Source organism: Bombus vosnesenskii, unplaced genomic scaffold (genome assembly GCF_011952255.1).
Source record: "Bombus vosnesenskii isolate JDL3184/JDL3185 unplaced genomic scaffold, Bvos_JDL3184-5_v1.1 scf7180000013365, whole genome shotgun sequence".
NCBI lineage: Eukaryota > Metazoa > Arthropoda > Insecta > Hymenoptera > Apidae > Bombus > Bombus vosnesenskii.
Genome location: NW_022882998.1, coordinates 45,802 through 117,890, shown reverse-complemented (window position 1 = coordinate 117,890; position 72,089 = coordinate 45,802). Strand labels below are relative to the sequence as shown.

The following is a 72,089-nucleotide window of genomic DNA, read 5'->3' as shown; positions in this document are numbered from 1 at the left end:
TAAAACGACTGGCACTTGTCAGAGTGTAAAAGGGTCCTGCGATATGTTTATCGAACCTCAATTAACCAGTTTCTTCGATTTCTACAACTTGCCACACGTTTTTAAAATTTTTATTGCGTATTATTCAATATGATGATATCAGTTATCAGGAAAATTTCAGATCGATCGCTGGATCGCTAGATGTTAACATTAGAAATACCACAGCAGTCAAAACGACTGGTTCTACAATTTTATAAATGTGTCAAGCCTCGTTTAGAGATCATGGTTCTAGATGGATTAATAATACCAAAAATGTACTACATAACATGGAATTCCTTCCGTAAGAAATCAATAAATATAAAAATATTCTGTTATTACGTATTTTTTAAAGACATTGGTCTTTTCATTTTGACTGGTTTTGGTAAAAATAGCTTCGCGTTAACTATCGGTAGTTCTAGTGTGAAAACACATACGAGACATGAAACGAACAGAAATTTACACGCGGATCTGTGCATGAACACGGTCGAGAGTACTGAAAAATAAATTTCTCGCACGCGGTTTGCGACGCTGCGCTGTCCGAATAAATGATTCATTGACAGGACGCAAAGAGAATTTAGGTGGTCTGGAAACTCACAAATGCGTGTCGTCCCCTTTAGTCGCGTAATTGAAGGTACAACAGAAGCCGTCCTGCGTCTTGCGGAACGCGAACAGCTCTGAACAGTTCCGTTCCTCGTCATGAAACCGACACTTCGACAGCATGGAGGAACATTGTGGCGTCAACTGAAACGTTTGTCACGTAGACATTGGTTAATGGCAGACAGAAATTTCATCAAAGATGAAAGCTCTGTTACAGAATATTGCGAAAAATATTAGGTTGTCCAAAAAGTGTCTTTCTTTTACGGTCACGTCTTTTACAACGATGCATCTTTATACAAACATGAAACCTAATCTGTCGAACATTGTGACCTTTATTTTGATAGAACAAAATGGATCATACGTAATTCGATAAAATAATATAAAACGGAAAATATCGCGCATCCATTATTTCCTTATAAAACGAAAGAAACTTTTCGGACCACTTAATACAGTAGTTTACGTGCTGTAAGAATAGATGACACGAAATATTGGAATTTGAATAATGTTAAATCATTCGATAAGTTCGTGGATTACAGCGTGTTGGAAGAATAGATTTTTTTTTATTTGGTAGAATTTTTACAATCAATTCTCTCTGAGAATTATAAGTAAATTAGAAAGAATAGATATTTGAATTTATATGATATTAGATTATTCGATAGATTCGTGGCGCGATACGTTTATAGTTTTTATCGCGTGTTTTATCAATACAGAACGATAAACAACAAAAATACCGATCTTAACAAAATCACGTTCGTTCTAGAAAAGGCACTTGAGATGAAAAAGCTAGTGAATAGCAAACACTCTGATTTTAGCTCACTCGTTTCATTATGTCGGTGATGCTGTAATAGCCATTGTAAAACACAGTGAGAAGTTGGTCGATTCGATAGAGCCGGTTTTGCGGCTTGAACTCCGAGTCGTAAAGATCGCCCAGTTGCGAAATCATGTTGAGAATCTCGTCGACGGGTAAATCAGAGATATTCGCCGCGAAGCTGAATGTTAATTAAATGGAACTTTGAACAAAATTACAAGGAATACTGGTTTTGATAAAAAGTTTATGTAAAACTCTTGTAAAATATGGAGCACGGGGAAAGAAGATGTAGATGTAATTTTTGAAATTGATCAGACAAATTTTCATGGATACGGTTGGTCAATTGCGCGAGGTGAATGAGTAAACGATGTAATATAATAAAACGTATTCGTTAGAAGGCAGTCGGCGATCGATGTTCTCCGAAACGTTTCGGTGAAAAATTAAATTAAAAATTCTATCTCATGAAAATTAACGGCTCGATGTTACATACGCGGACAAGCGGCCAAAGTATCCATGGAAATTAGTCGCAAATTTACATCAGATAGAATTACACGGATCGGGTTAAATATTTATCCTCGTCGTTATAAATCATGATTAAGTGAAACAACGTTAGTTGCGATTTCAGTATTAATTAGTCGTTCATCCCTCTCGTGCTCTAGAGAAGGAGAAATACGACGCTATACGTTGCATATTAATGGGAATTTTTTTCAAAGTAAATTTAAAATAATTCTCGCTAACCGAATATTAATGGCCAGTTTTTGCAAATTCGAAGCTAATTAGGGACACGTTTTTGCGTTCCCTTTTAATGAACGTTTCCTTCCATCAACGCGAGCAACTTTCTAAATAGACCGGCGCGGCGCGATATTATCGCGATGATCCGAAAACTACGGAATAATGTTACGTGTTTGCAAAAATATATCACCGGTACCCTTTGTATTTAAATTATGGATCTAGAAATATTGGAACGAAGCATAAGTTTACATTACAGAGAGAAAAATTTGAAATCTAATTCAGACAGAAGTGAATCATGACATCCATATTTTGTACTGTCAATTATGAAAATAATTAATCCGACAGATTAATATATAAACTGATGAATAAAAATATTGATAGCGATCAGATTATCCTTGTAAAATCCTGCATAAATCTTTGTCTAAATTGTTCTGTAAAACATTATATTATTTTTGAAACTGAAATTTAAATATAGCATAATTCAATATCGCTAAGCAGCTGAAAAATAAAAGTAAATAATAAAAAGTAGATACTAGACTGTTTCTATTGGAACATAAGATCGCAATGAATGCGAAATCGATACAAGAATCAAATCTAGGAAACGATACAGACTTGAAAAATTAATTTAGGCGCGATAGAAAAACCAGTGTGGAATTTTTATAGCAGTTACTTAGAATAAAGATTTTATATGACACATTTAATAACCGAAATCGATAACCTAATTGTTTTTAATCCTTGAAACTTATGTTTGGATAAAGAATGAGATTTTTTTCAAATTTGTAGAGAATTTGATAAGGATATCTAGTCTGTACCATTCGCTATTTATTACAATCTACATATAAATTTACATATAAAAAAGGAATATTAATATGCTGTTGATAATGTACTGTTCAAAATAATAAATACATTGCATCATATTTCTCTGACAGTGCTTATAGGTCATGCTTAAACAAGCAGTTGACAAATATCCATTCTCAATATTTCATGATGAATAATAAATATGCAGAACTGGGCATGTTACGAACTGCTCCGCACGACAATATGCTACATATTGTACGTACATCCCTGTATTTTTATATATGTAGTTCTATTATATAAGCATCTGGTGCTACTTTAAACGTTATATCCTACAGAAATATTTTCTCTGTTTTCGTTTTACAACAAAGTTACAAATTCGAAAGTTGAAACTTGATTTTGGCTATTATACAGTCAAACTCCTAACGTTTGCTCATAAGTTTCCTCATAACGCTGATGCTGAAACTCCTCGGTGAATTTTCCTCGTTTGGAACGAATACGTAACAGCGGCTTTGTACGAAATAGAATTTTCGGGAATGCAGGAAAATAGCGGTGGAATTCGTTTATGAACGAAAGGCAATTCTAAACGCGAAGCCGCAGCTTCGGCCGCAATTGAAATTATTCGTGCAGCGCCATTCGGTGCTACGGGGTGTCCAATGAACCTAACCGCCCTGCGCTCGATTGCATTCTACTTCCTCCGCGGCTGCGTTTCGCCCCTTCGTCAATGACACTTGTGTTTATTTAATGCTAGACGGTGCTCACATTTCGTTTGCCAACTCCATCGCCGATCGACGACTTATTCGATTGATGCTGCAGATCGCTATGCCTTAAAAAAAAAACAATTTGTATGAAATCGTTCTCGAAAAATCGAGATTGAAAATTCCTTGCTTTATGATTTTTTTAATAACATATGTATGTATAATAATCCATGCTTATTATACATACATATATATGTATACACACAATAAGAGAAATTATAAATAAGGACCAAGTAATGAAAAAGGATACATAAAAACGTGACTAAATCAAACGCAAACAAAAATTTGCATGATTTCAGGAAAAGAAATTAGTTTAATAAAAACAGAATTCATCGACAGAATAAATAGAACTACAGAATAAACTGACTAATAAAATATTGACACGACAATGGACTTTAGTAGAGTTAAATAAAGAGAAAATGCTCTTGCAGTAAGAATAAAGGTTCCAAACAATTTCAGCCAGATAGTAACTTTGGAAAGCTTTCAGGCATTTTAGCTGGACGTTCATTTTACTTCTGAAGAAACTGCAGCAATTTTCGAAGTAGTTGGAATAAACGATCTTTCGATATTGAAGTATCCAGCTCGTCCCGTAAAAAAATTACTCGGTCCTATTTTTAAACAATAGCACAGCTAGATGTACAAAAGCATGTTTAATTTACCTGGGAAATTTAATTTGTATGTGGGAAAGTATTCCGTTTCAACGCTAGTGAACAGTGGATTCTCCATAAATTCGAGATACCCGTAATAAATCGTGCAAGCCATAGCAGGCACCGTGACCGCGTATACCAGGAACCATAGCGTTCTGAAAATATCGTCCCGGAAAACTCGATCGGATGAATTTTTCCGCGTGCAACCGCGCGAATTTCAGTTAACAAGTTTTCTCTCCACCCCGTCGTAAATTCTAAATATTTACATCGTGGAATAGGCTTTCGTCGAACGTTACGATGCGGCAGTACACAGGCTGTTTCAAAAAATGTAGCATGCGGCATGTAGTACTCATTACATGAAACAGATACGTTTGAACAAATATGGCTCTAAAGATTTGTCAATCCTGAATTATTAGAACGGGATCACCGATGATAGCAGTAGTTTAGTTTAAAGTTTAATTTAGGTTAACATGAAGTCTATTTTAAGATTGAACGAATTAATCTAGTAATAGAATAAAGTAGTGCAATAAGGTATTCCAAATGACAATCTAAGACAATAGATAGCTAACAACAAATAGATAGAAACAACTAATTAACACTTTGACTGCCACGTCAAAATCACATGTTTCGCTCAGGACGCCACGGGAGTATTTTTATTATTCAAATAATATTAAATTGATGATGTAAGACAACATTCTTCCCCAATGGACTGTTTATCTTATTGGTAGTCACGGGTGATCACCGTGGCGCCTTGGTAACAATTGATAGCGACATATTATAACAAGTCTTCGTTTATTTCGACAAACCATTCGCGTTCGTTATTTCGTCGCAAGCAAAACGTCCAGAATATACTGTTGAAACGTGTGGAAGATATTAGTAAACAATATTTGCTCATTCTATATATAATAGTAAGATGAAGAGACAAGCGTGACATTGTTATGATTTCGACGAAATATTCGGCTGAAATGGTACAGATCCGCAAAAAAATGATGTTTGTGATAAACCAATGGTAGTGGTAGATCACAACAGAGGAAAATGTGCTGTAGATTTATCGGATCAAATGATAGCATATTCTACACCACAGAAGAACCCTCAAGTGGTATATAAAATTAGCTTTAGAGTTATTGTTAAATACATCAATTTCAAACGCGACGATACTCTATGAACAAGCAACAAACACAAAAATCAAGGTATCAGATTTTAGAATGACACTCGCAATGCACCTTACACATTGCCATTCACCAGAGCCGTCAAATATACTTGTTCGACAAAGATTGCGACACGAAATGCAGAAGAAAGAAGGACAAGCGTACCTGGCACGAAAATTTTGCAGAGAGTGCTATAAAAAAATGTTAAACAGTTAAATTGGACAGTTAAATCGGACCAAAAAGGTGACCACCTATTGTGCAGATTGTATTAATGTTTAAGGTGTTTTAACACAGTGCACCGTTAGATGCAAGATTTGTTCTCATTTTTTTTTTGTTGATGTTCTAATAAAAATGTTTAATTGTTCAATGGGACACTTTTTATTTCAAAGTATCTTCTATTTATCAGTTATATTGAGTGCAATAGAATAAAGTGGAAAAGAGGGGAGGTAGACATATAAGAAGAGAAATAGACATAAGAGATGTAAAATCGAAAGTTCGTCCAAAGCCGAAAGGCACGGACTAAGCAATAATAAATAAATAAATAAATATCAGTTATATTCAAAATGCCCTAACTGTCAATTTTCATTCAATTTTTACAATTGCAAGAAGTTCAAGCTCTCCGATCACCAATGACCACAGTTGCCGGTCATATGTGACCAACGTGGCAGTCAAAGTGCTAAACAATTTAACAATACTAAACGAGAGTTAAGATTTTTGCTTATTTTCATTAGTGCTACATTCTATACTGTACCCGCAACCTTTGGAAACAGCTGTATACAGTATCTGTATAAGCGTCGAAATTGTTTCATCGTCAACACGGTTTATTTGAAATTCGTTGCGTTTCGCGTGGAAATCCATCGGTGCGTGCACCTGCGTCTAAATTACCTGTCGAACCACGTTGCTTCCGAATCCACGAAGTACCTGAATCCAGCCAACTTCGTGTACTTGCAGTACAGCTTAGAATATTTCATCAGCGTTCGCGTGAAACGAGATCTGGACCGAGTCGTACGCGTCTCTAACAGCCAATCGAGTGGAACCTCGAATTCCTTCTTATATTTAGGTTTATCCTCGTACCAAACTTTCATTTTGCTCTCGTCGTTACAGTCAATTCTGGAAAAACTTCCTGATCACGGATAACACTGTGCTCGTCGTATTTTTAATATTGCGTCGGCCATCGTGGATTTATAAACGAAAACACGGCCAAGTGAAATTACGGATTCCAATGAACGCAATAATTCGAAACGCGCGAGTCGCTCTCCGTAATAATAATAACGTTTAACGAAAAATGAAATTTAACGAAATCCCATGAAAAGAGAGGCGAATAACCGTGTACGAAAGGATCTGAAATAAAACGTATAAAGAGGTGTGGAATATGGAAATCCAAATTTCGTAATCAAGAGAAAAATGTTGAAACTCGAAATCACGTTATGTTCGATACAATTATACGTCTAGCCATTCGCTTTCGGTATTTGCATGGCGACTGTAGTTCGCAAACGTAAATTACTCGTCCCATCCTTCTCCTCTGTTTTCTGTCACGCGTATCGTTCTTCCGATACAAGTACGCAAGCAAAGCCGCGTATCTCTGGCATCGTTTCACCACCGATGGTCATCGCTTGTTTCACGCACATCCACGATAGAATCATCCGTATGCTCGTGGAATTTGTTACAACTTTTGGACCTGCCTTTGTAATGAAATTTTTAAATGCAAGTATATAGCAGGGAATTGAAATAAATATTACGCTGTCGTAAATAAAAGTACAGATTTATTATGAAAATAAGGAAGAACCTGAGCACTATTCTTGAATTTATATCGGTAGAAAAGCTATCTATAAATTTAATTATCTTCATGTTCCATCGTTTAAATACTTTCATTTTTTTTTTTTTTTTTTTTTTTGTAATAAAATATATTTAATCTCACGTTTCTAGTTTCACGATCAGCCATCGATCGTTTGATTAAAAAGGACGACACGAAACTGATCGATGAGCGATAGTTGAATAAAAAGGAGAAGAAGAGGGGGAAACGAAGTTTCGCCCAAGTTTGCCGAGCGTTCGCGAGTCACTGATTTCGCAAACGTCTCTTCTATTAATGTCCTTAACTTTCACGAGAAAGTTGGAGCTGGTTGGAAATCGAAGAGACAGATTTTCGGCTATCCGTGTCTTATCAAATGATCCGTAGCCGAGGGTGTAACAGCCATCATCAATTTACCGCAGCGATCATCATCGTGACAACCGAATCGCGATACTGCCTGAATTAAATAGAACTCGAACGATGATTGATCGGTTAAGTTGTTTGCGGGTGAAATATTAATCAAAATTTCGATCCCATGAAGGATTTTTTGAATTGATAGTCGTAAATGGTTTGAATGGCTTAAGGGTTATTAGAAAGCTGACGTTTATATTTATCCAGAACTATTAATCTTATAAATATTATTAGGACAGTAACATATTTGAAAAAGTGTGAATTATGAGATATTTACAAAAATTAAATCTAAAAATAAATATCATAATTACTACGAAAATTATACTATTTAGATAACAGCAATGACATAATTTAAAGTAAACCTGTTTGAATAATTTAAACAATAGTACAATAATAAATAATAAAATAATAAAGTAATTTAAACAATAGTAGTTTAATATATAGAAATAATATTGTAATAAATTTATGTTTAAAATTTCACATAAATTGAGGATTGAAATATAGAAAAAAACGAATAGCGAAGAATAGCGAAGTCATAATTTCGAAATCGTCGCGCTCTCTTTGGAACGGAAACGGAGTAACGGAGTGTCGCGATTGCAAATTGAATATTAATGACCACTTTATGGATTCCGATCGAGTGGAGCTAAAGCCGAATTAAATATTAATGAGCCCCTTTCACAGGAAGAATTAATTATAACATTCGCGTGAAATCTGAACGAATCACGCGTATTATGAATTTCAAATATTCGACTTCAAAGAATTTGCTAGTTCCTCTTTTATCTATGTGAACTATAAAAAGTCAATCGATTGAGCACATGCATTCATTCAAAACAACTTTATTTTCCTATCAAGTTTAGTTGTTATGTATATAATCTTACATAACAAACCCTGATATGATATATTCAAAATCTTGAACATTTTTTTTTTATTTAATTCTTTACATTCACAATTTGTCCAGTTTGGACATTTGGTAGAATTTTTTAGCTGTTTGATTACCATGTGGGTGGCTACCCCCAGTGGGATACCATCTTCGTGTCAAATCTTGAGCATGAACGATGAAAGACGATATTGATTAGTCGAACATGGACTAAATGAGAATAATTCTATTTACTCAATATTACTATTTATAATTTTAGCAAGTATGTAATTCAAAATAGAAGATTCATAAAAAAAAAAAATCTGCACTGTATGTAGTCTGCGACAAAATATTAATAAGGAAGATACACTGCAGACAAATAGCAAAAATCTTGCATCAGCCACACCGGAAGTTGCTGTGCAACGTTTCATTAAATCACGATATACCGCGATGTATCGTTGCACGAGCCTCACATTTTCTCGAACATTATGTCATTCTTTTCGCACTGTCTACCTTCTGTGTGATTTGCGGCCGGCTTGATTTGCGGTTTCTCCTAAATTTAACCACCCTTCCTCTCATATTAATTTCTCTCATCTACCAAAATCATATTTCTCCGCATGCAAGACTATCGTGATAATTTCGTTGCTACGAAACGGTCAAATGTTTCTAATGAAAGCTAATTGCGTTCCCGAGTATTGAATTTTGGATTTAGTTCCTTCAGATGCAACATTTGAATAAATCTGTTGGAGTTTATTTAATTTATAAAGTTTGTGAATTTATGAGTTTAGAGGTTTTACGTTCTACGTTCTAGTTATCTACGTTCAGATAATATTCAATTTTCTTCGTATAAATAATTGTTTATCTCAGATAGTAAATAATTCTAATTAAATAATATATGATTAATATAATAATGATTTAATACATTTTAAATACTATATATTTTCGTGCATCTTTATAACTGCGATATCTTTGTAATTTTCATTTCTGCCATGTCTCTATAATATATTACTCTGTCATAAATCTAATAGTTAGAGTTTATGCCAATGATAGAGCCTTGTGGAAATTTTTACGAAATTGACCAAATTGTTGTCTAGCTTCGTAATACACTGCTCGTCAAAAAGATAACCAAGGTGTGCTATCTTTAATTTCTCAATGACGCGTGTAAAGTTTTTCGTCTGTAACGTGTAATATCAAAACATTATGAGCTCAGAATGTGCGGCTTGCTGGAAATAAGTCACAATGTCGCAGATGTTTGTATACAACAAAGAAAAACTGTTCCGTACTAAGGTCGAAATGATAACACACTCTGTTAATATGTTGAGAAATTGCTCAGTAAGTTCATGATCTATCAACGAGTAAGGATTACAGCACAATATTATATAAATTTGTAAATATGAGACGCGTAAAAAAATTAAACGAGTTTGGGAAAAGCAAATTCTGGAACTAAAACAGCAACGGTTATTAGTAGCAAAAATATCGAAAGTAATAAGAAGAAGTCGTAGAGTAATACACAATTTCTTAAAAAATGTTGAAGATTATGGCAAAAAGAAAAGTACTGGTCGGCTGTCATCGTTATCCGATCGTGATAAGCGAGCAATTTTGCGTGTAGCTTCCGACTCGCAGTTAACAACGAAGCAAATAATGGAAAAATCTAGTGTTAGTGCCAGTGTTTCAAGTGTTCGTCGAGTTTTACTATCCTGCAAAAATATCAAGAGGCTAAAATTGAAAAAAAAATGAAACACAAAGTAGAACGTTTGCGCTTTGCAAAAGAAAGACCGCATTGGAAAAAGAAATGGAGAAGGGTATTATTTTCAAATGAAAAAGATTCAACTTGGATGGTCCTGATGGGTTCCAATATTATTTTCATGACACAAGAAAAGAGACAATGTCAGCAATTCGACGACAAATGGGAAGAGGTAGCGTGATGATTTGGGCCGGCATCGGTTATTTCGGCGAGACAAGTATCATGTTCATCAATGGGAGAGTGAATAGTGTCCGATATATGAATTTAATCAAAGAACAAATAAATAATCATGCAGAACGCATTTCTGGACCTGATTACATCTTTCAACAAGATAATGCACCTGTACACACGTCAAGATTGGTCCAATCATACTTTAATGAAAATAATATATCTATTTTGCCGTGGCCTGCACGCTCTGCGGATCTTAATATTATTGAAAATTGCTGGGCAGAACTTGTTCACGACGTATACGCGAATGGAAAGCAGTATCAACAAGTACAACAATTAAATTAAAAAGTGCAATTGTACGCGAATGGGACACGTTAAGTCAAAATTACATCCAGAAACTATATAAATCGATACCAAATCGTACAATAGAAGTAAAAGAAAATAAAGGGAATGTACTTATTATTAAATAAGTATATATGTTTGATAAGTAATTATTGTTAGTTACAATTTATGTTGGTTATTATCTTCTTATTGTACATGTGTTATCATTTCGTTCTTAAAATAAAACAATTTTTTTTGTTACACACTAAACCTCATAATACTTTTAATTATTTTCAACGAACCGCATATTCTGAGCTCATAATGTTTTGATATTATACGTTACAGACGAAAAACTTTAGACGCGTCATTGAGAAAATAAAAATAGCACACCTGGGTTATCTTTTTGACGAGGAGCGTAGGATGCTTTTGTTCCTATGATTTTAAAAACTCATAGAGCTGAACACAGTTTCAAATAGACATACAGAAAATTCAAATAATAAAGTATGAGAATCAGTATCAAAAAATACATAAAATAAAAAATATAAAATAGGAAGTTAATATATAGTTAGAATACAAGTTAATGTATCATACAAAAATGTCGTACAACAAAAACACGTGTATGGCAATAAATGGCAATAATCTATTGATTTATACAAATTCCAAATCCATTTACACTTTGATTATTCTTCGCTTCAATAATATTTTGTCAAACTAGAATCATTCAAATCAGAAATTTAAGGTATAGGGTAATTACACTGTAATAAGTAATTCGTATAATGGTGCAATATACAACGGCGATACTATAATCAACGACCCTAATAACAACCCTAACAAGAGAATTTTAGGTATCTTTGCTTATTTATCATCTCGGCTACAGCCATATAAATTTCAATTATCTCAAGTTAGCCCTCTGATCCTCAACGAGACACACACGAAGCGCAACGTACCTGTATGGCTTGAAATATTTTATTAATGTTCAGAAGCCGCAGATTTGGGCTTCAGCTAGGGATTTGCGTGTAACCCGTTGCATACGAAACTTCGATTTCTCGATGCCATACCGTACCGTTTCGTAGTTCGCGAGAGATTTCATTTGTTTTCTGTGATCCTGGAACGATTGGAATTTACGATACGTCGAAGTGGATCAGTGGCAATGTACAACGGATCCCTCTTTTCACGAGATAACTCTTAAAATTGTAGTTGTTTAAATCGGAGACAAATTGGAAAAAAAATCGTGGAAAACTGCAAACATGATACAGAATGAGATATGTAAATGTTATCTAAGTACAAAATTTGAGTAAACCAAGTAGTATTATATCCACATAGCACAGTTATGTATTCGACGGTCGCACGACTGGCTCTCACCTTTGGGATTCCTGTGCCGGTTTCAGCCGGTTTCGTTTACATTAGGGATCATAAAAAGGTGCGAGGCGATGCTCTGTTTCTACTCGCGATGTGCCAACGATGGAGAATATAGTGAAAACTGGGTTATACGGTCGACATTCGATTCATTTATCGGCGAATACTGTTTGGTTTGAATGATTTATGTTGTTTGAGCTATGACAGGGCTGTACTGCTGTCGCACCCATAACTTCATCGTTTGTCTTGTATGTTTTAATTTTAGATAACATTTTCGTATTAGATTGAAAGATATGATATTTATATTTATTTATTATTTTATATTTTATATTATACATTTATATATTTATATTATTTTTGTTAAGGTATGGAGAGAATTTGGAGAGAATAAAAAGTTAAACTTTATTTACATATTAAATAGTTTAGCTATACACGTGGGTTACTCTCTGAAGTCACTCTCATTCGCTTGCTCTTTTTCTTCTAGTTGCTCTTTTGTTTCAACGGACACCTGGGCCGTCTTGCACTTCGCTCCCTCACTTTCACACATAAAATACAAATGTACTATCTATTCAACAATTTTATAATAAAACAATAAATACCGTCTGCTTTAGGTGATATAATATTCTCACTCTTGATGTCTAAACGCCTTTGCTACTGTTTCACCATCGGAATAACTTTATTCTTCGTCTTGTCGCATGCTTTGCTTTCAAAGATATTGTATTTTTATTTACAATAAGAAATATTGCCTACTCCAGATGATATTCTACTTTCGTAGTCTCGTTGCGGTATCTGACATGTGACAGAGTTATTATACATATTCACAGCCTCTATAATGTTGCATCTCACATCCCTTATCTTGTCATAACATCTTTTCATTGAATTCAAAGTAAACATACTCTTAACAGTACATTTTATTACATTTAATGCTGCTATATCTTCAACTTTCATTTTAAAATAAATAAATAAATGAAGTAAACATACTCTTAACAGTACATTTTATTACATTTAATGCTATTATATCTTTAACTTGCATTTTAAAATAAATAAATAAATAATATAAACATACTCTTAACAGTACTATCTATTACATTTAATGCTACTATATCTTCAACTTTCATTTTGAAATAAATAAATAAATAAAGTAAACATACTCTTAACAGTACTATCTATTATATTTAATGCTACTATATCTTCAACTTTCATTTTAAAATAAATAAATAAATAATATAAACATACTCTTAACAGTACTTTTTATTACATTTAATGCTACTATATCTTCAACCTTCATTTTAAAATAAATAAATAATATAAACATACTCTTAACAGTACTATCTATTACATTTAATGCTACTATATCTTCAATTTTCATTTAAAAATAAATAAATAAATAAAGTAAACATACTCTTAACAGTACATTTTATTACATTTAATGCTACTATATCTTCAACTTTCATTTTAAAATAAATAAATAAATAATATAAACATACTCTTAACAGTACTTTTTATTACATTTAATGCTACTATATCTTCAACTTTCATTTTAAAATAAATAAATAAATAATATAAACATACTCTTAACAGTACTTTTTATTACATTTAATGCTACTATATCTTCAACTTTCATTTTAAAATAAATAAATAAATGAAGTAAACATACTCTTAACAGTACATTTTATTACATTTAATGCTATTATATCTTTAACTTGCATTTTAAAATAAATAAATAAATAATATAACATACTCTTAACAGTACTATCTATTACATTTAATGCTACTATATCTTCAACTTTCATTTTGAAATAAATAAATAAATAAAGTAAACATACTCTTAACAGTACTTTTTATTACATTTAATGCTATTATATCTACAACTTTCATTTTGAAATAAATAAATAAATGAAGTAAACATACTCTTAACAGTACATTTTATTACATTTAATGCTACTATGTCTTCAACTTTCATTTTGAAATAAATAAATAAATAAAGTAAACATATTGTTACGTCGCGTAACACTCTACCTAGCCCAGGCCACACACCGCGGGCAAGATGGCAACCAGATGTCTTCGAATACTCACTGCGTACCCTCAATAGCCTCAAGTACCTTCCATAAATCTCAGGAATTTTCTAGTCGAGGTCCTTCAAACCAAACAAACGTCTGTTTCCGAAGCATTTCTAAAGACCATTGTCTACCACGGCTTGATAAGGGAAAGTTAGTTTTTCTCACGTATGATGCAACTTTCCTCCCACTAACCACTTTCTCTCGAGGGCGGTTAAGACCCTTCGTTTAACCAATTAACAACGAAGCCTATTTCCCTCACTCTCTTAACTAAAATCGTCACCAACAAATCCGATGGTCCCGTGCGCTAGACACACCCATCCTTAGCTATCCTCCGACACAGCATCGTCTCCCAAGACAGTACTGATTTTACATCCTTCGAACGGTCAACATCCTTTAACCGCGTATACACACCCGTAGGTCAATCACTCACTCATCTCGTACATACGCACCAGCGTAACTGTCTTCGTTATAAGTTGTTGGAATAAACGGTGAAATATAACTTACTATACGTCGATTAACCGAATCGTAGCGAGAATTTACGCCTCTCGCTGACGCGTTTTCCTCGCGACCGCGTCTCTCCGCGAACGGTTGCTCCTTCGAGCCGGATAATCAGTGGCAAGTGGATAGTTTTGACACGCATCCTGTCGAGACATTTGGTCCTTCGAGCCGGATACGGTGGCAAGTGAAAAGTGTGGACAAGTAACCGGTTGAGTCATTTGGTGTTCAAGGCCGTATCACGTGTCAAGTGAAAAGTGCACGCCAGTGACACCCACTACCATACAGTGCCACGTGAATCCAACATAACCAGCAGCGGAAGCGTTACCACCCCAGCGAGGTCAGTAACGTCAAGGGCCGTTACCGTTGAAGAGGCATAATTCCGTGGTTGAAACGCAACCACGCAGTCTCACGCCAACAACTAGAGGGTCGACTTCAGTAAGAACACGTCTTACACATCAAACGAGACACACACGGTGACGAGTAACATTTAAACTCACAACCGCAAGGTAAGCTCGTTCATTGCATTTTCCTCACAACCTGCTATACCAATGGAGAACACAGAGAAAATTACCTCCTTGCATCGGAGACGAGGCTTTCAAATCGGTCGATTTACCTCTGTATCGAAACGACTCGATGAATACGAAAAATCTACACAACCGATTAAGGCCCGATTAACGGCCTATATGATACTACTCGACGACGCGTGGAAACAATATCGATTGTTACAAGAGGAATTAGAAGATTTAGGCGAGATAGACGACGCGCGCGTTTCCGAAGTAACCGACACATATGACGATCTTGTAGTCCGAATACACACCCTCATGGATGATACACCAGCATCGTCGTCGAAATCACAAGGCTCCGAGTCGTCTAATGTCGCCGAGCCGACATCAGTTAAACTGCCGGAAATTCACTTGCCTACTTTTGACGGTGTCATCGGAAATTGGCACTCCTTTTACGACTCCTTCTTATCCACTATCGATCGAAGCAAGCGACTTACATCCGTGCAGAAATTTCACTACCTACGATCCTCTTTGACCTTAAAGGCCGCGCGAAGTATACAATCGTTAGCCCTCACCGAGTCAAACTATGCAATCGCCGTCGACGTGCTTAAGGAAAAATTCGACTGCCACCGTCAAATCTGCATGCGCCACCTCGACTTGCTTTTCGACTATCCGAAAATAGTTAAAGAGACACCCGAAGCCATAGACGACTTTCTCGAGACGGTCAAGATAAATATCCAAGCATTAGAGAACCTCGGTGACCCAATCACATCAAACACCGTTCTTCTCAAATTACTTACATGGAAGTTACCCCCAGCCATCATTCGCAAATGGCAATGCACCTTACCAGACAAGAAATTGCCGTCATACACGCACTTAATAGACTTCTTGCAAACACGGACAAACGGCGATAGAACAAGTTCAGCAGTTACCGCGACGAAAAGGGCCTCCGAACCACCCAACCGTCAGCGACCGAGCGCGCCGCGAAGTCATGCATTCACCATGACACTCGAGACGCCGGTATGTCCGGACTGTCGAAGACAACACGAACTACGGAATTGCGACGTCTTCAAAGCGAAATCGCCCAAAGAGCGTCTCGACACTGCCAAACGGGCGTCGCTCTGTACGAATTGTTTAGGCAAGGGATACGCTCTCAATCAATGCTCCGCCGGGTCATGTCGCATCTGTAGACAGCGACACCACACTTACTTACATCAAGAGCATGGTCACAGTAGATTACGGACACGTGTGAGCCGATCATCCAACGGTCGATCTCCGCCTAGTTCACCGACCCCGCGGTCGTCACACCGATCGAGCCGCGCATCCGCGTCTCCACGAACGTCTCCCCGAACGTCTCCGCGAACATCCACAAAACATGAATCTCGAGCATCATGGAACAAAGGCACCGACCAAAGCTCATCGCCCAAACACCAATCGACGTCGAGGAAGAATTAAATAAATAAACCTGCGCATTCCTAGCCGCTCTACGCCGATTCAGCTCTCGGCGAGGATACTGCGCGAACATCATCACGGATAACGGCACCAACTCCGTCAAGGCTAACAGAGAGCTGCTGGAAATTCGGACCCTATGGCAGTCCGACGAACCCAAGAAAGGGGGCACAAGTTTTCTCGACGACCGGCAAATACAATGTATCGCCCAATCCGAGTGATCTCCCTATCCTCATTCCCGGTCACTTCCCAATAGGTGACGCACTAACGAGTTTACAGGAGTGTGATTTCAGGACAGCTTTACCACGCCGACATCCAGTTGGCAGCGTATCCACCCGATCAAGCACCACTTCAGGAGCTGAGGGAATCATAAGGAAGCTACCGTGCACACGGCACGGAGCATCTTGGATCGAGGTGCCACGCAGCTCGTCCTACCATCGAGCCAAGCCGATCCAGCAGAATACGGGCCATCAACAATCAACATGGAGTTGGGCGGCAGCTCCAATTAACTTTACCTTTACAGAACTTTTGATCCGTACCCTCTCAACGGGGGGAGTATGTTACACTATGTAACACTCTACCTAGCCCAGGTCACACACCGCGGGCAAGATGGCAACCAGATGTCTTCGGATACTCACTGCGTACCCTCAATAGCCTCAAGTACCTTCCATAAATCTCAGGAATTTCCTAGTCGAGGTCCTTCAAACCAAACAAACGTCTGTTTCCGAAGCATTTCTAAAGACCATTGTCTACTACGGCTTGACAAGGGAAAGTTAGTTTTTCTCACGTATGATGCAACTTTCCTCCCATGAACCATTTTCTCTCGTAAAATATAACTTACTATACTGTGTCATATTCATTCAACCACCTCTGTTATCTTAACCGAAACAGGGGAACGATTACTTTGCGGCGTCGATTAACCGAATCGTAGCGAGAATTTACACCTCTCGCTGACGCGTTTTTCTCGCGACCGCGTCTCTCCGCGAACGGTCGTAACACATACTCTTAACAGTGCTTTTTATTACATTTAATGCTACTATATCTTCAATTTTCATTTTAAAATAAATAAATAATATAAACATACTCTTAACAGTACATTTTATTACATTTAATGCTACTATATCTTCAATTTTCATTTTAAAATAAATAAATAAATAATATAAACATACTCTTAACAGTACATTTTATTACATTTAATGCTAATATATCTTCAACTTTCATTTTGAAATAAATAAATAAATAAAGTAAACATACTCTTAACAGTACTTTTTATTACATTTAATGCTATTATATCTTTAACTTGCATTTTAAAATAAATAAATAAATAATATAAACATACTCTTAACAGTACTATCTATTATATTTAATGCTACTATATCTTCAACTTTCATTTTAAAATAAATAAATAAATGAAGTAAACATTACTCCTAGCAGTACATTTTATTACATTTAATGCTACTATATCTTCAACTTTCATTTTAAAATAAATAAATAAATGAAGTAAACATTACTCCTAGCAGTACATTTTATTACATTTAATGCTACTATATCTTCAATTTTCATTTTAAAATAAATAAATAAATAATATAAACATACTCTTAACAGTACATTTTATTACATTTAATGCTAATATATCTTCAACTTTCATTTTAAAATAAATAAATAAATGAAGTAAACATACTCTTAACAGTACTTTTTATTACATTTAATGCTATTGTATCTTCAACTTTCATTTTGGAATATTTTCCAAGGACTTCAAAGACGTTTCCTTCGAAACAGAAAAATTGATAAAAAATGATTCCTAATCCTCGATATCGAGTAAATTTTAATAAAATCTCCATCAGGTTACTCGAGTTCCTATTATTAATATCAAATTGTACAACTTTCATGTTCGCGATTCAGCGAAAAATTATCATTCTAAAGCACACAATATTCTATTACAACGGCAATGCCGTTGATCATATAACCATCACTTAAGTGTATATTCGCGAATTAATCTCGAGTATAATCCGCGTTCACCAACATACCGCGGACAATCCAATTTAAATAGCTCGGGGATCGGGCGTCGTGCTGTAAATTGCACACAACACGCTGGAATGGAAATTACGTTGACGAGATTTCTCTTCTACCGGAAGGATGACGCCCCTTTTACATACGGGGAATTTCCAGGTGAATCGCCAGCGAAACCGTGAACGTTATTTTCCCGTAACAAAATCAAGGCGCGTCATCTTCTGAAAAAGAGGCTTGTTTCTGCAGTCTCGTTAAGATCGTTTAAAAAGATAGACAGATGTGGGAAAATTTCAATCTTCACAGACTTTCGCTCATCTCTAAGGAAATAGAATCACTTTTAATTTTTCTTTTTTCGTTTCAAAAAACCTGATAAAATCTAGACAAGAAGCTTTTATCGCATAAAAGTCACGCGATTAAGGTTTTATAGAGGGACTTTTATTGTCCTGCTTTTTTCTTTCTTCTCTTTCCACTTTGATTTTTTTTTTTTTTTAATTCTCGTAGTATTTAGAAAAACGACTTGAATTCGGTACGCATTAGATTCGTTATTTCCACGATGGCATGTAATTAAATAAAACGAGTCACTGTGTCTTTTTCGCGAGAGAAAAGGAGAATCTAGGTTAAAAATTAATCACGGTCCAAGTTTCCTGGAAATTTCCACGGCTGAATATGGAACAGTAGCGTTTTATAAATATGATAATTAGCGACATGTGCAGTGGAATTAGCGAAACAGAAGGAAGCGATTCGAATATTCGTGTCTCTATACGACGCGTCTGATGACTTAACCCCACATATCTCTCGATAAAATAATACTAAACCTTGAATGGTGGACTCGCAGATTCAATTCGTCTGTCTCGCTTTTATGTTTGTCGTATCGCAAATGGATCATCTATAATTGTTTAACAAGCTTAGAGATGTAATTTCATTGAGTATATTTACGCCGTTGTAGAAAAGGCACCAAAGACAGATTCGAAACGAAATTCAATCTTCTCGCGTCTGAGTATACAGGGTGGTTGGTAACTGGTGGTACAAGCGGAAAGGGGGTGATTCTATGCGAAAAAAGAAGTCAAAAATATAGAATAACAATTTTTCTTTTGAGGCTTTGTTTTCGAGAAAATCGACTTTGAATTTTCGCTCGGTACGCGTGCACTTTATCACGTTTCGTTACAACGGATCTCACTGTTGTCTCGATGGAAAAATTTAAAAAACAAAAAGAAAGTAAAAGAAAATTGTTATTCTATATTTTCAACTTCTTTTTTCGCGTAGAATCATCCCCTTTTCGCTTGTATCACAAGCTACCAACCACCCTGTATAAGAAGCAAAATAGGTAAACGAGATGTAAAACCGAAAGCTCGTCCAAAGTCGAAAGGCACGGATTAAGCAATAATAAATAATAATAATAATATAAGATTAGTATTAAACTTTTCAAAAAACAAATAACTAAATTATATTTACGCTTGTTTATTGTCAGAACATTATGTAAAAAGATCATAAATTTAGAATAACAATTCTTTTTTTAATTTTTCCATCGAGACAACGATTTACAGTGAGATCCGTTACAACGTACCGCACGCGTACCGAGCGAAAATTCAAAGTCGATTTTCTCGAAAACAAAGCCTCGAACGAAAAATTTTTATTCTATATTTTCGACTTCTTTTTTCGCGTAGAATCACCCCCTTTCCGCTTGTACCACCAATTACCAACCACTCTGTATATCGCTCTCGTGACAATTATTTTAAATAGCGTGCTACAATCGATTTCGTGGGACCGTTTTGGTACCGTCGTTATCCGCGTATTACGAATCGCGGCATTAATCAACCATACAAATAGTTTTGTCACCGCTATTAATTTATAATGCCCTAGTAATATCCTCCTATAAATTCGTACCGGACTCATGCACGCTGCTCGCGCATTTCCATGGATTACCTAAATGACGCATCGAAACGGTTCGGTAACTGATATTGTCAGTCGAGAAGCCTTGCTCGCTAATTGAACAACGGCCAGGCATTAATTTGAATATAACAAAGACTATTGGAAACCAAAAACTGCAAAATTTAAGGAAATTATTTATGTTCGATCACTAATGTCTATTTATATACATTTATCGATTTCGTGTATTTGACTTATTCAAAGAGGTTTGAAAACATATTTTGTCACAGAAACAAAAATATATTTTCGAACAGCAATTAAAAGACGATAAACGTTTAATTTTCTCGTATCATCGTTAAACTTTAGTTTTATCTCTAGTAAAAAAAAAAAAAAATAGTATATAATACATACAAAAATAAAGATAAATAACGATAAGCCATAATATCTTGATATTGTTGATAAAAATTATTCGCTGTAGCACCGTTCGTTGTATTATATCTCAGTACGGTACTGGAACGAATCTAATATCGTTATTTATAATATTTCAAATGTATAGAGTCTGTGTGTTAAGAATTACAAAACAAGAAAATTGCATCCCATGTTTTCACATCAAAGAGACGGTTAATTCCTCTGTGACTAAAAATGAAGATTACGGACGATCTTCCGGCAGAATGTAGTGAAAAAACACACGGGAAGAAAGCGAAAAATTCCATTTTACGCTGCGACTTTGGGCATAAAAGATTAAGTGGAGACTTAATTACGGTTCGTATAGCGAAATGCTTGAAGGAAAACGCATATATGTAGCCGGGTGGACGCGAAGATAAAGGAAAGGAAATGAAGGGAAACGCGGCAGCGTTTTCATGCGCGGGAAAAAGAGGTCGGCCCTTTTGTTTCGTCCTTAATTGCGTGACTAGTCGCGTTACGTGTTTTTGCATCTTATCTCAACCTTTTGACCAGCTGCATTTCCGACTGCTAGTCTTTGTCTCCGCGCTCTCGTGTTTAAAAAATCGTCTGCCCGCGATTTTAGGATCATAAATTTGTCCGTGATATACTTTGTCAAGCTGTTTCTCTAAACGCTTAAGAAACTTGGTGACGTTTATATTATTTGTACTTAGAGTGAAACGTCTTCTTTACTTATTGAAACTCGGCAAATTTTTGAAACGTTATCTACAGTAGTAGCGGACAAAAATTTAGGACGATGATTTGTAAACCGGATTACAAGCATCTTATACGCATATTGTTCTTCTATTCGGTTTGTCTCCTTGGAATAACATAGTTGTATGTTTGACCTGTAGAAGACTTGTGTAGAATGTTTGACCGTGAGATTTATTGAACGAGATTGCTCGTCGTTAAAACCGTCGAATATATTTAAAGCAACAAATTAGTATACAATATAAAGTAACACAGGGTGGTTGGTAACTGATGGTACAAGCGGAAAGGAGGTGATTCTACGCGAAAAAAGAAGTCGAAAATATAGAATAAAAATTTTTCGTTCGAGGCTTTCTTTTCGAGAAAATCGACTTTGAATTTTCATGCGGTACGTGTGCGGTACGTTGTAACGGATCTCACTGTAGATCGTTGTCTCGATGGAAAAATTAAGAAAAAAAACAATTTTTATTCCATATTTTCGACTTCTTTTTTCGCGTAGAATCACCCCCTTTCCGCTTGTACCACCAGTTACCAACCACCCTGTATATTAGTGTAGTAACTGATGGATTCTTAGAGTAAGGACAAGTAATGATGGTAGGTTCAAAGTTTAATGTATTTTAATAAGTGATATTCAATAACAAAAGGACCGACTACGATATCGTCGCACGCCGACTCACACTCCGTATCCGCTCAACTCGCACTCTGCTTCTCGACTGCACTCTCTGGCCGTTGTAGCATTCTATTGTCTTTTGCTAGGCCCACCGCACACGTGTTCTGCAGACGCTCGTAGCCAGGGTCACGTAGGTCTTTTCGGCGAAGCTATTTATTTGAAGGACCCGGTAATGCATTGATGGAGCCGACAGCGCCTCGGCTCTCGCGACATTGTCTGTAGTTAGCTCGACGTTTCTTAGGCCCTTCTTCCCGATACTACATTAGTATTGTAGTATCGTGGACGAGGGGCTTAGGGGGGTGTCGTGCGAATTATAAACAAACGGTTGCTGAGCGTGTGCGTGATGGGGCTTAAACAAAAGATAGGACAAAACAGAAGACAAAGGGTTGCTAAGAAACATAAACGAATTAACAGCAGTATGAGTTGAGAAGCCAGAGAGCGCGGATTGCGTTGTCGAGATGGTGTTGGTAGCGTTGTTGAGAGAGAGTTGAATCTGTGTTGACGAGAGTTGTTAATTAATTATAATACGTTGCCACGATTAGTTCATGTTAAATAACCATTGTTTTCCGTTTAATCCATTTATTATTAATAAACTAATTATTATATTTACGATACTACAGTATATTAGTGTGGGATGGTGTGACGTTAGCGAAAGACGTGGCTGATTGTTTATAAACGTTGTTAAGATATGTTAATGTTGTCAAGGAGTGTTGTGAGCGTTACCAAGGTTTGTTACAATAATGGTAATACTGTCAGAGTTGAATTAATCGTGATCGAGAGAAGTTCATCGTGTTGCTGTGACGTAGAAATAGTGGTAAGCGAATTCGTGAAGTGCGATATTATATTCAATTTTGTGAGAGTGTTACAATATTGTGTTTATCATACTGTCTTTTCTGTTAATTTATAATAAACATTCCTACATTAGTATATAGTTAGTTATATTCGCTGAGACGATCGTACAGTGTATAAGTCGTAAAATAGGCTCGTTATTGACTCGTTAATTAGATCGATAATTCGTTGATAACTGGTTGATAACCGATCGACAACTGACTGTAACTCTTCCTTGCGATCGCGTCCGCTTATTTATACTGGTCGAGAGAGAGTCGGAAAATTCAAATTCGTCTTTGTTCGACGGTTGCACATGGCGGCAACATTGTTTTGCTCGGAGTTTATTCATTCTTACATTACGTGTATCCTACCGATCTTGATACTCCGAGGCAAAACAACAACATGATTCGAACTGTTCTTCAACTCATGTGCCTTCGTAACCTCAGACCGTGAGTTTCTAAATACAAACAATATAGGAATTACAGTAGTTAGTTACCGCGTGGCACTTGTGAACAGTGTACATTAGTTTAAGACGATCTGTGTGAAACGCGAGTATGAGTACAGTTTTTGAACATTTTGATTCTGGAATGTCAAAATCATTGTTTAGTGTACCTTTTATTGCTTAATTAATTAATTAATTCATTAAAGTAGGAACAGATTATGGGTAAAACAAAGAATTCACTTGAAAACGAAAGGGAACAAATCGTAAGGCTGCGAAAGCAAAGTTTACCTTCACCTAAACAGCAAATATAGTGAACAGGTCAGAAACGACTTGTAAGCAAGCTTGGTATAAATTTTTAAAGGCAGGTGTGTATTGCGATCAACCGAAAAACGGAAGACCTCGGAAAACAACGCCGAAAATGGATCGCCGGATTCATCGATTAAGCGCAAAGGGTCGTTTTCGTAGTGCAAATAATATTGCTGCTGATAAACTATAAAAAAATACACAAATTAGTGCTAGAACTGTTAGGAGAAGATTAGAAGACTTGAACTTAAGAGGACGAAAACCCCAAAAGAAACCACTGCTGAGTTCTAGGAATCGAAAAAGACGACTTGCATTTGCTAAAGCTCGTAAGCATTGAACAAGTGAAGATTGGCAAATGTATTGTTTTCAGACGAATCGAAATTTAATCGCGTCTCTTTTGACGGGATACGGTATGTTAGACGTCGAATTGGCGAAAGTTTGAAAAGACAGTGCGTTTTAAAAACTCTTAAACATGGTGGTGGGAACGTTGTGGTATGGGCGTGTTTTTCTCGAGGCGGTCCTGGTCCGATATGTCGTATCAATGGAATTATGGACCGTTTTCAACACATGGACATACTCAAGAACACAATGTTGCCTTTTATTTTATTTTTCAAAATGATAATGATCCGAAGCGCACGGATCCGGTTGTGAAACAGTTTTTGAAGAAGAAAATATTACCGTGCTGCCGTGACCATCGCAATCATCGGACATTAATCCAATGGAGAATTTGTGGAGCATCATAAAAAAGACAGTACAAGGTTATAAACTGAAAAATTTTAACGAACTTTATTCTACAATTGAAAAAGCTTGGAGTAATATTATGGTAGATCAGTGTAAAAAATTAATAGATTCTATGCCAAGAAGATGTACCGAAGTGATATTGAACAAAATATTGAATTTAAACAAAAATTGTGTATATTTTCTCACCAAAAATTAATATTTTTTGTGTAGTCTTACACTTTTGACCGACCAAATATTATACAGATTTCGTTCCTTTTTTATAACTTAGCTACTGAGCAAAATATCAAAATGAAATTTTTTTCGTAAATGTACAAACAAATGTCCAATTAGTTAATACCAAAAGTAGAACGCTGTATTTATACTTTTTATGGAAAGTAAATCAATTATTTACTTCTTCCATTTCGTCTTAAACTTTTAACGTGAAACGAGTCTGTGAAATGTCACGGTGTTTATGTCAACAGAACAAAAAACGTTGTGCGTCTATTATTTCCTCATAAAACGAAAAGAACTTTTCGGTCAACCTAATACAATGTGTAAATGCATAGAAAACACAAAGAGACGCAAGGACACAGAACAAATACGAGAGGGCAGTTGGAAGAAAGAAAGTAGAGACCCGATGACTATTTCTATACTTCTCTATTTCTATTGATCTTTTTTACTTTCATTAGAAATTATTTCATCATTGAACAAAACATATTTCTGATTCTTCTTGATGAAAATTATTTGAATTTCTTTCACCAACGATAAAACCATGAAATTCGAATTATTAAACGATCATCATTTATTCGGAAGTCGAAGCGATCAAATTATGCGTGACACTCGGTAATTCTCGAGCTTTCACGCCCACTATTTTCTGCGGATGGAAACGGAGTGACGAAAAGACGAGAATTAAGAGGAAAGTCGCTGCTTTTTCTTACATGAACGCAGTCGAGTCGCAAGCGGCTGTAAAAGAAGATAGGAAGGAAGGCTGGGGCTTTGTTAAGCGCAAATTGAATGGGTAGCCGCATCCTGCTTTTTCTACCACATCGTTTTGTAAAGGCAAGCAAGGTTGCTCCTTTTTAAGCGGCGACGATCTCGCTTATAGAGATCGTTTCGATAACATACGTTCGCTGCGATTTATACTTAAAGAAAGGATTGGGACGAAGATACGGAGCTGATGCTAAAATCTGGAATTTTTTTCAGAGATAATCGTCTGAGATATTCGTTTATACGTATTCTTAGCGTCAGTAATTTCTGCCACAACTTGTAAGATTTATCTTTATTCATTTTTATCATAATGATAGAGGACAAATCAAGAACAATTTGACAAGTTGGCTCGCTAAGAAACTACAATGATTACAAAAGGTGTTGGCACAGAAAGTATTTTTATTTCGCAAGAAGGTAAATAGGTAAATGCTATAATAAATACAATAGTGTGCGTATACTATTTGTAGCCATAGTATTGTAGGTTTATTAGCGTGACGCCTGCTACGGTGATAGATTACTATTGCAACAAACAGCTAGAAAACCAGCTGAGAAAAGCGCCATTGGATAAAATGTATAGACCAATGTTCGTGATTCGAAGGAATATCGTGACGCTTGCAATTTATCTACAATGCGATCTTCTTAATTATTTAACCTATCAGATGCGCAAAATTAAAGGAAAATATACAACAGAATTTGAGAAAGAAATAGAAGAGAACTTATAATCGAAACGATTCTTCATGTTCTAATAGATATATTGTCTATCACTGGGACTAATAACCGGATAAACAGAGAAAAATCACGTTGCACGCGCGGAATTAATAAATCATTATTATATCTAAACATTTGCGCATGTTCAGTTGATACGTATAAACAACATGCGGCGCTGTTTGCTGATTTCAATGCACGCAGACGCGTTAATTCGCTCAATAAATGAAAAGCAAATATTTAACGATATGGGTTGAAACTCTGCTATGGAAAGAAAAATTCTACTGAAACAGACAGTTCGAATGAAAAAAACAATGATCGCGGAGTAACCGAACGAATGTAAACCAAAAAAAAAAGGAAACAAAAAAGAATCGTTTATAGATTACAAAAACAGAGTCAATAAAAAATTGTAAACGATTCACAGGTGAATGAAACCTGAACGAATTAACTTGAAAAAGTGGGATGCTCCGGAAGATCGCAATGCAATTTCACATTTTGCAGTCTTTTTTAATTAATTCACCATAGCTAGCATCACGTTGTTGCGTTAAGGACCAACCTCTAACGTATTCACGATTAAGCTTTGTGTGGTTCTTCCGTGAACAACTGAAATATTCACAAAGAGTAAAAGGATCGGTTGTTATCTATCAAGTGTACTACGTAATAGCGGCAATTTAGAGCCTTTATGTGAGCTTGTGTGCTGGAGCACGGTCGCGTAGTCCGATGTACGGCTAGGAAAAGGGTCAAAAGAAATTATTTGTAACGCAAGAGATTCTCACGTGGCAGACGAGATGCGCCCGCGTTGCTTCGTAACGTGGTACACGATGAGAAAAGGGACACACTTTGTTAAATTGCACGCAGCGTATCTCGTTTCATCTGGACGCTTTCTTTGTTCCTCGTCTGACAAAAGAAGTATCCTCGTGCAACCATCTTCCTCTGCCATCTGATAATTTTCAATGAAGAATCCAAGTTCCATAACGAGAAAAAGGAAGAGAATCGTCGATGAGCGCGGAAGAATCGTCCTGTTTTTGAAAACAGGATCCACTTAGCGTGATTGCGTGTATAAACGCGATATGATCGCAAAGAGACGAGCAGAATAGGGGAATAGAAGCGTGGAATCGTAAAACATAAATTACGAGGACCGTTAGCCATTGCTGTACGTCTCGTCCTGTCTTCCATTGTTCGTCAACTTCTCTTTGGTCGTTAAGCCATCGAACTCCTCATTTTTAATGCATTAAAGTACGCCTCTACGAATAGGTCGACCAGGAAGACACGAATTCTACAAAAATTTATCAGCGATAGAAAGGAGACGAATGAGAAAGAAAAGAAGGAATCGATTCGTGTCGAATAAAGCTGGACCGATGCCGAAGGATGATCATAATAAAACCGTGGGACCGTGTACATTCCGCGGAATAAGAACCGAGAATATTCTCAACGTAAGAAAGGAAGGTGTTAGCAAATGCATGGAAAGATAAATCGACCCTCGTCCAACGTTCATATTTTACTTCTCGTCTCTGGCTGCTATGCTCGGTACTAGGAGACGATTTAAAAAATTACAAAGTCAAAGATGTTAAACTGGGACGCGGTAAGGAAACGTGATAAATTAATTAAAATATCAACTGACGCTCAAAGAGATAACTTGGATAGGTAACAAGCTTTCGTTTCATCTAGATTGGTTTTCAAATTTGTATATATATGTCGGAGATGAAAGGAAAACCGGAGCCTTCCCTTTGCAATTTTGAGGAAGTCTTCTAATGCTTTAGCCTAGATTTTATCATAGCTGTAATTAAGCAATTGTCATTTGTAATTGTTTGATATTTGTGATAGCGAAAGTGGGTTCGAGGTGACAACTGGTCGCCGAACGTAGCCACGGTCACGGGATAAACGTTTTGCCTGACGAAGGTGTGGATCGGTTGTATAGTTCTCCCTAGAAATCACATAGAATTGTATTTTGGAGATGTCGATATAATGGGACACACGTTGTATTAGGAATCAATCTCCAGACAGAAACTGCCTAGCAACGGCGTTTGGATCTTTCTCGATGCTTCCAAAGAGTATACAACAAACTTTTGACAGAAACTGCCTAGCAACGACGATTGGAACCTTCTCGATGCCTCCAGCGAGCATATAACAAACAAATGCAGTCGTATAGCGAAAAAGATTTTCATCAGATATTCATTCGTGTGATCGCCTTGGAAAGTGATACATCGAGCAGTTTACCGAGTGTCTCAGCAATCGTATCTTTGTGTTTAAAATTATTCTACGCATAGAAAAGAGTTATCCCGTTGACCGTGGATTCGTTTGAACCCAGGATCATTGTTAATAGCGTTAATTAAATTCATTATTCGTAAAACCTATTAATCGTTAATCTCATTATTCGTTAAATTTATTATTCGTAAGACATATTATTCGTTCCTCTTATTATTCGTTAAACTTATTATTCTTTAATCTAATTATTAGTTAAACTTATCGTTTGTTAATCTTATTATTCATTAAACTCATTATTCATAATATTTTGTAAAATCTTGTATATTCGCGTAAATATAATCTCTGTTTCGTAAAACGATGGCTAATTCAAACGAAGAATCGTTACGCGCCTTAAATTCTAATGTTAACCCGACATATATTTAATGCATCGTGGAACGAAGAAAAAATCGGAGGTTAGATAAAAGGCTTAGGTATAAGAGATATAGTACGATCGCAAGAGTAAAGTCGATTCGAATGTCGGTTCGAGAAGAATGATCCTGCATCGACGATGTTATCGCAAATTCAATTACGGACGAGAGATATAACGAGGAGTATAATTATTACGGGTATCGTGTCTTACAATCTTGCCTAGTGGTTACGCGAATCGCAATTAACCTCGCGCGTTATTTCGAACAATGTGAGCCTCGCTGTGTAACTTAATCCTATTGCATGAGCTTCGGAATCCATGGGGAGTGTTTACGAGTACGCAGTTGGAACAACTCCCTGCCATTTGAAATTCTTATGATACCACCGAAATGAATCTCGCTGATGCATCAGAACCTATTGCACTCGAGTTACGCTTCACAGTATTTACTTTTTTTTACGTTGTACTCATAGCATTTGTAAAAATTTTATTGCGCGATTTCAAGAATGCCGAATAGATGAAATTGTAACAACATTTTTATATACTGATATAAAATTCTAAATAAATATAAAGTTCAATACTAGGATAATTCAGGGATCGATTCTGAAAATAAGATCTACCTGAAAATCGAGAATCGATTTTCCACGTCCTAAACTACCACTCTTCCTCTGTCAATCTTCAATACTTTAAATAATAATTTCTTTCTTATGATTGTGTCTATTTCTAACGCTCGAAATCCTTCTTCTTCTCTAACCGTCTGTCTGTGAAATGACTGTTTGGCAAATCGGTTGTCCGTAACAACAAATAAGGCCACACTCTCCGTTAAACAGAGAAAGTCCCTTTGTTTATCCGCGTTTAAACTCTTAGGGAGTTTACATAAATATATTAAAATTCTTTAATATTCTTTGATATAATTTATTGTAATATTTAATATAATTTGGAGATGTAAAAAATATGAAGAAAGTAGTCGATGCTGAATTGGCATTCTCAGTATCACTCAATTTCGACTCAAAATACATCAAAATACTTCAAATACATTTATAAAAATATCTATATTTATCGAAGAGAAAGATATAGAAAATTCTTGAGAAAGTGGATGCAGATTATGCAAAAAAGGAGAGGAGGACTTGAGACACATATCAGAGGAATGTGAGATAACAGGAGGAGCAAGGAACGTGGTAGAAACACTAAATGAGACTGGAGAAGGACTGGCAGAATTGAAAGCGATAATACAGAAGAGAAGAGTAGCAGAAGAGGGGGAGGAACGATGGGAAGGGAACACAGCAAGGAAATAAAAGACAAAGACGGAAAGAGCACTTAGTTATAAGTGTTAGTTATAAGTTAGTACATAGAGATAGATCAAGTAAGGTGCAATAGTTAAGTATAAGCAGTTGTATATAGTTATAGAAGAGCTAGTGTAAGAGATATATAAGTGATATAATGGAATTATATAAAAGATGTAAACCGAAAGTCGTCCAAAGCCGAAAGGTATGGACTAAGTATAAATAAATAATAAAATATAGAAAATTCTTGCTTCGTTGCAAACTAAACCGGAGTTAGATTTTGTTATACGAAAGAGTGGAGAAATATACTAAACTGACTAAAATGAAGCGTGGTAGTGTCGCGGTATTATATCACATATTTACATAAAATACTGGAAACGTCTAACTTAACATGCCGCGTCTGCCTGTGACGGTAAAATTATTATGATCCTGGGAACATTCAATCGATCGCGTTCATTCAAGCATACAGTCAGTTAGAATTTTTCTGAATCTGAAGAAAAATTATTGAATTCTCTTTCATACTAAAATGATGGAATGTCTCTGACAAATACACAGGTACATATATTGTATCTTTTTATGGTCCATTTAAACGAGCTAATTTTAACGATATATATACTACATATCATGGTATTATACGTATCGGTATTTACATATGTAATCCGAAATGTAAAGTTAAAAATTCATTCTATTAATAGAAAATTTGCCTTAAACAAGTTCTGGTCAATATTGAATAATTTTAGTATTTTTATACTAGGAAATGAGCAAGAAAATATAAATATCCAAGAGCTAATTCTTAAAATATAAGAAAGAAAATATATGTAAAAATGATTACATAATGACTGAACCGTATTAGAAAGCCGGTGACTACCAATTTTTATTTGTTTAGAAAATTCACGAGTTCTTTAAAATCTTACCTCAACGATTCAGAGTTAATATAGCATTATAAAAGAAATAATCCAGAAAAACAATATAAAATTTAAATTTCTCCAAAAATCACATCTAAAAGAAATCCATATTTCGCTTACGGATCATTCCATTTAAAAAGATAAATCTGATTTCACATTTCTTGTACATAACACAATACCATTAGAGATGATATCGCGAAGAATGAATGGAGGGCTGGAATCTCGATCGCTGCCAATCGTCGAACGATCTCCGTGCAAATGGAGGAAAATCATATTGGATCGGGCAACGATCGGCTATTCCTAATCGCCGGCTATTTCGCCGCGGCACCAAGCACGTGTATCTGATGCACCGAAATAGTGATTTGTGGACATCAGTCAAACAGTGCCACATGTTACCAGTGGACGTCATAAACGCGCGTCATATCGTTGTCGCCGGCTGCGTTTCGTGTTTCCCAAGTGCTTCTCGCTGGCACACTGCAATTCCAGCCATCGATTGTGCGAAATATCGCGAGAAGTTGCAAAATCTCGTGCGATCTCCATAGACGAATCTGATTCGACGACGATTTGGAATTAAAAAACGACTGGCAATCACTTTCGAACAATTCTGAATAGCAGAAATGGAAAAAACGAGGGAAATAAAGGAGCAAAGGGAATCAGGTGGAAAATGAAGGCGACGCGTTTGCGAGCATTTTACTCAGCCTCGTCATCGAGCGGAAAAAGAGGCGAACTTACCGGGAAATTGAATGCAATCAAATGCAACGTTCGTACGGTCGGGCGTTCATGAGATCTCTGCGAGTTTTTGGAGATCGGTTCGTTCGTGGCAATCGTCTAGAAACTATGGCGATTCATAGGGCGAGCTTTTTTACCTCGTCTGGATTTTTCACGCGTAATGAACACCGCTGATCTATAAAGAGTGGAAAAGAATGGGGATCGATAACACTTTCTCCTGCGATGAAAATCTACTGAAGAATAAAACTTTGGTGTTTCTTCTACATGTTGTAAAACTAGAACTCAATCTCTTCGAAGTAACGAGTTTTAGATTGTTAGTTCCTGAAATTAATGAAAACGTGCAGGTGCTCTCAACAAACTTTTTGAAATTTCATTAAAACTGTAATAAGATAAGATTATTATATTGATAAAATTTGAAATCAATTTGAAAATGTATATAGAAACTATGAGATATTTATTGCCAGTAATTAACTGTCAAAATTTACTATTTAACAAATCCACCACAAATAAGATACAAGTGATTTTCAATCGTCAAGAAGCAATTTCATGAGAAATCACATGGGGACAGATTGCCTTAACGCAAGAAAACGCTAATGCAATTGACAGCAAAGTTACACCAACGTTTCGATCATTTCACGTGTAACAACGCATCCAGACGTAAATCTTCATCCTGGGAATTCTTTGGTGATGCAATTTATTTCACGAAACCTGTATGCCGACATAAATATTTTCTCGTTTCATTCTATAATAAGGATAATTTCATCCAGACTCGTTACATAAATTATTAATTCAATAAATTACTAGTTCATTCATGCGCACACTATTTGTTTAATAAATGAATACAGTCACTAAAAATAATAATTTGTATATAAGTATTACAAATATTAAATTAATTATGATATGGATATTTTTACTCGCAATTTATAATCTATAGTCAATAACTTTGCTAAAATTGTATGTACGTAACAATCTTTTTACACTTTATAAGAAGATCATGTTTATTTAAATAAAGTATATTTAACATCATGCAATAACGCATTTATTTTGTAATATACATAAAATAATAAGCAAACAGTTCTCGGTAACTTAGAATAGGATACATTAGGTATAAATTAATTATAAATTACATTGGATATAAAGTAACATTCTGTGACATTTTATTTTAATAAGAATGACGTTTCTATAATATGTATGAAGATTTCTATGAGTGACTATTGTACACTGACTAGTCAGTGTGAATATTTAATAATTTTAAAATATATGAAATGTCACAATATCAGTTAAATTCTGGAATAGTTTTATTCGATATATAATCGATTAATAACGTTCTGTAGAAAAGCTAAATCGTTAATCTTACGTGTTGATTGAAATAATGTAATATCTAATATCATGATTTAATATTTATGACAATAAATATGCAAACTTTAATGAATCAATAACACGCTTTTCATAAACAGTAAACATCAAAGGTACATTTTGAGATGCATTATGCATATCAGCTATCTAAGAAATATTTATAACATCGACAAAAGATTCGATGCATTCCAAGGCTCGTGTGTATCGAGATCCGAGCAATTCCAGCTCTATCTGACAGCATATCGACGCTCCTTTCAACCGACAACTCTGATCTGTGATTCGATGCCGCTGATAAATCTTTGCACCACAAGAGGCTGGAGGATTTCTCCACAGAAATATTTGAGTAGTTCGATAACGGGCAGGATTTACGCGCGACCCGTCAACGTGGATCCTTCCCAGGCTGTTCAGATCGAGCAACACACGCTACTGAGAATTCTTGGATCATCCTGTCGATATGCACACGATACGCCTTCATAGCTACATAGCGCGTTCTTCCAAACTCTTCCATCATCTCGCTTCCATCAGCTTGTAAGTGAAACTACCGTGAATAAGAAGTATATGCATCCCATTTATTCGATTATACTTCGCGAGTTTGCTAATAATGACTGAAATACTTCGAATTCTTTGAAGAAAACGTTGAAATAAACAAAATCTACAAAATTTAACGAGAAAAAAAACTTGAGAAATGAAACTTTTATTCGTCCTTTCGTTCGAAATTCCATCCGATTTCGTGATCATTGTATGCTGTAACACTGCGATATATTCTATATCCGAGTACGGTATATTCAGAGGGATCGAAGAACTCGATCAGAACGCGATGCATTATTCAGACCGCATTAATAAAACAATTTTTCGTTCCTGATTCCATACAAAGACAGTGTAATCTTGATAGAATAAGTTATTTCGTGTATTGTGGAGTCACAGTGTGATATCAACTCGAATCTTGTTAAACGTTCATTCGCGGATACTGTCATTGGAACCAAGGTAAACGCCGAGAAGCGTACATTTTGCGAGAATCGACCGGATGTTATAACGTACGTGCGTGGAATACTCGGGACTAGACATCCGAGCGGTTTTACGCTACGCGATATTGGAATGAAAGCGGAATGACTTACGGGCAAAAGAGCTACTTTATCCACGCCATGTATCATTCGATGGGGTGGAGATATATCGAGTCGTTATTTTGGCAGTACACATTATGAAAATTGCGTAAATTAATGGACGTTCTGTGTACGACAGTTTATGAAGAATTTTGGGAATAAAAGTCAATAGAATTTTATTTTATTATACAGTCAACCCTCCTATAACACGCTTAATTCGTCCCGCGTTGTATCGAAACCGTGTTAAGCGAAATCAAAACAGTGTTATGGAAACATTCGTGCTATATGGAGGTTGTCCAACTTTATTAAGTCGTGTTATATGGAAGCTGTGTTATAAAAATATTGTGTTATAGGAGGACTGTATATGTCGCAATTCTTGCATCGTGTTATGTCGAAACCGTGTATTCGGAATACCATATTATAAGAGACTTTAGTGTATAAAATTTTACTTTGTTGAATTTTAATATCGTCAATTTGGAAATTTTTCAATTTTTTGTCATGTATCATTCAATGCAATAAAAATATATATAGAGTCGTTATATGAACGATAATTTGTCGACAATTTGTAAATAAAGGATTACATTTTATTATTTATTTTTTAATATGGCAAGCTTCATACTTTATACGCTTTAATACTTCTAATATGTTAATGAAGATTTTCCAATTATTCGATAGGATGAAAATATATTAAGTCATTATTATGATAAAAATTACATTATAGATTGATACACATAATAAAAATGTTCTAATTCTTCGTCACATGTCACAAGCTATAAAATAATGAAATGAATTCTTTCTAAATGTACGTTATATAAACAATAATTTGTCGAGAATTTTTAAATAAAATACTTTATTATTTTACTAGTTTTTAATATTGCAAGCTCGATGGTTTTGCAAGTTTTAATGTGTTTGCAAAGAAATGGGGATTTCCAATTCATCGATAGAAACAATTCTCTCCTTACGTAATATTCGAAAAGTATCCTTTGTATGCAAATTGTCTGAGTAAAAGGAAGACAAATACTTTACGTAACTTCGTCACAAACATCGTAAAAGAGTCTATGTACCTCCTCTCTCTCTCTCTGGATAATTTTGTTATAAAGAAAGTGTGTATTTCCAAGGATATCGAACAGTTTAATGAGCACACCATGTGGTTATTAAAAATTAATGACATTAATTTTTAATCATCAAAGCAGTATTAAGATGTCAACTGCAAAAATAGATTTTCGTATTTTAGATACGATTCGATCGATACAGTTCGATATTAAAATAGATTTTCGTCATTAGGTTGTGCATGTTTACGTAAATCCATATTTTTATAAATACAATTAAAAAAATGGAGTGTAAACGATGATTTGTTTCACATGCTACTTAAGTCAATCAATAAGTGAGTTACTCTTGTCTGTAGAGAAAATAACCACTAAAGAGAGTATAAATGAATAAAGAAAGTATTGGTAACATAAAATTGTATATAATTAATACTTTTCAACATAATTCCCCGGCATCAGCAAACATTTGTTATAAGCAGAAACTAATTTATGAATTGCATGTTCAAAGCATTCAAGTTTTCATTTTCCAATACCATTTTAACATTGATCGTATAACAGCGTGTATTTCAAATCTGGACGCATTTGTTACATGACGCTCCATGTTTAACATACTATAACATGCGATTGAATGCAATCAAGTTGGTACTAGCATCAATGTTATTAACTGACCTATCTATCAATGTAGATCAATATACAATCAAATATATATTTACCCTTGCGTAGGTAAATTCAATTAATTCGTTCCGTGTTAAGTGAAACCAAAACAGCGCGATGGAAACATTTGTGTTATATATACAGGGTGGTTGGTAACTGGTGGTACAAGCGGAAAGGGGGTGATTCTACGCGAAAAAAGAAGTCAAAAATATGGAGTAAAAATTTTTCGTTCGAGGCTTTGTTTTCGAGAATATCGACTTTGAATTTTCGCTCGGTACGCGTGCACTTTATCACGTTTCGTTATAACGGATCTCACTGTAGATCGTTGTCTCGATGGAAAAATTGAAAAAAAAATTAAAAGAAAAATTTTTATTCTATATTTTCGACTTCTTTTTTCCAACCACCCTGTATATGACCGAGTTTAAGTCGTGCTGTATGGAAATCGTGTTATAAGAATATCATGGTATAGGAGAGCTATCGAAATTTTTGCACCGTGTTATATCGGAACCGTGTTTTCAAAGTACCGTGGAATATGTGGATTGAGTATATTACGAGTATTATATTTTTGATATCTTACGAAATCTTGTATTCTGTGCATTTTTGCATTTTAAATTACCCATAAGTGCATAAACATCTGTTACCCATTCATCACCGTACAATATGTCTCGTCAAGGAATTCTACTTTCAACTTTTTCCGAAAGCATCCAAAAATCGCTTTTGCATATAAAAATCGTGCAGCGTCGCACCGAAGATTTTCGCCACGAGATGGAAAATAACAAGGAAGAGAAAAGAAAACGGCGGGGGATGGAGAGGGGGAAAAAAGAAAGGACAACAAAAGAAGCATCGCGATTGGCCAGAGGCGTCGAATCAAATAGTTCGAAAATTTCATTCCTCTGCGGCCGTGCAAACAACGATGAAGCACGCGAGCGCTTCCTTTCGCTGGCGAAACGCAATATGCCTAGCAGAGTGGTGCGAACAACTCGCTCGGAGCATGTTCGACAACAGAGATCCAATTTCGGGCGGCGACGTTAAGCGGCATACGCCGATTTCAAAGCCTATCGATCGTCGAAGGCTGTGGCGACGACGATTCAATTTTCTCCCCGGCGACACTTCACGACACGACCCGATAAAGCGGCAAGGTTAATCGCTGTAATACGGATTGCACGCGTTAACCTGGCACGCGCGTGTTAAACGAACCTTCGTTCGCGATACGCACACCTGCAGCAGGCTCGTATTAAATTTTCACAGGCTTACCCGAGTAACGACTCTGCAAATATTCTTTGTTAACGACCCAGTACGTTTGTGTCAATTGTTGTTGAGTGATTTTTCCAAAATTCTTCTTTTTATTTATTTTTAGGGGATCCATGGTTAATTGTAACAATAGTTTTAAACGATCGTTGTTTGACAGATTTTTTAGAAATTCTAGTTTATGTATTTTTACAGGATGAATAGAAATAAGTATAAATAATGGCTAAGTAATGATCGTTGCTAAGAGACCCTTTCGAAAATTATTCATCTTTTAATGTCTATTGATAAATGGAGAATGAGAACGGATTAATAGATCAATATTAAGAAGATGTATGTATTACGATGATAAATCATATTTAAATTTGTTGAATGTTTAAATGCAAAAATAAAATTATCTCTTGCTACTATCATTGAACAAAACTGTTGGGTATCAACAATTGAAGGAAATAATGATTCATAATAAGCAGTATACTTTCCATTATACAGGAATTAGATAATACAATATTACTAATCAAATTATAACTGTGGCTAAAATTTTAACACTGAATATCGAATTGCGAATTCTGAGTTATTAATCTGATATTTTTACTATATAAACGTCAGAATACATAGAACATTAACAGTTTCTCGTTTTATCATTGAACAAAACTGTTGGGTGTTAACAATTGAAGGAAATAATGATTCATAAGAAGCAGTTTACTTTCCATTATACAGGAATTAGATAATACAATATTACTAATCAAATTATAACTCTGGCTAAAATTTTAACACTGAATATCGAATTGCGAATTCTGAGTTATTAATCTGATATTTTTACTATATAAACGTTAAAATACATAGAACATTAATAGTTTCTCGTTTAGAGCGCCAATTAAAATAGATGAATAATACAATCAAACAATTTTATTGGAAAAGTAGCTGGCAATTGTGGCATTCCGGTCACGTGACGAATGAATTGCCTTGATATTCGCGTTCGTCTCGTAAACGACTTGATTTTAATTCGATTTCTCGAATAGGCCGATGACCGGCATACACGATTTTTATATATTTTTTAGATATATAAAAATATTCTTTTTATTATTGACACAACTTTTTCAATATTTCTTGATTAATTAACAAACACCGTTCAGACTTGCAACTGTTATTAGACGATATTTAATTATCAAAATTGATGGTTGAAAAGGTTGAATACGTTTGAAAACCGTTCATCAAATATTTGTACGTCAATGTATTCACGTGAAACATATTGACGTAGCAATGAAATCTGCTCCAGTCCCAGAATATTAACAAATAGAGCTCCGTGTTTCCCTCTGAAACCGTAACTCCACGAACAAATACAACGAACTGTCCTGTTACATATTCATTAGCAAATTGACAAATACAATAGATACACGCTAATCGCGTTTTATATTTCTCTTTGAAATCTTCCGAAACTATTACCAAAATTTCTTACCTCGAACACTTCTAGCCGTTTTACACACAACGAGTCTAACATTTTACAAGAACATAGTCACATAATACCACTGGAGAAGATGGTCGAAGAAAAGGTAAACCAGATTGTAGGAATGTTTCAAGTTCAAACAAGATCCGCCTATGAAAGCTCAAACGAACCGTAACTTGGATAGTCTAAGTATTGTTAGCGTGGTCCTTCTCCCTACGTGAGCCTCCTAGGAGCCGTTGCTAACGATCATAACGCGGTGACGAAAATCGGCCAAAGACCAATTGGCACGTACCTCAACCGTGTTTAATACTTTGTCTGCCACGCCAAAATCACATGTTTCACTCGGGGCGCCACGAGAGTATTTTTATTATTCAAAGCATATAATGGCAAAATAATAACAAATTGATGATGTAAGACAACATTCTTCCCCAATGGACCGTTTATCTTATTGGTGGTCTCGAGTGACCCCCCTCGGGTAAGCCCAAAATCTCTTACCCTGACGTCACCTTAGGCGACCACCTCCAGATATCCTCCGGACAGTTGACACCTCGCCACCCTGATAAGGAACTTCCAAGAATAATATCCCCTCCACCATTTCCATTGTTCTCGCTTAGTATTCAGACTCCGAATAATGACAGCCAAACCAGTCTGAATTATAAGCCGATACTTGAGCATTGTTACGCCGGGCGACTCTCTGCCTGGCCCAGGTCACACACCGCGGGCCAGACGGACACCAGATGTCCGCTCTTCCGTACGGCGTACCCTCAATAGCCTTAAGTATCTTCCATAAATCTCAGGAATTTCCTAGTAGAGGTCCTTCAAACCAAACAAACGTCTGTTTCCGAAGAATTTCTAAAAACTCTTGTCTACCACGGCTTGACAAGGGAAAGTTAGTTTTTCTCACGTATGCTGCAACTTTCCTCCCACTAACCACTTTCTCTCGAGGGCGGTTAAGACCCTTCGTTTAACCAATTAACAACGAAGCCTATTCCCTCACTCTCTTAACTAAAATCGTCACCAACAAATCCGATGGTCCCGTGCGCTAGACACACCCATCCTTAGCTTTCCTCCGACACAGCATCGTCACTCAACTTCACTTCTTCTACATCGTTGGAAAAGTCAACTACTAAGTCTACCGCTAATGCCCATCGGGGCAGTCTAAGCATAACGCGAGAGTCGGTCTCGGTATTGTCGAGCATACATTTCCTCTCCTAAATATCTTATAGTGCTACGTCCACTAATACATTAAATCCAATTATAAGAGCCCTGCTCTAACGTACATATCTATCTTATCTTCGTGCGATAAGTGATTATCTATCTATCTATGCTCATCAGTGTAATCTAAGTGTTGGAAATATATAATTTATAATTCTGTGAATCACAGTGTTATACAAACTCAATCACCCCTATTATCTCAACGGAAATCAGGGGATCGATCAAGTCGTGGTGTCGATTGTTATAATCGTAACGGGAATTTATGACTCCCGTTGACGTCTCTCCTAGCGACTACGTCTCCCCGCGATTGGTCGAATAAACAAGCATTGTAATATTGGTACTCAAGAGTCTTGGACTCTTGAGAAATAAAGTTTTTATATATATGTCGGAGATGAAAAGAAAACCGGAGCCTTCCCTTTGCAATTTTGAGAAAGTCTTCTAATGCTTTAGCCTAGATTTTATCATAGCTGTAATTAAGCAATTGTCATTTGTAATTGTTTGATATTTGTGATAACGAAAGTGGGTTCGAGGTGACAACTGGTCGCCGAACGTAGCCACGGTCACGGGATAAACGTTTTGCCTGACGAAGGTGTGGATCGGTTGTATCGTTCTCCCTAGAAATCACATAGAATTGTATTTTGGAGATGTCGATATAATGGGACACGCGTTGTATTAGGAATCAAACTCCAGACAGAAACTGCCTAGCAACGGCGTTTGGATCTTTCTCGATGCTTCCAAAGAGTATACAACAAACTTTTGACAGAAACTGCCTAGCAACGACGATTAGAACCTTCTCGATGCCTCCAGCGAGCATATAACAAACAAATGCAGTCGTATAGCGAAAAAGATTTTCATCAGATATTCATTCGTGTGATCGCCTTGGAAAGTGATACATCGAGCAGTTTACCGAGTGTCTCAGCAATCGTATTTTTGTGTTTAAAATTATTCTACGCATAGAAAAGAGTTATCCCGTTGATCGTGGATTCGTTTGAACCCAGGATCATTGTTAATAGCGTTAATTAAATTCATTATTCGTAAAACCTATTAATCGTTAATCTCATTATTCGTTAAATTTATTATTCGTAAGACATATTATTCGTTCCTCTTATTATTCGTTAAACTTATTATTCTTTAATCTAATCATTAGTTAAACTTATTGTTTGTTAATCTTATTATTCATTAAACTCAATATTCATAATATTTTGTAAAATCTTGTATATTCGCGTAAATATAATCTCTGTTTCGTAAAACGATGGCTAATTCAAACGAAGAATCGTTACGCGCCTTAAATTCTAATGTTAACCCGACATATATATATCATCACGAGAGTTATTTTTTACGTGACAGCGCTTTGGTAACAGTTGATGGCGACGTATTATAACAAGGCTTCGTTTATTTCAACAAACCATTCGCATTTGTCATTTCGTCGTAAGCAAAACGTGCCTAATATATTGTCGAAACGTGTACAACATAGTAAACAGTATTTGCTCATTCTAAATGTCGAGTTATCATTAGGTTTAGGGGCGTGTAACGAATCTTCATTTGGACTAGCCGTCGTTGCTGTACAACAAAGATTATATTTACTGGTATAAATGTGGTTTTTACACAATTTGATAAATAACCGTGGTGATTAGACACTCGAGATGTTAATAACAATGATCTTATGAGAATGATCGTTCAATAACGAATCCACGGTCAACAGGGAAAAGTCTTTGTTCAATAGAATATATTTTGAAACACAAAGTAACGTTCGCTGGGACGCTGGGTATATACCGCTCGTAAAAACGATGTTAAAACTCTCCAAGGAGATGGCACGAATAAAAGACTGATGAAAACTTTCCTCTCCTTACGATCGCGTTTGTTTTGTTGTGTACTGGTCGGGGATATCAACAAAATTCCAACCGCCGTTGCTAGGCAGTCCGGCGTAGCGGCGAAATTGTCCCTGCCCGGAGTTTGATTATGAATACAACGTGTGTCCCATAATATTGACACTTTTGAGGCAAAACCACACATGGTTTGATTTGTCCTCGAACCCCTGTGCCGCTACAACTATATTTTTTTAAGGAGAACTATACAACTACTCCATACCTCTGTTAGGTAAAAATGTCCATCCCGTGACCGTGGCTACGTTCAGCGACTAGTTGTGTCACGTCGAGCCCAAGCTCACTGTCACAAATCTCTGGCAAACATAATCGGATTGAATCATAAACAACTACTTCTAAGTTTTATTATTTAATTACAACTATAATAAATAGTCTAGACTAAAGTATTGGGGATCTCAAAAATTCCAAAAGAAAGGCTCCCATGTCCTTTCACCTTTTCCAAGGTGTGTTTATAATAATATTACCCCTCAAAGATATGGATGCAAACATAGTGCACCGTTAGATGCAAGATTTGTTCTCATTTTTTTTATTGATGTTCTAATAAAAATGTTTAATTGTTCAATAGGGCACTTTTTATTTCAAAGTACCTTTTATTTGTCGCTTATATTCAAAATCCCCTAATTGTCAATTTTCATACCATTTTTACAATTGTAAGTTCAAGCGCTCCTGTCACCAATGACCACCGTGGCATCACAGGAGAAACCGTGGTTGGTCATATACGACCAACGTGGAAGTCAAAGTGTTAAGGCCTTCGATAAAGGATTGTTTCAACCGAGGGAACATCTTACCAGGCTAACTTCGAAACGCGTGACTTTTGATTTGGATCCTCTGTGCCTTGTATACCTTTCGACGAACGATCAATCTTCTGGAAAATTGAGATTATCGCGGGTCGACCTGCTTCTTTGTAGACTTTGAACCCTTCTCCTTTTGCTGTAAGAGGCCGTGGAAGAACGCAGTGAGCTTTGATTACTGTAGAAGAAACATTGAAAAAAAGATGGGAAAAAATCTGCAGTCTGAAGTTTCTTCAGTGCAGTAGGTACAAAAAAATGCAAAATTAGTTTTCATCTTAAAAATTAAACTTTATCCAATATTACACTTCTCTATAGTTCTTTATTTTATACCTGAGGGTAAAAAATTTACATTAATTGTTTTCATTAATTTTTTTTCATAATTTCCATTATGATAATGAAACTGTAACGAAGAAAGAGAAAATTTTCTGGAAATTTATTTTTGGCAGTAAAACTCTTCTTTCATCCTATCAGATATTAGTATGATTGTTTTTCATCAGTAACCAGTCAAAATACAAAATGTTCGTTTATAATTTCATTCTCGTTATATGATTGAATTTGAAATAAACCTAAAGAAACGTAGACGATATTAATACCATGAATTATAGTAGAATCTTTCTTATCGAGAAAGGGGGACGATTTCTGAAATGAATACTACATTTCGACGAGATATATCTTACATCTTCATCGTTCAATTCCGGGATATAAGCGTAGATCGAACGAGGGAACTTTTATTTGCTCAATCATATTACGTAGCCCTGGATGCCAGAGGAAGCTCCACGAGTCGAATAAGGTCAATTCTTTGTAATCGTTTTCCACGCAATGACAGCTTGATCTTTCAACTCTCGAAAAAACTCACGGACCCTATGATTCTCTTCGATAGATACAGAATTCCCTCGATGATACAATTGACCAGAAATCGTCGACGGGAAGCTTATCATTTTCTCATTTATAAAAAGACAAAGTCCCTCGTCGATGTCAAAGGATAACAGATAACGAAATGACTAATTGCTTGAAGATCAAGATTTTACTTAAACGACTTTAGTCCCAAGTACAATATAGATCTCTGAAATAGTAGTTCCTCGCAGCGGGATATTACATAAATCTCTGCTTCGAATTAACTAAAGGAACACGTTTGAAGATATTTGCTCGAGAAGTGAAATCATTTTTCGTGGGTAAAATAATTTCTCTTCAAGCTGAAAGTCACTTCGCTATTTCCCGCACGTTCCCGCATCAACTTCTCCATCGACTCGCGAATACCACCTTTCCTGTCCAGAGAGTATTTTTCGAGCTCGAGGAATCCTCGAACGTGTCCAAAAAGTATCAAGGATTAATGTTTAAAGGAAAAACGGACAATCTTGTTTCATCAAAAATTTAAACTCGATGATTTTAAATATTTCCATTGGGAAAAGTGCTTGGAAAATCCAAAGCTTCGAACGTGGATTAAAGCGAAGTGGGTTTACTTCGAATTGAGGATATTAACCTACATATGGCTATCATATTTCCAAAGATATTTAGATTTATCTCGCGACTTCTTAGTTCTGTTCACGCAGCGTACTATCCTTTTAAAAGGATAAAAAATGAGAACAAATTTTGGAGAATTAAGGTAATAATCAAACATTTAATTAATATATTCCATTTGGAACGTATATTGGAAAAATATTTTGAAAAAAACTCGTTTTAGTTTCAACCCAAAAAAAATCTTTGATATTTCCGGAAAATGCCCAAGAAGAAATTTAAGCGAGAAATTGCGCATATAAATAATGATTCCTTCATATTTCCTGAAATTTAAGAAATTTTCTAAAAAATACGATACAGTCAAATACGAAAAAACGTAGGTTAATATATTTAATTGCAAACTTGATGATCTATTTTGAAAAATTTCATCAAAAATACGAACGTTAATTAACTGACTCTCTGTTTAAATTAACGTAAGCTCTGTGAAATGAAGCTTATACAAACATCTCACTGGAATCAAGATTCCATCCAGGGAGTTAACATAACTTCCATCGCGCCCATACGCGATTTGAACATTCCACCGCAAGTTAATCGACGTTCTACACGAAATTCATCAGCTTTGTCGCGCGTACATACCAGAGCAAACGTTCAATTCTGGACCAATAGCCATTACGTCACGGGATAATCAAAATCTCAGCACGTACAGCACGTATTATATTCCCGATCGTAAGTTTGTCAAGGATTCTACCTTGAATTAATCAAACTTTATGTGAAAGTGCTTTGCAGGGTGAAGTTTGTCGAGGACTGTAAGAGACCCGTATGATATGAAATTTCTCGATCGACCGTTTGCTAATAATTTTGCTTCTTTGGCCAATCCTCCTAATTACCAAAGACGCGAGCTCTAAACGAGCCAAGAAGTTCTTAGTGCTTAGGTCAAAGAGAATCACGAAGAATGCCAAGTTTAAACTGGAATATTCTTAAGTAACTTTAGGAAAATCTTCGTTGATAATTAACACAATAATACAGCTATACCAATACTACTACATGATAATACTAATTTATAATTAACTTTATTTCCAAAAACGCTTACTGTTCTTTAATTCCCTAAAATTGTACTCACAGAAGATAACAGATCTCATTCGAAATGTTACAAATATTTTTCTAACACTTTTCAAATACATGACATGGATAGTATTGGGTAGTATGAAATGTTCGTAATGTTTTTGACATTCGATACCTACATTCTGCTGTATAGATTGATTGTTTGGTTAAATTGAAACAGGATTTATTTTATCTGTCAAACAACAAAATACTGCATCGACGCAAACACTACTCTTATTGTTAGTTGAATGTTAAATATAAATGTTAAAATTAAAAAGCAAAATTCAGAATTGATTCAAAGAATAAATGTTATCTTTCAATAAACGTGTTATTAGTAAAGAAAAAGTATTGTTTACAGTGATTAAAATAATATTGTGATAGTATTGTTACAAGACCATAAAATTAAAACAAAATTCTCATGGTGTTAAGTTATATCTACAACAATGAGAAATATTTATATCGAGACACATTCTCTTTAAATTCTTTTTAACAGACAAACTTTTTTAACAACTCGATAATTCTTTCATTCTAAAAATACCAGAGTTTTTATTTTCTAATATTCCTTTTAAATACATACGTTGAAAAAGATTTCTGTTGAATTATTTTAAACTTATTTTAAACGAAACACGGAGAAATATTTACATATATCTCCTTAAAATCCAAAAACACACGAATATTTGCTTTGAAACGAATCATCTTTGTTGATTCATTTTAGAAACCATTGGTTGAAACTTAACTGGTCTTTCTAGCGTTAACGAACCACGTTTCCTTCAATCACCTATCATCCTCACACCCTACCGATCACCTGTCACGTCGAGTCAACTTGATAAGTGCGTATCGTGGTCAAATCGAAAGCTACAAGTCAAACACTCCTCTCGTGTAGAACACGAACGTGTTCCCATACAGCACGTTGTAATTCGCGCGTCACTTATCGGTTCTGTACTCTGTGCTACTTCCCTCACACGTGGAAATCACGGTCGGGCACACGTTTTATGCAGCCGCGACTCCACACAGGAAAGGATAACATTGCAACGCGAAACCACGGACGCTTCCGGCGATCGGCTGCCACATAACGGCGTCATTGATCAACAGAACGTTTCATTTGGCTCGATAGAGGGACGCGAAATTCCTGTTGGAAGTCACACTCGTTCGCGTTTATTATGCACTGTACCGTGAATCGACTCATTCAGGTGCAAATCGAACCGAATTGCGGTCGAGTGTCGGCCGGAAAGCGTTCGCGCATACTGTTCACGTGATTACCTATTAATCGGCCGATGAAAAAGTTTGTCACCTCTTCCTGACGCTCTATTTCAATGGTTTTGAAGTACCATGTAGAGGATTGTGTAGGTGTTTATTCTCTGTATAGGTTGGTTGGTCTGTTCGAATAACGAGATAACTCGCTGTTGAAATCCGTCAAGTGTATTTTTAAATAATTAATAAATAAATACAGGTAATGTCGTTAAGACGCTCGGACTAACAAATTCGCTAAGACAGTGTATAATCGCTAAAATACTCGCTGATAACTCGTTGGTAACTCTGATATAGTTATATATATATATATATAGATATAGATATATAATTCAAATTCGTCTTCGTTTGACAGTTGCACATAGCGGCGACATTGTTTTGCCCCAAGTTTATTTATTATACATTGTGTGTATCCTAACGATATTGATACTACAACATGATTTGCATCGTTCTCCAGCTGGTGTGCCGCTACAATCGGAACTGAAGGGTTGCAGAATTTTGACACGTTGGGTGTCACATGAATTTTGTGTGTTTATCCATAATGTTGAAGGACAATCAGTTGTTCAAAAACGGTACACTTTTATATGATGGATACTCTCAAAAGCTAAACTAAACTAACTGCATCTTTTTGTTTCTATTCGAATATAAGATTAGTGGAAGGACAGAAAAATATTAGCAAGATTCAGATGTGGAAACGAGACCAAAGCAAGGGAATATTGGAAAGAAGAGGGAGAAAAAAGATGCAGATTATGTAAAAGGATAGAAGAAGACCTGAGAATGCGAAAAAATAGGAGGACTAAAGGACACAGAAAAAATACTAAACGAGACTGGAGAAGGACTAACGGAATTAAAAACAATAATGGAGAAAAGAAGGGCAATACAAGACGGGGAGGAACGACAATAAGGAAGCACAGCAAGGAGGCAAAAGCCCAAAAGTTGCCATAGTTTTAAAGACAGAATAATTAAGGGAGTGCGATATAATAGAGTGGATAAGAGGGAAGGTAGATATACAGGGTGGTTGGTAACTGGTGGTACAAGCGGAAAGGGGGTGATTCTACGTGAAAAAAGAAGTCGAAAATATAGAATAAAAATTTTTCGTTTGAGACTTTGTTTTCGAGAAAATCGAAAATCTCGATGGAAAAATTAAAAAAAAAAAGTATAAAAAAATTTTTATTCTATATTTTCGACTTCTTTTTTCGCGTAGAATCATCCCCTTTCCGCTTGTATCACAAGCTACCAACCACCCTGTATAAGAAGCAAAATAGGTAAACGAGATATAAAACCGAAAGCTCGTCCAAAGTAGAAAGGCACGATTAAGCAATAATAAATAATAATAATAATATAAGATTAGTATTGAACTTTTCAAAAAACAAATAACTAAATTATATTTACGCTTGTTTATTGTCAGAACATTGTGTAAAAAGATCATGAATTTTAATGTATATTTCTTTAAAAATGGTATCTGTGATATTGTAAATTGTAAAAAACATTTATGACACCATCATCTTCCTCCACTTCTTAGTTTAGGGAATTGATCTTATATTTTCTGCACGCTTCATATAAGTTTCTGAAAAGAATAAAATTATTTAATCTTTTTATAGTAACATTCAGTACTTCATATCATTGGTACGGTATTAAAAATGTTAGGAGTTTTACAAATGTGACTGTCGTTTTAATTCAAATGCTTTAATTAATTCCAATATTGCTGACCACTTATGACCATCACTGACAAATCTACTTCCGGTCACCGGTAGTTTTACAGTAATTAACGTGTAAAATTTTCCACTAAAAATGATAAAAAGGTGAATCTTGTGACTGAAAAGAAAAATTGCATTCTATCATTTAATGTCGGAAAAAGAAGGAAATTTCGTACGAAGAAGACAGGGAAATCTGAAAGTCTGATGGTACGGTGGGAAAGGTGAGGAGAAGTTGCTAAATTGCGAATCATTGTAGCGAGGTTTTGCATTACTTTTCCAAAGTACCTCACCTTAAAAAGAAGGATTATGTTGCCGCAACCGGGCGTTGAGGAAATGCATGTAAAAATAAGACGAAGCTCCTGAAAACCTTAAACCACAACGACACTGTAGAAAAGAGGAAGCAAAAGTCTCTACGTTTTCAAACTACGGGCCACGAGCTTTGCCAATTTGCATTCTTCACGGCTGTCAAGATCTCGGTCGTTTTGTTCTCTATTTCCTTCGCGTCTCTTATTTCTACACGAGTGAAATTTAATACAACGATTAAAATCTGAGGAAAATACGTTTACAACAGCAGATGATAAAAATAAAATTCAATTTTCCAATGTTGAAACACAAATTTGTGTAATTGATATCTTCTTCTTGCCAGAGGAAACAATATACTCTGCGCAGTATGAACATTACAACGCGTCAAAGCCACATTCTGAACATTCCGTACGCGTTTACACTAAATTGTATCGGATAAAAACGTCACCATATAAAACTCTTCTAATGTACCAGTAGATACAATATGAAATTTCTCATATTTAAGCAAATTCATATTCTCAGTTGAGAGTTAGAAAAATCGAACCGAAGCAATAATTTGTTTGATCTGTTAAATATTGCAAGAAGTATTGTACTATACATTGACTATCCTACGTATCTTCACATATTGTGTTATGTATTCTATGGATTTTTACATTTTTAAATCTTGCATAAATGAAAACCATTCGTTAGATTCAAAGATATAACTGTCTTCTATAAGTTGCTTATGAGTTAAAATTTTCTAGGAACCAAAAATATAACTATTAAGACAAACGACATTTTGATATCTTCAATTTCTATGTAATATGTTTTCAGATTAATTTTTATACGAGTATGTCTAACACATGGTTCCATGATCCGATATTGTATACACCAAATACACCGCCTCTGTTACTGGGTGATTTTATTTGTGACAAATATGCAAAAACTTGCATAATTTTCAAGCAGTTCTCAGCTATGAACGTGCATGTATCATCTTTAAGGAAATGCAACGAAAACTTGGTCTAAATAAATTGTAATTAAGCGGCCTTTTAAGCGGCGAAGTTGAACCCACTCGCCCGCGGCAAGTAGATCTTTTTTCTTCTTCCTAGTGTTACGTAATGCAAAATATGCGAAAAAGTTATGAAAATAGGCGAGGATTGTCGACCAAAGTCTCTCGCCCTCGGAAGGTTGGCAGCGGTATAACGAGAAAGAAAGATTCTTCGCTTTCAAACGAAGGATTCCTTAATGTGCACATTACTAAGTAATTAATTACTTAGCTTGGCCGCTAATTAAGAACTTTTGTTCTTTACCTACACTTCTCTGTCTCCAGCTCTTTGATGAAGTCGATGCGTCAGAAGCATCTCTGTGTATTCACTGCTCTTTTTTCCTCTTCCCTGTTAATTATGGAATTATTAAGTTCCTCAAGAAGCTTATCAAAGTCGACATTCTGCAAACTATGCGTCTTTTCGTAACTTTTAAGAAATAAGCGTAAGAAGGACTGAACTGTAAATAATACGGATTAATACCAACCAGTTATTAACTTTGAGATAAACATTTTTGTTCGACCTTCAGGGGGTTTGAAATTTTTAAATCTGAATACATTAATGAAGAAAGTGCGACATTTTGAATATTCAAAAAAATTGAAACTGAATTTTCGTTTTGCCAAACTTGTCTCGTAAGTGGCAACTCTTAGAATAGAATTTTAAAATCTGATTTATGTTCTCCGTTTTTTACTCTGTCTTATTATAGTATTACCATGTTCCTTGAGAAATTTACCATAGTCGATATCTTGTAAATTTGCATCTTTTGGAAGCTATTAGGAAAACAGCATTAAAAGGCGTGAACTACGTATAATATTGAATTAAATACCAATCACCCATTTTCGTTAACTCTGAAGCAAACACTTGTTGTTCAGTTCTCCAAGGATTTGAAATTTCGAAAGCCTAATACTAAGTGTAAACTTAAAGAATAGAATCTTAAAATCTGACTACCAAAGTCCAAACTTTTTACACTCGGCGTCAGTAACTCCGTTAAGTCCGTAGAAACTGCGTTGAAGTTCCAACTTGGAGCAAGTTTACCACGGAAGGAAAGAAGGGAAAAATCGAGACTTAAAAAACAAAATAAAGGAAGAAGAGCGAGAGGAAAGGTCCCCGAAGAAACGTGCAGCCCACGTGGAGCTACTCGAAACTCAATTTTCCTTATGCGCTTTGTAGCTTTCTTTGGTGAATAAGGTAACCCTTGGTAGAGAGTATCACGTACAGCACGAATTCTTTGTGCTCGTATGAACGAGTAGAATGGGTATCAAGGGCTGAACGTAGAATCGGTAGTATACTTCTGGAAAGAGTATTTGAGGTAATTCCTCCGTCCCAACGGTTTACCATGAAATTAACAGTTTAAACTCTGTTGGCTGCTACCATGTTCGTGAAACCGATCATGAAGCGAATAAAAAAAAAGTTATTTGCTAATAGGAAATATAAATGAAGGTTCTTGAAACCTGTGAAGTTAACAGTCTAATCATCTATCTGTCGTCGAATCTTTTTACAAATATTTTTAGAGCAATAATCTACCTAATCACAAGTCCTGTTGCAAGTAAGTGTAAGTGTAATTTTTTCAAGTTTCAGAGATTCGCATAATTTTGTTTTCTGTATTATATTATTATTATGTTTATTATATTATTTCCTCTTCATAGATTCTACAATTTTATAAAAGCTAACAAAGTTGAAGTATTTACGACATTACGATAAAGTATAGTTATATATCACATAGTTGCCAATAAATTAAGCAGAAAACATTGAGCCTTATGTCTTATCAATCAATCTAAACATAAAGTTAGATAAGTAAAAAATGGTAAAATAATGTAGTACGATGGGAATGTAAATAATCCTCAAAAATAGTGAATATTATCGATTACAATAAATTTTAAAATTTAGAGTCATAAAGCGACGAAAAAAAAAACAAAAACGAACCTCCTGATTCCCATAATAATAAACGTTATTTCAAAAATACCATTTAAAGAAATAATGGATTCCTATCCCGGAAGGAGACACGAATAAAAGTGCGAGAAGGAAATATAGTTACTCGGAATGCTCTTCCACGTTTGTTGCAAGACACCGCGCCGTGACAGCTTTTCCTTCGTGCCTCTACCGACATTCCTTTGGCTCGTCCCAGTGGAAGACCTCGTCATCCCTCTTTATTCTACTATTCCCTTGTTTCCAATCGCCACCTCAGCAACGGCCATTCCCCTCGGGCTATCCCGCGGGAAGACAGCGGTACCTAATTCCCATTGGGAGAATCATCAGAAACAAAGAAGCCGCCGATGATGTGTCTGGCGGACCATTCGGCTGGATAATCTGGCTACCATTCCAGAAATGGGATCGATGAAGAAGAAGGAACGAGAATTCGGTGGCGGATTTCGTTTTCAGCCGGGGAATTGGAAATATTGAAGTTCTGACTTTCTCATTCGCTTTTTTTGCGATTTTCGTAATTCCACCCCAATTCGTAGATTATGTTTATCGAATTTGTATTAGATGTGCACGAAGTAGGGTCAGTCGTAAGGATAACGCATTTACGAGGGTCAGCGAGTGACTCTGTACCTATCGGCTCGTATGTTTATGCTTTGTCAAACACAACTTGGGAAGGATACGTGATACGCCACATGGAAAAGCCCCATGTGAAATGCAAGGACGTAAGATAACGGACAGGGAATGATGGAGGATGTTTGTTAGGTGGCAACGAGGCCACTTCCCTTCGTAGGAGGGTCATTCCTTCCCGTAACACGAACGAGCAGTATTGTATCGAGTCGGAGGTCAACTGAACATCTTAGAAATAGCGACAGTGAAGCGCAATTCAAATTGTATAATTGTATAATTATATATGTTTATAGAAATATAAACCATTGCAAAACATATGTTTGTTACCGAGTATTAACTGACTGAAAGATAGAACATTAAATGAAGTTACTTTGACTGTTATTCGTTATTTGAAGCTTCGAATAATAGTAGCTAGCTTGATACCACAAACCATATACATATTGTAAGATCTTTCCTACAATTAGTTTATTTACAATAAATGGATTAAACAGATGTTGATTAAACAGGAAACGATGGTTGTTTAACGTGAACTAATGACAATAGCATACTATAATTAAGACAACTAGACAATCAATTTGCAACTCTCTCTCTCGACAACGCTAGTGTCACGTAGGAGACACAAGACACAAGAAATCACGAAAATGATAGGTCGCCGGTGATCTCCTTACGTCGCAGTTCGAACGTTTCACAAATAAGGTGAAGAAATTGAACTTAGTCTATAGTAATAGAATTTATTATACAAATCCAACAGAGTGACGGTTCAAAGTGTTACAACAGACTGATTCAAAATGTTGCAACAGACTGGTCTCGAGCGCTTGTTTGGGAGGGTTTTTATACTGAGGTTTTAGTCCCTCTGGAAGGGTTGTCGTCTGGTGTTTCTCAGAGGCGCCTATTCCGTTACTATTTGGTTATTGTTTCGATGGCTGTGGCATGCAGGATATCTAGCCTATCCTGTTACTGTTTCTGAGCGTGTGGCCTTCTTGAACGTGTGACACTAGCAACACTACCTCGACAAGGCAATTCGCAGTCTCTGACTCCTTAACTCACAATGCTGTTAATTCGTTTATGTCCCTTAGCAACCCCTTGTCTTTTGTCGTAACCCAACCACGCACATGTTCCGTAACCGCTTGTTTATAATTCGCGCGACATCCCTGAGGCCCCTCGTCCGCGATACTACAATATTATCTATACTTCTTGGTACAGTAGGTGAAACGTTAACGCAATTTAATAGAATGGTCAAGAGTTTGAATATAAACAGCTGTTGCGTTTCATTGAGCGATATATGCTTGGTCAGACATACAAACACACAAACACGTAACTATATATGAATATTACATTTTGTAACAAGAAAGATCGTCTATAAAACAAGAATTTGTAAAACGATATATATCTAGTTGAGTATTATTGTTTATAACGTTTCATTAAGAGAGTAACAGTAAATCTTGTGATTGAATTGATGAGGAATAGACAGTAGTAATGGACAGTACTTGGTCAGACACCTGCAAGATGCGTATTAATGGCCTTGTTGACGCCAGCATGCGCTCTGGTCCCAAGTAGTATATACCGTATTTAGTCAGACACGGGATGTCAGAATAGTTCCTCGGTCAATTAATCAGGCCTACGGTAACAATTAGGTATTGTATTGTTAGATAGAGTTTCATCCTAAGATATACACGCACAATAGTTCTATATATCATGTCCATAATAATAAATAACGGAAGACTAGAGCTCTATATAAAATTCTAAGAAATTCATCTTCACTGCGATCGACTAACAGGTACCACAAGAAAGAAAACACATTATCTTCCTACTCTTCACGTGCACAGGTCAAACGCGTTAAAAATTTATTAACTAAGTTCAACTTGCAGCATAGTCATTGTCGAGAGAACCGCCAGAAAGATAAATCGGTCCTTAACGGCTGGCCGATGGATGAGTTCGACGCTTTTATAAATAATGCTACACAACATCTGTAGACGCTCCAAGTATCTTATAGATTCTTAGAAAGTTCGTCGAATGTCAGCCGATCTGTTGAAAAACTTTGAAACTGCGTCGATAAACATCGAATCGAGGAAAAAATATTTCTTTTGAGACAAACCAAGTAACAGGAAATTCTCCGGAGAATTTTCACAATGGAATCGTACTTTTATTGGCACTCCGGAGCGTCAACCGATCGTCATTCCAAGAGAACACGTTCGTGATTACGGAAAAGCTTCTTCGGAGAAGAAAACTTTTTATTCCGCAAAACATAGCATAACCCCGCTGTACTTTAGTTACCATCTTATCGAAAATTGATCTTTTATCACGAGATAAGACATTAATCCTTCGATAGATCTTTGTAAAAGTGTTGAGGTCGACTGATAGAAGAACGAGTGGATGAATTTGTAATAGAAAAATATATTGAAATAAGTATAGGTATAAGTACAGGTATAGTGTATGCTGATTCAGATCCTCAGTCTTTAAGTATTACAATACAATAAGAAAATGATAGGGAACACGTTCATATATTTATAGCAAAGGATATTACCAAAAAGTTAACCTAGGTGTATAACTCTAGCTGAAGGTTACAAGAAACAGCAATAGAAATCTACCTATAGCTCTTTTGTTTCTAGACCTTGTAACCCAAAACAAAATTTATATTCAAGCGCACAATAATATGGACCTCTCCTTATTTTGAATTTTTTCCAGGTCACGAATATACAAAAAAAAAGGTGTAGAGTTTTTCTTGGAGTAATTACTTCAACAAAAAGGATCGCGGAAAGACGTAAAAAGAGTTGTCAAGAATTCTACGGTAGCCTCATCAAAAATTAAAGTATGTATCACTTTTTTTCATAAAAAAGGAAACTTTTTCTCACAATCATACACAGCTCGAAAAACATCATATATCATAATATGAAACGAATTCATCTCCGCGTGTTCAGTCGATTTCCACCATCCACTGATCTCCAGTGTAATCGATTTTTTAATAACTCTCAGCCGGCCCATTTGCCCTCTGTGCGCTTAACGAAAGGATCTATCTTAAACGCTGGAAAGACCGAAGGAAAAAGATGAAAAGGTAAAGGTCGGGAAAAGAGCCCGGAACCCGCAACGTCGTTCTGCAAGATAGAGGCCCTCGAAGGTTTTATTGGCTCTGCTCGTCAAGCACCTGTCAGTCGCTCAAACATGGTCGTAATTACGAGCAGATCTCATCGAGGACTGCCCTTCTGAAACAGATCTTGTCCCCTTTCTCTTTTCCTTTTGCCATTTTCTCGTCCGTCTATTCGGCTGAAAGACTCGAGACTTCAAACTACTCGCGTCGACCTCTATTTCCATCGTGTGTGTGAGACAAGTGCTTCTAAATTTTTCCAATATTTCATTACGTTTCACTTTGAAATTTACCGTTCATTACCCGCTTGCCTCTTGCACGCTTGCACCGTACGATAAAGTACGATATTATCGGATACACTTTCTTTCTTCTTTTTCCATCGACAAACCGACCGCTTTAAGTTTCAAGTGTCGTATATCTAATCGTATCGCTTATTACGTCCTGTTGCGCCACAAGGACAATCACTTTTATTCTCTTCTTTCAAGTGGTTTTCATCAATTTATTTAGAACGTGAAAAATGTGCAAAAGGGTTTATCTCAATCTTTGTCTCTTCGAAGAAATAATAAATCGATTATTTTCTAAAATTGCACTGTTTAATATATTACAATCAGCAATTACATCGAATATTTATATAGAGCAGAAAAATGTGCAAAAGCATTTCCTTTTCTATCGTCATTCCTTTGGGGAAACGATAAATCAATTATTTCTAGAAACTCCAGTGTAATAAATTACAATTAGAAAGTGTATTAAAGCTTCGAATTCATCCCCCTTCGATTTAAAGTCATACAACAAATAACTCTTCCCATAAATCTATGTATGAACGTTTCATTTACAATTTTCACGACGTTTCAAGAATATTTGGCTGAATCAGGGCAAAATCACGTTTCGATCCTGTGCTGCATTTGTCAAGCGAGGCGTGAGCCTATGAGCGCTAAAAGCCCACCCCATAAACGAGGCTATCTCTTCGCAGCACCATAAATTCGGCTATTATCGAAAATCCCTTTGGCGTGTTCACGCGGCTTCTGGTCGAGGCGTGTATGCGTGGGACGAGGCGGAAGTATCGCGGACCGTATGCGTCCCCAAAAAGAAACGCTTTATACCGTTTGACGTTTATAACTGTAATCGCGTTAAACGGAAACGACAGCTTTGTGCGTTTCCAGGCACCGAAATAGATACATTGCGAACGATTCGCCTGCTTGTTCTACCATTACTTTCAACCAGACATGGTTGTAACGTATCGAACGTCTATCATATTTAACTTATACAGATTTAAAAGTTATTAACATGTAGTGGCACGCGAGCTAGAGGACAATTCAAATCATGTTGTTGTTTTGCCTCGGAGTAGCAATATCGTTAGGATGCACATAACGTAATAATAAATAAACTTGGGGCAAAACAATGTCGCTGCTACGTGCAATCGCCAAATGTAGACGAATTTGAATTTTCCGGTTCTCCCCGACGACTATAAATAGACGGGCGCGATCGTAAGGAGTTCAGTATCTACCAAGTGTTTATCAGTTATCAACGAGTTATCAGCGATCTTATTTACGATTTATACACTGTCCTAGCGAATTCATTAGCACGAGCGATTATTGTCTGTATTAATTTATTTATCATTTTATATCTGACGGTTTTCAAGAACGAGCAATCTCGTCTTACAAATCTCACGATCAACCATCCTCTACATAATCCCCCACAAATATTACAAGAACTATAATTTCGAATATAACTTTCTCCAATCGGTCGGTTATCTTCGTTAAAAATTAATAAAATATAGTTCTTGTTGTGTTTATAGAAACATAATTTTGTATCTGTTTTTCATTATTTTAAATATATAAGAAAATTAGAATTTAGTATAGAAATCAGAAATTGAGATATTACAAGCTCGTAAATTATCGTATTACAAGTACTATCAAATAATTCATGTCTTTCCCGTTTTTAAAGATCTTAGTTTGTAGTTTTCTACCGAACTAGTCTTTTTATAAACAATATCATATGTTTAACATATAATCACTACGATTAATGACAAAGAGTGAAATGGTGGTTTAGGTGGTTTGTGTGGACCAACTTCTCTAATTATAAAAAATTATCACGGAGTACCACTTAATACCAGAAACTGAAAAGGATCAAGACACGATGGAAATCAGAAAATTGCACAGCGGAAAGTCGCACAAATGACTTTAAAAGTTAATGAAACCTACATCCGGAAATAGATTTTAAAAAGCAGGAAAAGTATATCCACGGGTCATGAAATTAAATTTTATTATCTCAAAATACTGGGGTTGAAAGCTCTTGAATGTGCCAGTGCACAGTATACAAAATTACATGTACAATATTTACATATACTCTGTTAGAGATTGGTGAAAACAATTTGCAACACATTTTCAGCAAAACATTTCGCACTGTTGTTCGTTTCGTAAACAGATTAACAGAACACGTAGCGCGTGAACGCGAAAATTTCGATGAGATTCGCCTGGATGAATGACGATTCAACGTCGCTGTAATATCCGGTCGAACTTTGGCGAAACGCTTAATAATTTCGAGATAGAACATCGCGATGTGTCGCGTGATGTCATCCGTGTCGAAAAGTTTCGGTCCCGGTAATGCATACGAGAAACAAGAAACCGCGGAAAACTTTTCGCTCGACGATTGCCCCGGAGAATAATTTTTATTCCGCGTCCACGGTCTGTTCGGTCTCCAGTCACATAAATTATCAACAGTTACGTACGTATAATCTGTTTACCAGGCTGACTTGCCTTATGCCGTAACGACAGGCATTTTTAAAGCGTCTCCAGCCGGTTCTTTGTCTCCTGTCCTACGTTTCGAACAGTTACTACTAGTATCTCCGGTACAGTAACGGACGACGCGAATCTGCGATAGAAGTAGCCTCGATGGTCGCCAGTTAAATCGAGAACGTTGCCGTTAATTACTTCTACAGTTCGTAAAATATTGCGTTAAAAGCATCAGAGTAGTGAAAATGATTAATTAATTAATGCTTCAATTTCCGACAAGGGATTTCTGGAAATTTGAATGATTCTTTGTCAAATATAACAGATTATTTTTCTTCTTAAATTATGTTTTTCTCATACACATTTTGATTTCTTACAGATACGAATTATATTACTTTAGAAATTGGTAGTTCTAAATTTAATATATTTAATTGCGTTTTTTATAACAGCTAATGGAAAATGTCTAATTGTAGATTAAAATTCAGTGTGAAAAATATCGGTGGAAGTATTCACTGTAGCAGATAGTTTGTTAATTAGTATTGAATTATCAATAGCTAATCACCCAATATATTGATTTAATTTCATCAGTCTATTTCGATGAGGAAAACACGTTCGCAAAGGCGTTCTAGAGGAGATGGATATCGGGTAAATTAATTTTCTTCTACGGAGAAAGTTAATGGTTTGATAAAGTGTTCCTCGAGGGGGGCTAATTACAACCGGGGTATAGGGGTGCAAAAACGGATACGAGGTATCCAATGAACAATGAACAACGTGCCCAGAGAAGCTATTTATTAAATAGGAAAATGAGCGCTAAAGTTATTTCGTCGAGATCTAGGCGATATGGACAGATTTATCGTTCGTAACTGCGTAATATATTCGCAAACAGTGAACCGACTTTCTAATATACGATTTTTCCTTTTTTCTTCGCTAGAATGTACCTTGAAGATGTCTGTTAATTTAATTTTCCAACTGCATTTTCACGTTCCTTGAAATGTTTTCACATGAAGGAAAAACGTTAAACGGTGTATCACGAGTCTTCATCTTTCTTGTAGACGACGAGAGGGATGCGATTTAACCTCTTTTCCAGCCGAGATTTGACAAAGTATCGTAGGTCTTTGGTCCCGCGAGGACAGTAACTATCGTTAGAAGCAGACGCTTCCACTATTCCCTCAGTTAGCTGCAAAATTAATCGATGATAGTTCCGCGTAACGATACACGGTAATCGACTGCCATCAAATATTTAGTAAACCAAGCCTTTTGCGCCGTGAGAGTAAATTTCTAAACAGTAGACCGGTATCATGGGACTTCTGAGCTATTGCACGTTTATGGAAGAATAAATCTCGGCAAATATTTGGTAAATAACCGCTCATTATTAATAGTGTAATATATTTAACAGATTGACTCTGGTAGTAAAAGATTTAAGCATGAAATTTGAAGATTAACGAGGAACAAAACTATACAGACACACAAGGGATATTTTGAAATATTTAAGGGGGTGTCCTGAATTAGAATGGTCTAAAACAGCGTCTTTTTGTAATTTTTTTTAGAAGAGAAAAAATGAAATTAAGTTATTGAATTTTGAGGTATGGTTTTATACATATTTAACGAATACAAAAAAAATTTTTTTTAAGTAAAAAAGAAGATTATAACAGATTTCTAAGCCTATTTCATGGGCTGCAGTTTTCAATCGGTGTGAAAGATCCACCTCGTAATTCTTGACCGAAACAAAAAACCAAAAAAGGATTAAATTATTATATATTTTTTTTCACGATGAACTAAAAACGTTCGTCAAAAAGTTCATTTAAATAATTGTTATAGCACCTTAAAGTTTACTTTTTCCTTTTATAAAACACATGTTTTCTTTAAACCCGCCAAAATTTTTAATTTCACACTATTTTCTGCCTTTTTTTTAGAAAAGGAAAATGTGGACTGAAAACGATCGAGGAAGCGAAGGAATAAATTAGAAAAAAAAAACATATACTTGCAAAAACTGTAAATTATTTGTAGTCCTTAAGACAAAAATTAATAAAGATCTAATAAATACCATACTTTTCAAAGTCAAAATTAATTAAGTACAGCAATATATGAACCTAATAGCTGCACAAACAAAATATATAGAACCTTTCATCTTAACACATTTTACTTGTTCTAATATTAAGACCAGGCTTTCAACGAAAAGACGTCTTTAGCAGCGAAACAACTTTCTTACTTTCTAGCGAACCACCCATACTTAGACGCAGACAGAGCTTACGTTGATTCCAAGGCGTTCTCATTTCACGTGATTTTTGACGCTGATTCCCCCTGAGAGCTCTTACACAAGCCGATGACAAGGTTCACCGGTCTTAGCACCGGTTTCATCCCCTCACGAACGATTATCGATCACTATCGAGAGGCAACCGGGAGTATAGATTAGTTTGAAACTCGAATCAATTATACGCACGACGAGGAGGAGGCGGCTCGGTCGGCCAGACGAGCTCGGTACACCAAATCTAATTAGTAATGCCGATTTAGCAAACCCTAATTGCGCGCCAACATATCACCCGCAATTTATGCGACACCCGTGTTATGAATCACTGGGGTCCAACCTCCGTGTTTTCCTGTCAGCCTCCAAACCACCACTTTCGTAACGTATGTGCGTTACCTGCGTGCAAGTCTCCGCCTTTCTCTCGCCGATTTCATATTAATTTCCATACTTATCGCGATGACCGTGGCTTCATCGTGTTGCGAAATCTCCTCTGATGGCGTTGGAAGCCGCGCTTCGACTAATGCCCCGCATTTCAAACACGCTGACGGTGATGCCGTTCGCGTGTGATTCGCTTGCGGCTCTCTGAGTGTGATTAGAGGTCCCGGAAAATGATTAAAGTGCTCCGCGATTGAGGGATATCATTGAAGAGATTTTGGGCATTTGTGAATAACTTGTGGAGTGGATTCAGAAGATTTTATGATATCGATGATTTCATGAATCGAATAGTGATCGGCTTACGCGTAATTTCGTTGCATAATAATTGATCTTGCAATAACGTGATTGATCCGAGCAGGTTTATAAAAGCATTAGGTTGTCCGAAAAGTGTCTTTCTTTTACACACACGTCTTTTACAACGATGCATCTCTATACAAACATGAAACCTAATCCGTCGAACGTTGTGATCTTTATTTTGATAGAACGAAATGGATCATACGAAATTCGATAAAATAATATAAAAAGGAAAATGATGCGCATCCATTATTTCCTTATAAAACGAAAGAAACTTCTCGGACGACCTAACATATAGATATTTTTAAACGAACGCGTGATAAAATTTGTCAATGTTGTTATATTTTTGCCACATGTTAGCCACATATATTTTTCGTATTACGTATATTATACGTATATCGTATTATTCGTATATGTATATTTTTCTAGGCGAGTAGAAAGAAATAAGAAAAGGGAACAGAGACCACTGTGAGAAAATGTGTTGTTATGAAAAGGAGACTATATATTTGTGAATATACTTTGGAATAAAATACAAGAATTTTAATGTAGTAAAAAGATTAATCTAATTCATCAATAAACAAAGGTGCAAAACTTCCATCCATGGCTCTAACATCGATAGCGTCCACGGTGCTGATGTTTGGTCGTATAAACAAATTAATCGTTAAAATCGAATGCATACGATTAGCGGTAGACTGATTCATCGATAAGCTGTCATTACATCAGTCTGCTAACGATCACGTCACCGTACAAACGTTTTAATAGTGGCGTTGATACCCCGACCGCTTTGTCCGTGGCTACGTATAAAACTCATTAACGATATATTGAAATCGAAAGCGGTGTTAACGCGCTCGAATTTGTGGTCGATAATGTGAGGTATCCCCGTCTGTCTCGTTATTGTTCCATGCAGAAAAATTTGACAAGACGTCATAATAGATTCCTATGTTACAATTTTAATCTTATTAAGAAAAGTAAAGTGGATAATGATTACAACTTGTCATTTAATCTACAGAATGTTTAAATCGCATTTAAATTGCAACAGCTATTTAGAAATTAATAATGGTCGCTCGTATCATTCTAATAATGATCATTATTACATGGTCCGCGTTATTATGATAATTACAACGTTCGGAGACCATTCGATCACCGGCAATTAAATTATGAATAACCAAGTTACTTGCGCGTGAAACCGGGAATAACAATCGCTTGGTCTGGTATATCGCTAATTTATTTCAATTCATTTTGTCGGACGTAATAATCGAGCGAACGTCGAGTCGATCGATTTGCACAGACACCTATGATAGGGTATTAAACGGTCAGCCAACTTCTGACAAATTTAAATTGATGACTGTAACGGAGCCCATTTTTCGGTTTATTAACTTTCGTCGGTTGTTTAATTGAAAGAAATGATTAATCGATGGCGAAACTATCGACGTACGGGCCTGGTAAAAAGTTGAAAATTCGCCTGTAACCTGGCTATAATCGAATCCGTGTGTAGGTATGTATCGATTTGTCGCGTTATTGGTTCACCGAGGACAGACTCTCAATCAGAATAGAGGTAGGGGATTGAAAAAAAATTAAAATTAATCGTTGCCACAACCCCATTTCGGTTTATTAGTTTCCTTTCACTAGCCACTATCAATAGAAATGATTAATCGTTTGCCATTCGATGGCTAATTAATTGAAAGCTTTAATCTATCGATGTCGTATATCTCGTCGTTAAAGGCGGCTCGTTAAACGCATACCTACATTATTAGTACAAATTAAACGGTTCATCGATTCAACATCTTCTCCTCAATCCTCCCCACCAACGATTGCAATCGAATCAACCGAAATTATAGACATCATTTCCACGCTGAAACGTAGAAATAATGAAAGTAACGATGAAAGTGAACAATTCGATTAGATCAGAGGTAGCAATCAAAACTGCATCGGACCAGTTGATTAAATCGTGAGCTGACTGAAGTTTACGTTCGATAATTGCAAAATGATTTCTTCCTGGCCGCTGCTGAACTTCTGTCTTCGACTTCGACTTTGTAATTAGTTTCTTCAAGTATCGATAATTCAGTTTCAACTTTTAAAATGCCACGTTTATCGCGATAAATCCATACGAGATCGAATTTTTCGACCACTTGACAAATTATTAAAAGAAATCGATGATAATATCTTATCGTGAATACGATGGAAGAGCTTTCCACAGGGACAAATCGTTGAAAATCTCCTTCTACTTCTCCAGGGAGCTGCCATAATTTCAAATAATCGAAAAGTTCGCTGGGGGAGAGAAGTTCTGGCAACTCAATTCACTTTGACAATTCTTCGCTGAATATCGTGACCGTTTTCCTTCTCCGTGAAAGACGCTACTTGTTTATGCATTCACCAAGACGAAAACTCTATATCTGTGCGACGTCCGGTCCCGTTAGAATCCACCTGTACGATTAATTCGTTAAAAGACAATGTTTATTCTACGAAAAGAAAACACGATCTATAATGTAGTCTCCAATTTCACGAACATCGCTGAACTTTCCAAGCATCGTTGCAAAGTGACAGGAAGTAATTTTGTAGTTTGCAACATTGCTGCAGATCGCTCTAGAGAGTTTCCGGTGTTTCCCCTAGTTTTCGAACAGTTCCAACAACGTTGAAAAGGCCGTTTAATGGGCATTCGTAGAATATCGCGCTGTTCCTCCATTGTTGTCGCTTTTTTGTACCGTTATTTTACGAAATGAACATTTGACAATTACATTGGACAATTACAGTTTCACAAGCGATCATTTGATCTTTGTATATCACAGGAAGAGACTGGTACGTCAGTTTAACATAGTTGCGTCCCGTACTATATTTAACATGTGCTTATCGCATTGAGCGTTAATCATCTTATATTAAACTTTGTGTCCGACCACATGCAGTCCTAAGCTATTTAACCGCATTCTATAGTAGATGCGGCGACATTATCTGCGACAGTTATAACGTTTCTGTTATTATCTGTTATCACACAAACTACTAAACTAAATGCTTCATCTAGACTTTGAATTTCAAACAATTACAGTTAACTTATTCATAAATAAAAATTCAATTTGAACGTTCGATTAATATTCAATCAACATTTAGGCAACTTTTACTTTTTACAGATAATAGATTAATAGATTTATTTATAAGCGACTAGATCGATTTAGTCGATAGATAGCAGAACATCCGAAAAGTGTTGTGTAAGTGTGATATCAGAGACGATACCACGGTCAATTTAATCGCTTTGACGCGGAACGACTCAAAGTGTATTTGAAATTTATGGCATTGGCTTAGCGACCATTTGATCAGATGTCGTATACAGCTGAAAGCTTCTTCAGTGAATACATTTATTAAGCAAATTGAATGCGGTGTCATATTCCTTATCAATATTAGAAGCTTTGACCGCAGAAGGAATAAGATCCATTACGACATTCCACGTCCTACATACATTTCGATGTAGTATCTTAACAATTTCTGATTAACAATTGGGATCGTAGACCTCGTCTACAAATTAAAATTTTAAACGAATAACTTTCACGAGGTTACGGTCTTAAATTTAAATCACGGAACATTTTCACGTTACGACACAGTTCACCAGGAAATAAAAGTTGGCAGCTTTATGAGGACATGCGCGTTACGCACCCTGCGATAAACCATAAGACGACCATTTCGTTGGGCTTTATTACTGTTTTCCATCTTTTTAAATTGTAAGGATAAACACATAGATATCTTTTTTACTTCTCCTCCATAAAGCTGGACCTTCGTCTAATGGTTGGAAAATATTTAGGATTACCCAGAATGAAATTACAGAAACAGACTGCAGGATTGCTGAAAAAGAAACGTACAGCAGAGATCTTCTTCAGTTTCTATGCATACGCTATGTAAGGTATTTTCAACGCGAAAAATTCTCCTATAACACATATGACAGAAGATAATATAATATATCATAATACCAATATAATATCAATTTTAAACTTTCTTAAATGAGAAAATCACATTTTGCTGTCGATGTTATTCCTTTAATAAAATTGCACACGAACAGAACTAAGAAAGCCAGATGATTAACTGCGATAAAAAATAAAAGATACAAATAACATATCCTGTTTTGTTGATGTAAAAGTTACTATAAGAATAATTATTTATTGGATGCTTCAAGAAATACACGGTACTTGTTATCGTCTAATATCTTTCTATTGAGATCGTGTGGAGGTGTAAGGTGATTTTTCATATTGAATAAATTTAGACGATCATGAAAATACTTTTATTTTGTACCAGATATTCCATGTATACGAATTAAATATTCTCAGCATCTAATTATTCGCTCAACACTCCTAACGTGATATCAAACTTCGCTTTCTTTACTCTATCCTTTTACTGTACGCTGAAGAAAGTATCCGCAACTCGTTAATTAACTTCCCACGAAGAACAATAATAAATGAGCGTTTAATATCATTGTTTATTCCCACGAAGGCTCTTGAATTTGGCCACGAACTCGAACCGAAGTTTGGCCTGAAGATTCTTCGTGCAGAACTTTTGTAGTATCATCGGTCCGTAAAACTTATCGAGGTCAACTACCTTTCGATGCAACGAGGCTTCCGTCACGGTTAGTAAAAGACAATTCCACGGTGACCACTCTTCGTCATTTCGAAATCTCACCAACCTCAACTCTTCTAAATTATCGTTTTCAGAAATGGCCGATTTTCCGTGCCAAATATCGTTCACCAAATGGTAAACGACTTTTGCATCAATAACAAAAGCCAGACTGGTGTAACAATAGATTCTAGCTTCGCGACGTCTTACATCACGAAGAAGTCTTTGATAGGGCTCGTATACGAGCCGAGGCCCAGTGCGAACTCTCACGTAGAGACAGTAATTGCACGAAGAGGAACGGGACCATTTCTCGCGTGGGAACTTCTCGAGAGGCAATAGTCTGCCGCAGCTCCTGCAGATAGTTTTACAACTGGTCCGGAACCAACTGATCAGCCTCGAATCCTCTCGCTCGTTTCTCAAGGACTCCCTTGCCAATCTCAAAAAAGCCATCTTCAGGCCACTTCTTAACCAATTCAACTTACTTTCCTCCACGTTACGGGTCAACAGATCAATCTCTTGATTCAACAGACGTACCAGTTCATCAGATTCCTTACACGTATGAGGCTCTATATCCTTTCTCAATTTAGACAACATCTCAATTCTTTCCTTAACAGTCATATTTTCCTTCGACAACTCTTCGAACGTGCCTCTAAAGCATCTGGCGTGCTGTACAAACGGTGTAATTACAGGAATCGATTCTCCATGACTGGTTTTCCATACGACAGGCTTGCACAACTCATCCAAGAATTTTCTGTACGATTGCTCTCTCTTTTTTAATTTGATAGTGGTTTTCCTCGAATCAATAGCTCGCAATAGCTCTACCTCCTTTGATAGGATTAAACTGCACAGTGCGATCCTGGACGACACGAACAGCTGTTCACTCGCACTCTTCGTCTCGTAGATACGCCAACGATCCAGCAGATTGTACAGCAACTCGAAGTCCGCCCTGGTACTCGGCGACGTGCGGTTTAGTATCACGAAATCCCGGCTGCGATAGAATCTCGGTACTGACTGTATTTGCCGCCGGTTCGTGTTCTTAGCGCAGGCTGAAACGCCGCTCGACGAGATCGTGGTTTGCCGGCCGCGGTGAGCTCTGCGGGCAACGTCGAACAGACGTTTGAACAGGTGTTCCTCGGAGATTTTGTTCGTCGCCAAAAGTTTACGCCACGGAGTTACGAGCTCGTGTGCGCGCTGTGTTCTTCGTTGACACGTTCGATTCGAGGAAATCCAAAGGATTTTGGGGAGCAGACGGTTTGGCGAAGTTCGGGGGTTGAAAGCTGGGCTCTTGGAAATATTTCATCGGGTGGAAAGTCAGTGGAGAGCATTAAGCGCCAAGTACTAAACTAATACTTTGAATTGTAAAACTGTGTAAGTTAATCGAAGTAACAATTCGATAAGGTTGGAGAGGTTTAAAATTGATCTATATTACGTTAAATTATTGTAAATGGCGTGAGAAAGTTTCGAGTCCCGGAACAGAGAAATTCTGTTCTCTTAACCAGTTTCTCTTCGACCTACCTATGCAACGCGAGTAAATTGTGTATCTTACTGCAACATCGAGCTTTACGCTTCTCTTCGTACCGGCTAGAGCACTTAATTAATAAAAATAACTGATTTAAATAACAGTCGCGAGATATGGCGAAAACCTGCCCTGTCCTGCTCGTATTCTACTCGCTACCTTAATATCCGCCGTTCGTTACTTTACCTGTAAAACCTCTGTATCTTTACGATGCTCTCTAGAATCTTCTCGTTCGAGTAATCCTTGAATCTCGGTTCCTTGGAATTTCTAAAACTTTGTATAAATCTGTCGCGGACGTTAGGAAAGAAATTCGTCTGCACTTCAACGTCGCATTCCACATTCGTAAATTTATCCACAGTAAAATTTGTCTGCGTTCTTTTGTCATTTTTGCCGTCATGTTTACCAGTTTGCGTGCACGTGTTCCGATAAATAGTTCCAGTCAGTTTGTGTTTCCAGCCAACTAAGTATGATTGTGTTTTAATCTCTGAATTCTCCATTTGAACTTTAATTAGTCATCAGTGGTATGGCTACACGGTCGATCGAATTAACTATGAAAAAAAAAGAAGAAACGCGGTTGTGAAAGTATAACCATCGGCTAAGAGCTAGTCTGAAGATAATGGTAATGTGGCTAGTAAAGAAAATTACTGTGCCAAGGTTTAAAGGATTCGTTCGGAGGATTGCATCGTCCGCCGTTTTACAATTCCAAACGAGCGTTGTTGGACTCCACGAGAGGAAGAGCGACCGAAACTGACTACTCGGATTTAATCGCCGGAATTGTTTTTGCGTGTCTTCCGACCTCCACCGTCGTTTTCCACGTTGATAATCGTTTTGTTTTACTTTCCTCTATCTATCTTTGGATAATTTCCTTGTGTAAGTTTCTTCTCGATTTTAAAATCGAACTGATCTTTGGAATACAAAAAGATTCTTAATCTTGTTGTCTTTTTCTTTTCCTAGTGTGATAAATAAAATTATTATTACCTGGTAAAAATGGAAGACCAGCGATTGTAGAATAGTGCCAATATCTTTATGTCGTTTCACTTTTCTCGATCTTCGATAATTTCGTCCTAGAAGCTTCTCCTGCTTGTAACCAAACTGCACCTGGAAATACAAGAAATTTCTTAATATTTTTTATTCTTTCATCTTTTTAATGTGGAATACTTGTATTCGAGCCCATTGTACTCTGGCAAAAATAAGAGATCAATTGTAAATAAATGTAAGGATCGTTGTCCTTGAATCTCATTTACCGTAACTCAATATTCCACTTGGTCTAATTGTCGAATTTACACGAAATCCATAATTTAGGCTGGGTAAATGCAATTCGGTATTGTCCATTACAAATGTATCGCAAACCAGAAGTCACATGATACTCTGCACAAACAACGAACAGTAACGTTGGAGGACACGTGGCGCATTGTAAACATAATCACGTGCCATTAACAGTGTAAAGCACTGATGTGACATTAGAAATCACAAAGGGCAAACAGGCTGTCTGGTGAATCTGGCAACCTCATAAAATACCGCAAATGCAATCAATGCAGTGGGCCCCTATTAAATGCAATTTAAACATCGATTACTAAACTTATCACTTATTCGTATACTCTCTACTGATTCACAAAAGATGTTTATGCATACATAGAATGTAAGAAAGTTTTTAGGAAATTATCAATTTAAAATTGTTCAGTCCCGTTAGAATAAAGATAATTGCAGAAATTAGTATGCTTTTAATGGTACAGCGTTTTCATTTGTATTTAATTCTTTGAAAGAAGCAAAGGTCCAAATTTCCCATTAGAGAATGAAAGTATAATATTCCGTGGCACGAGTAGCTTTCAAGTTATTGAACATCGTGGTCGAATGTGTTTTCTTCCCCGTTAGTTTTCGCCGCGTAATGGCCAATGAAAAAATCATAAGCATATAAAGTTAGCCATTGATATCCGAAATAAGTAAACAGCGTAAATATTATAACGTCAATCATCGACGTATCGCGTATTGCGTCATAAATTCAGTCATAAACGTAGATGTTATCGGTGACCGCTTAGTGTAGCATAAATTTCACCGTAAACGAACATGGACTGGCACAAATTCGATTATGAATAAGTACATTGCAAACGTAAATTTGACCGCAAATAAGTTGGAACCAGAAAACTATCGTTTCGTTCGCCAAAATATTCCACGCGACTAATCAATTAAAATAAATTACGAGTAGACTGTGGCTTTTTATGAAGATTTATGAAAATTTAAATTTTTATGAATACAACGGAAGAAATAAAACCAGAGCAGAAATTAGTTTCGTACACTAAATATCATGACAAGTACCAATTATAACTTTGGCTTACACAAAATTTCGTCAACCTATGAGCTATTTTTAAAAAACATACACTATAAACCTACCAACTTGTTTTCATTTTCAATTTATATTATATTAAAATTCTATTATTTAATAAAAAAAGTGACATTTACATCAGAAGAGTAACAAAAATATACTGATTATATTCTTCTGTTATGATCATGATTAAATTATGATTCAATTTTTCATAAACATAAATATCATAATTCAGAAAAAAACCGAAAAATATGTTTTCTGAACAGCTTAATTTTTATCTTTTTGCGCACACAACTAAAGATACGAAAGGATATGACGTACTATATGAGGAAGTTTAACTTCCACAGACTTCCAAATTATAAATACCTGTTAATTCAGGCCCCGAGCAGCGCTTAATTCTTTGTTATCCTGCCAAACGCCGGCTAAAGCTTTAGCATCTGCGGCGAACAGAGGAATGCACCCTTCAAGGTTTTATGGCTGATGGAAATCCAGCTGGTAATTCCGGAGTGCACGGAAATGCACCGGCGAGAACGCGGAGAACCGTAAAACTTGTGTACCAGCGCGCGTTGTACGGTCGATGCATTCAATGCATCGCGTATAATTTGGCCCTTTAAACAAGAAAAACACGCATGTGTGCCCGCGTGTAGTTTATTTCCACTTTTTTTGCACCCTCTTATTTCGTTTAAAATGATTTTAACTTTTCTACTTTTTTCCACCCTCTTCTTTCGTTTAACACAGTTTCAATCGAGTCATTATAGAATACCGGGTCGTTCCAGATATCTCACTCTCTCTCTTTTTCTTTGTCTGTCTTTCATCTTGCTCACGGAAACATTGGAAACTCTGGAATAAGATGATACTGGAGTAAAAGATGGAAAATGAAAATTACGATTTTCTGAATTTGTACGTAGGATACGCAGGCTTCAGAGAAATAGTAAGCTTAGTTGGTTGGAGGTTGGCTGGATTATATACATAGTAAGACTCGCTATAGATTTTGGATTGGACGAATTGTAATTTAATTAGATTTCGTGAAACGTGTAATAACATGGAGAATTCATTTTGCACGTGTAAACTAGTCCCATGAACTAAGTGTTTACATTTCGCTTATTAAACGTTTGTGGCCGACTGAACACGAAAATTTAATTTGTGTTTAATTGGATCGCCAGCAGCTGACTAAAGGTACATCTGCACATGAAACATTCGTGATTCTGCGAGGAGGCGATGAAGTCAAAAATGTACGAATCGTAACTAAGCAAGTGCGAGCAAGCATTTTCTTCGAATCGCGTTTTATCCACAATTCTGTTTTTTGTGTTAACAAGAAATAAAAATAGCGGGCATCATATTTCTTCTCAATTTATGAAATACAGAATGACGATGTATTTTCTATTTGTCTACACTGCCAACTTGTTCGTAAACATTCTCGCTTTGTTTATTTACATTACAAGCATTTGTGTGTTTATTTAGGTTTTTAATATTTATGTGTGCTACCATGTATCTTCATATTCTACAGAGATTTTTGTGTCACGAAATTGTCAGAAAAATCTATTATCTTCTCAAGCAACGAGAAATATCTGAAGATATTTCCATAAATTATTACGTACGATTTTTCGAAATTTTCCACTCACCGTGAATTATGAATTATTTAACGGGGAAACGAAAACAAAGGTTGTTAAGATACCGATACGAATGCAAAAATATTTGAGTAAATTGACTGGAATGGCGAAGAAATGCAAAAAGGGAATCGCCAATGTAACCGCTGCATCTGCGAGCGCACTCGCGCTCAACCGCCGAGTGGATGGTTTTTCATCCCTCCATCGGGATTAACGTTTTTTTTCCTTTTCGAAATCAAATATAAATATTCTAAAATAATATTCCAATACCCTGAAACGATAACTGCAAAACTCCATTTTGCTGAAATTCCATTGAAATTCACGTTCGGAAGAGTTCTGCGTCGAAAATGAACAACATTTTCGAGCCAAACCCAACGAAAGATACATTTTATAAATATAAGGATATAACCGGAGGAAATATTACTGAATATTTCGATTAAATCGTTATCGTTAAAAGAAAGTAGAAAAGAGACGAACTCGCAAAAACGGACGTTCGTGTCGATGATAAATAAATGATAATTAAGAGTCGGGTTTCGTTGATAATGTTATCACCCATCGTCGAAAAAACAAGAAGAATGGATTCGCAAACGTGATTCGCAGCACACTGTATTTATCTCGAAACGCGCGAATAACAAATGATTCTTTTCCTTAGAATCGATACACGATAAATTAATAATCAAATTTAAAAATTAACCTCATTATACATAGAAAATATTTAAGTAACTCGTGACATAGAAAATTCGACAAAGCAAATGTATAAATGTAAGAAGCAGAAGAAGTAAAGAATTGAATTGCAACGTATGCAAAATACAATTCGTCCTTTTTCGATTCAAATAATATTGTTGTACTCTACACTAAAGCTACTTTAAGCTATTCTATACCTCAACTCACTCGATGTTCCTCTTGTTTTGTATAGTTTACGACGCTCTGTGTTACTTTTATAACGCCTCTGTTTATCAGCTGCTTTTAGTCTCACGATTATTCATCGTTCGTTTCGTCGTGATTTGTCGTCGTCACCGAGAAATTTATTGTCTCTCGTCTTGTTCAGCTATAAATTGCCCAACGACGCGTGCACTAACGACCAAGAGGCGAACGACGGCAACGGCGATGGCAGCATAGCGTGCCTTGAAATAACGCATGCTATTAGATTTATCAAAACGACATCGTTGCACAGATAAAAAACGTGAAATCGGTGCCGGCAACGATCAGACTGAAAAGAAAGAACGGAGCTTTCAATGCGACGCAATCCATATAAGAGACTTCTGCACCACCTTAAAGGTCAAACCCTTAAATCCACCGTT

The 72,089-nt window shown here is 36.2% G+C and overlaps 2 protein-coding genes and 1 pseudogene across 2 annotated transcripts in view; 1 reads left to right on the top strand and 2 right to left on the bottom strand.

The window, feature by feature from the left end:
* The window catches only part of LOC117237265 (sodium channel protein Nach-like), a 17,541-nt gene extending 3,600 nt beyond the window's left edge, over nt 1-13,941 (bottom strand). The window contains exons 1-4 of the mRNA XM_033501032.1: nt 13,890-13,941; nt 3,713-3,776; nt 1,433-1,604; nt 614-759 (exon numbers count right to left, since the gene is read on the bottom strand). Of these exons, the coding sequence (XP_033356923.1) occupies nt 614-759; nt 1,433-1,604; nt 3,713-3,776; nt 13,890-13,941 (434 nt within the window). The remainder of the gene's footprint in view (nt 1-613; nt 760-1,432; nt 1,605-3,712; nt 3,777-13,889) is intronic.
* A 9,900-nt stretch (nt 13,942-23,841) lies between these two features.
* LOC117237263 lies at nt 23,842-24,691 on the top strand (annotated as a pseudogene).
* Nucleotides 24,692-65,033: 40,342 nt separating this feature from the next.
* Nucleotides 65,034-67,759, bottom strand: LOC117237264 (IQ and ubiquitin-like domain-containing protein). Its single transcript, XM_033501031.1, has 3 exons — nt 67,507-67,759; nt 67,048-67,409; nt 65,034-66,438 (listed from the first exon to the last, which is right to left on the bottom strand). The coding sequence occupies exons 2-3, from the start codon at nt 67,356-67,358 to the stop codon at nt 65,205-65,207; spliced, it is 1,545 nt and encodes a 514-aa protein (XP_033356922.1). The 5' UTR covers nt 67,359-67,409; nt 67,507-67,759; the 3' UTR covers nt 65,034-65,204.
* Nucleotides 67,760-72,089: the final 4,330 nt, after the last annotated feature.

Bases quoted from the DNA above. Each gene is read 5' to 3' on its own strand.
- LOC117237264 (XM_033501031.1), bottom strand. From the start codon at position 67,358: ATGGAGAATTCAGAGATTAAAACACAATCATACTTAGTTGGCTGGAAA. The intron at 66,439-67,047 runs GTAAAGTAACGA...CGTTGCCCGCAG, and splicing joins AAGATACAGAGGTTTTACAG to AGCTCACCGCGGCCGGCAAA.